General features: G+C 46.6%; 1 protein-coding gene and 1 pseudogene across 1 annotated transcript; both read right to left on the bottom strand.

The window, feature by feature from the left end:
* Window positions 1-29,186: 29,186 nt before the first annotated feature.
* LOC103263091 (adenylate cyclase type 1) lies at window positions 29,187-71,515 on the bottom strand (the record flags this gene model as incomplete). Its single annotated transcript, XM_008060765.1, has 9 exons — window positions 29,187-29,754; window positions 32,104-32,228; window positions 34,474-34,588; window positions 36,901-36,999; window positions 37,622-37,768; window positions 37,870-37,986; window positions 67,359-67,485; window positions 67,819-68,072; window positions 71,426-71,515. Coding segments are annotated over 9 exons (1,374 nt in total), but the record flags the coding sequence as incomplete, so codon positions are not given.
* Window positions 46,412-47,346, bottom strand: LOC103263090 (annotated as a pseudogene).
* Window positions 71,516-72,089: the final 574 nt, after the last annotated feature.

Below are 72,089 nucleotides of genomic sequence, written 5' to 3'. Positions count from 1 at the left end.
CAGCTCTGCAGGACTTTGTGACATCAGCAGGCAGTTGTGGCTCTGAGTCAAAAAGAGGGGGGTATCATTCCCTGAGTCACAGTGTGCCCTTCACACGGGGTGGTATCACCTACATGTAGTGCGCCTCTCATGTGGGGGGCTGAACCTACATACATTGTGCTCATTATGTGGAATGTGGTCACCTACAGTGTGCCCCTCATCTGGGTGCTGTCACCTATGTACTGTGTGCCCATCACATGTGGTGCCATCACAGGTGTCACAGTGCAAGCACCATGTGTTTATGGAGAGTTCAGTATGTCACTATTGGGGGACCTGGACTGTGATTTGTTTCCAACTTTTCTCTAGCACAAATAATGCCATAGTCACTTTAATTTTGTCTTTCTTTGTGATGTTTTCTCATGAAAAAGTTTCAGGCTTGAAAAGACTCAGGTTGAGACATTTTCAGGTGCTAGGTTCACAGGATAAGTTCCTTTCCATATCATGTGCATTGCCAACAGCAATGTATGAGTGTACAAGTTTCCCCCAAACGCTACCAGTAATGTATGTTGACATTTTCATGTTTGCACATTCAGTAGTTGAGGATACTTTGCACGTATTTGATTATTAATGAAGTTTATAGATCCCTTCCGCCCCATGGTGCTTACAATGAGTACCAAACACTAGCCTCTTATTTATATCTTAAGGTCAAAAGCAACCTGGAACATATTGGTTGTATAGAAAACAACGTGTTGATCCTTGCGGTGGAGTTGGAAAAACCAGCTACTCAGTGGAAATGGGGCAGGCAGGAGAAATACTAGTGGAGGATCATAACTGCAACTATGTAAGGAGATGTAGCTTTACAAGGTGCTACCACCTGTTTAGTTTACCACATGCCATGCTCTGTCCTGGGGATTTTCTGCACATTATCACAAGACACTGAGAGGTCATTGTCTGGGGCTATGTGCCCCCAAGGAACTCTGAGCCTCACACCAGCAAGATAACAAGAGCCAGGCTCTGAACCCAGTCCTGCCACTGCTATGAGCACTATTTGTGACCATAATGGGGCTTCCACTTGACTGACTAGTGGGCACACACAAGCTGGCATCTTGGACTTAGATGCCTGAATTCGGAGCCTGTGTGTCCTAGGCAGTAAAGGGTTTGGGATTCTGTGCAGCAGAACTTCTCTGAGATCCAGTGAGGGGAATGTGCCGGGCTTGAGGCTTGGACCCAGGATCTTGGGGGTGCGTGCATGGCTTCGCTCCAGGCTGCTGTCCTGATGGGCAATACCGTGTGCCAGACTGACATCACTCTGCGGACGCACACCTCAATTTCCCAATTACAGTACTCACAAACACAAACAAGAGAGTCTTGTGCTGTGCCTAAACCAGTCTGCCTAAAGTGCCAGGAGGTCAAGGGGCACAGAGGGTCAGGAGGCCAGGGAACCCTGAGGTTTAGAAGGTCTAGGCAATTCTAGAGGGACCATGAGGTTGGGAAACCCTGAGGTTCAGGATGTCAAGGGACCTGGGGTTCAGGAGGTTTGGGAGACCCTGGGGACCAGAAGCTCAAGGGAATCCTGGAAGTCAGGAAATCAGAGGATGCTGGGGGTCAAGAGGTCAGGGTGACCCTGGGAAACCATGGGGTCAAGGAAACCCTGAGGGTCAGGAAGTCAGGGGGATTCTAAGGGCCGGGAGATCAGAGGGACCCTGGGGACTTGGAGGTCAGGAAGATTCTGAGAATCAGAAGGTCAGAGAACCTAGAGGTGGCTTGATGTATTGAGAAACATTGCATTGGACCTTGGATGTGGGATGGGGTCCAGGCTGGGTCTTTAGCAGCATTGTGACCTTGGGAAAGCTATCTGACTTCTCTCTGCCTGAGTTTTCCCATTGACAAGTGGAACAGGACCTGCCACATTGGATTTTTTTATATCCGTCCTTGTGGTAGAAAATAATTAAACCATGGAAGGTTGGTTCCTCAGCTGGGAAACAGGGATGGTCATAGTAGTTGTTTGTGTTACCATTTTCTTTCCTGGACTTGGCCCTGTGCTCAGGAGAACCCTCGGGGAAAGTCACCGTGTTTTCTTTGTCTCCTAGAAGATTCTGCACGGCCCCACCCTGGTGACTCTCTGACCCTATCTGTCTCTCTCTCCTGTCCTTAGACTCCTCAGCATACTTTCCCAATTGTAAAGCCTGATGCTTAATTCCATCAGCAAAGTATCTATTCTCGTGTGACAGAGATTCACACGTATAGGGGACTAGGCCACTATTCTGTGGGCCACTCTTCTGGGGCCAAGTGGCACTTCTGACGAATACTTGTCATGCGTGACTGTCTCATCTTTGCCTTGGACTGTTAAGGCCTTATAATGGGGACTTAGACTTTGATACTGTCAAAAGTAACTCAAGAGGACTCCCGTCTAAAAATGGATGACTCTGTGTCCTCAGTCATACCCAGGTGGCACAGCGCAGAGCAGAGAGACCAGATCGGTAACTGGGAGACAGGACGGAGAAGCCCCCGCCCGACTCACTCCAGGGCTTTGGACAAGCCCCTCCCTCCTGCTGCCCTTTATTTCTTCATCTGGAATATGAGCGGCGAGGGAGTGCTTAGGGAGTTTTACTTTTAGATATTATTATCCGTGACACGTTCTTTAAGAAAAATGTAAAACGATTAAGTGATGTTAAAATTTACCCATCAGCCGAGCTCAGTGGCTCAGTCTGTAATCCCAGCACTTTGGGATGCTGAGGAAAGTGGATTGCCTGAGCCTGCTGGTTCGAGACCAGTCTGGGCAACTTGGTAAGACCTAGTCTCTACAATAAATAAATAAATAATTACATGGGTGTGGTAGCCCACGCCTGTAGTTCCAGCAACTTGGAAGGCTGAGGCGGAAGGATCGCTGGAGCCCAGCAAGTCGATGCTGGGGTGGCTGTGAGTGTGCTACTGCACTCCAGCCTAGGCAACAGAGTGAGACTCCAACTCAAAAAAAAAAAAAAATTTACTAATCATCCTACCTCCTAGATATCACCAATGATGCCATTTTTGTGTCTCTTTTTGGATATGTGTGCATCTGTGTAATTTTTTAAATTGGATTCCACTATACTGTGTATTCTATAGCCTTTTCTCATTTCACATATTGCAAATATCTTTTCCATAATGTACATATTTACACATGTGTGTATTCATGTCTGTACATATATGTGCATGTATGTGCTCACACGCATATTATCGGTTGCAAATAGTTATTTTCCTTAGATTTATCCTCATTTATTTTATCAGTGTCCTTTTTCTGGTTATACGCACTGCATCTATTTTGGGGCTCTTAAGGGTAACAGAACAGATACCAGTTACAGGAAATAAGTAATGACAGTCTGATGATCGCCTACGTATTCATATAAATGGAACTACTGGTTCAAGGTCATCTATACTTGTAAACATATTGCACATTAATGCAGACTTGCATTCCAAAAAGGCTGAAACCTGAGAACCCCAGCAGCAGGATGGAAGCATTTCCCCTTCCAGCCTCCATCAGCATGTAAACCTAGGGCCAGTTACCCAGTTATGCTGCTCTATGCCAGACAAAACAGGTAGGGATGGGTCCCATGGAGGCCACCTGTTCTCTGACAGTCCCCCTTCAGTGCTCTCTGAAGCCACGGGAAGATTCCAGTTTTCAGGGATCTCCATCTCTTTGCCGCCGATTATGTTCTCAAAGCAAACCGTCGAGAGGGTGCTCAGGTATATCTACCACAGGCTCTGTGAAACACCTGCACCCGCAGGCACCTAAGTGAGAGAAGCGCTTCTCTCACTTAGGTGCCTGCGGGTACAGGTGTTTCACAGCTGGAAAGGCCCTCACACAGCACCTCATTTCACAGAGAAAGGAGAGAGCCAGTGGCAAAATGCATTCACCAAAATCACACAGCAGTGTAGTGGCAAAGTTCAGAAAAATAATGTCACCACGTGAACTCCAGCAATTTGCCCCACCTCCTCGTGCTCAGACTTTCCCTCATTAAAATGGGCATACTGAACCCTTTGCTTTTGGATCATGGGGAAGCTAAGACTGTGTCTAAGAACAAAATGTTACAGACCATTCTGGTCGTTACTAGCTTCTTGGCTGCTCTCTTCTTAGTTCCACCCCCCAAATGCTTAAGATGTGGGTAGGAGATTACTATTAGTATGGGATTAATTCATATTATTAATTAATTCAGATTAGTGTTGATTAAACTACCAGTACTCCGCAGTACTCGCTAATGCTGCAGTTCCAAAGCGGCCCTGTAATAGAGCATCACCTGGGAGCCATTAGAAATGTCAATTATGCAGGGCAGGGCTCAAACCCGGCAAAGCGGGGACCAAAGGGAGGCCCAAACTTTACCTGTGCGATGTCCACTTGTATACCTAGCCCTGAAACGTACCCCACATCTTTGAAATAAAATATAAAATAAATAAGTAAAAAGAAGTGTTAACTATGGGCCCACAACCAGACCTGCTCAATCAGGGACAGGGCTCTGGACTCTAACAAGACCTTCAGGGCGTTCTGAGCAGCTTCAGCTTGAGAATCACTGAAGGAAGGCCAGGGAAGGAGTCTTCAGCAGGGAACAAACTTTGGAGTTCAACAGTTCTGGGTCCTCTCAGTTGTCCTGGACCAGGAAACGTGTTTGGTCTCAGTTGCAGACGGCAGACTGAGTGGAGTGGCATTCTCCGTTCCTTTAGGTTGCTGTGATGATCCACAAATGGTATCTGGGGCATAGCGAGCACATCACACGTGACTTGTGGCTGGGGAGCCCACAAGTGCCCCCGTCAGCCTTGACTGCCTGAAGGCTCAGGTGCACACAAGAGAACCCAGCCAGGTGGAGACTTGAAGCGCACGTGGAACCCGCTTTGCACCTGCACAGCTGGGTGGTCATCAGGCGAACTCCAGCACAGGTGGGTTCCTGCCCACCTGCCCGGGCCTAGGTGAGGGCACCGAAGGTATTTCTTGGTGCTGAGGCTCCAGGGAGGGCGCTGCAATTGTCCACTAGGAGGTCGGTGACAGGGGAAAAGCAGGATGGAGACAGGGACGCAGGTAGGTGGGGAGAGATGCAGCCGCGGAGTATAATCTAGACGGATAGAGGGAACCAAGTACCGCGCGGTGGGGGGAGGGACGCTCTAGGGGGTTCAAGGGGAGATGGGGAGATGTTGGCATTAGACTTGGCCCCTTCCTGAGTTGGCACACAGCTGCAACCCGGCCTTGCCTGAGCTGTGGGTTGGGCAGGCCCAGAGCTAACACCCTGGGGGCCTCAAGGACCTCACGGGGAGCTCCCATTCGATGTCCCCGTCCTTGGCTGCAAGAGCCTCCCTGAGTTCCCTCTCCCGGCTCCTGGCCACGCGTGAGACCCCGCATCTCCCCAGCCTGGACCCAGAGGTCCCAGGTGCGTCCCAGGCCCTCCAAAACCCTCCAGAGCCCATGTGCCATCTCGGCATCAGGCGGGATCCCGTGTCCTGTCCTGAGACTCTGGGCATTAGTCCTCCTCCTCCCCCAACCCCCCGAAATCTCCATGATAAGAGCCTCTTTCCCCACCAGCTTTCGGGAAAGCCAGGCGGCCCTAGGCAACCCGCAGCCCAGGTTACAAGACTGAGGCGGCCTCTTGCTGTAGATGCCAAACGAAACGTCTTGCAGGATTACGTCACAATCCCACGTGACGTACAGCCCGTTCTTAGGACCCTGGGTAGCTCTGGAGCATCTACTGGGTCCCGATCCTTGACTACCCCCACCCAGGCGGCCCTGGGCACCCCTCTGAGTCTCCACGGGCCTGAGCTTCTTCATCGGAGAAGTAGGGGTTCTTTTTTCTTTTGACCTCTTTGTAAATAGGTAGTACATTCCAGTGACCACTTCCGTCCTCCACCTAGCCCTTTCCCTGCCGTAAGTTATTTTTAGCTTCTTCTAGAACTTGTTTCGATTCTTATTTGTCCTTAGTTTGTACAAATCACTCTAACAGAACAGAGAAATCTTTGTCAATGTATGAAGAAACATTTGTATTATTCTTACAGATGCATCACATTCCATTAAATGTGTCATAATCTGTTTGACTGGTTCGCAGTGGTAAAGATTGGGGTTGTTGTCAGTCTGCTGCTACAAAGTGATGCCACAAACAAGCTTGTACACTCAGTTTACGCGTGTATCCTTCTGTGGAATCACTCTCCAGAAGGGCAGTTGCTGGTGGGATGGAATATGCACGTAGACGTTTGAGTGCCACCCAACTGCCTTCCATAGAGGCCAATTGCCAGTTTCCTCACTGCCTTGTCTAAAGTTTTCACACTTCTGAATTTGTGTCAGTCCGATGGTACTTTGGTTTCCTTTTCATCTGCATTTTTATTACTGAGTAAGGTTGAGCTGTATGTATGCTGAAGGGCCAGTTTCTGTGAACTGTTATGGAACTTTGTGGATTGATCCGTTAGGTTGTTAGGGTTTTTTGTCCTAAATAAGGAAGATTAGCCCTTGTTTATCTTTTATATAAAGTCTAGTTTGTCTTTTATCTTTTCATTACTGTTTCTTCTTTTTTCTTTACAGACGTTTTTAAATTTATATTGTCTAATTCTTTTCCTTGGTGGCTTCTATGTTGTGAGTCAAGCAAAAGTCTTATGACACATTAGAAGAATAACCCACCTATATTATGTTCCAATACTGATATGATTTTTTTTTTTTTTACATTTACATCTTTATTTCACATGGAATTTATCTTGGTGAACAATGTGCTAAAAGGAACTAACTTTGTTTCAGATTTTTAAAGTTTTTTCTGGGGTTTTTTTCCTGGTAATTTGAGAATATTTAAAGAGTATAATCTTAGATCCCTTTTAATTTATTTTGTGCAAGTCATGAGGCATAGAGACTTGGTTTTACTATTATAGTTTTGTTTTGTTTTTTCCAACCAGCTAAAAGAACAACATGTGATAAATGATGAAACAGGAAGACTCCTCTCTCTCTCCTAATCATTTAATCTTTTGCCACTTGATATGCATATGTGTGTGTGTGTATTTATGTATTTCTGGATCGTGTGTGCTGGGCATATATTTGAAAACAATACTGAATTGTTTTATCTGTAAGCTTTCAATATATTACAGTATATTCTATTAGAAAACATAAAATTATCGACCTGTAATTCCTGATTACTAGTTCACTTTTATATATAGATTACTTAAAAGTAGTTTCTCTTAATAAAAATATACTTCTATTACCTTGCAGTATTTGATATAAGTCCCAGTCTTTCTCTTTACCCCCATTTCTTGATCTTGACTTTACTCTGAGATCTTGATCTATGAAGTAGAAGAATTTAAAGTCCCCTCTACAAGTGCAGACTATCTTCCAAGTAATAATATAATCTTCAGCACCATGTGGATCATTTTTTTTCTTTGATCTAGCATGGGCTAAAAAAAAAAGGTGACTTGGCCTCCATTACTACTTTCTGTTTTTCTCTGTTTTTTCCTAGTATTTGCTCTTTGCATGTTGATGCTATATTATCTGATACAAAGGTAAACATAGCAGCTATGCATTTTGGTTTTCACTTTCATTACACTGTGCTTTTTGTTTGGGTCTCATCTAATGTATTTTACCATGGATTCAATCTATTCCAATATAAATATTGAAATCTGCATTTTTTTACATTTGAATTTTCCTGGTAAAGGCCTGTAATCCCAGCACATTTGAAGGCCTAGGCAGGAGAATTGCTTGAGGCCAAAAGTTTGAGACCAGCCTGGGTAACATAGCGAGACCTTGTCTCTACAAAAAAATTAAAAAGTGAAAAATTAACATAGCATGGTGGCAGCTGTAGTCCCAGCAACTCAGGAGGCAGAGGCAGAAGAACTGATGAGCCCAGGAGGTTGAGGTTGCAGTGGGCCAAGACCAGGCTAGGCAACAGAGTAAGACTTTGACTCAAAAAAAGAAGAAGACCTTGGTATTATCTTTGCCCATAATTCTACTTTAAAACTTTTTAAAGCACTTTGTCTTAGATATATCTTATTATATGCAATGTGTAGCTGCTTTGCTTTCTAATCCAAGCTGAGCTTTTTAATAGGTGAGTTTATTCTGTTTGCCTTTATTGACTTGATAGATGTGTTTGGCTTTTAGTTCTTCTAGTTTACCAAAGAAGTCATATGGATGGTTAATAAGTACATGAGAAGATGTTCAGCTTCATTACTTATTATAGAAATGCAAATTAAAACCACTAGCAAATGAGATACTACTCATGCAAATGAAATACCACTACTCACCTGTTAAAAATAAGCTTTCAAAACAATGACAGTGCTGCTGAGAGCATGGAGCAGCTAGAACTCACATCTATTGCTGCTGGGATTGAAGAATGGTACAGGTGTGTTGGAAAACAGTTTGGCAGTTCATAAGACTGAGTCATGCTCCTGGCTAAATCCGATTCTTCAGATTATTTGAAGTTGACGTAAATCCAATTTTAAGGGTTTTGCTAAAGGAAACAATGAACAAGGGAAAAAAAATTCCCCAAGAGCTACACAGTGGAAGCTCTGTATATAGTCAAGATCAATTCATCATCCCGGAAAGTAAGGAGGAAGTGCTCCCTCCTTACTTTCTGGCCAAGTATGAGGAATTTGGCATGTGAAGTCAGATCTTCACAAACAGCTGGCCCTGTGAGGAGAGCATAAGCCTTGATCTCGCCAACTCCAGTTTACATCTCAATGCTTCTGCTTCCCTGTTTCAGCCTCAGTGACTTGACAACAATCATTCTTACCTCAGAACAAAGCTATAAGAAATCAACAAGAAAAGATTTCAAATGTTCTGACACACTCCGCTGAACAAATAGTTCCGGGAAAAACCCTCCATCATCCAGTTTTCAAAGCTCTTCTGCCCTTGTCCTCATTCTAATGTCTTGGTGGGAAATTAATACAAGAACAAAGTTCTATGCTCACCTCATTATACCACATTCAAATACTGTACATATTTTGTTCATAAAGATTCAGTGACACAAAAAAAAAAATCATCCATGATGTGGAAAACGATGAAACAGTATAACTCATGATTCCACTTAGGAAAATGCAAGCCTAAGTTTTTTTTCTTTCTATGTGGGTTATAGATGCCATATTTGTGTATATGAAAAAAGGGTTGGAAGGATAGGTAACAGATTGCTAAAGGATGTTACCTACAGGGAGGAGGACTGGAAAAGCGTTGGAACTGGATTTTTTAGTATAGTTTACATCTATGCTGTATATTGTTTGACTTTAACAAGAATTCAGTTAGAAAATGAGCCAGGATAGAAGAGGTTCAAAAATATGGTTGAGGGTTTCTCCTGACTTAGAAAAATACGGGACTTATCTCCTGGAACAATGGGAAACTCTTTCCATTCTATGTCCTGTCATCTGTGCTCTCAAGATATGAGGGGAGTCGTAGGGGCCTCATGTGCAAAGGGGGACAGTCGCAGGGCAGGGACTCTGACTTCTTAAGTGCAACTGTTGTTATCCTTTCTATGATAGCCAGTCCCCAAGATGGCCCTTGATTCAATGCTTTCTGGGGTTTCCCTCCAAAGTTAAAGAAGGCTTACTGGTGCAACCAATAGTTTTTGCAGAAATAGAAGGGTTTGGCATCTGAAGCCAGGTCATACAAAGACATGGCAGCCTCCTGCTCTGCTCTCTCAGACACTCTCTCATGAGAAAGCCAGTTTCATGCCAGGAGGACACTCAGTCAGCCCACGGAGTGGCCAGGAGGGAAGGAACTAAGGCCTCCCACCAATAGCCAGCACCAAATAGCTGTGTGAGGAGCGAGTCACCTTGGGTGCAGATCCTTCATCCCCAGTCAAGCCTTCAAATGATTGAAACCAACCCCTCCACGGCAGCTTCATGGGAGAGCCCAAACAGCCCAGCGAAGCTGCCCCCCAAATTCTTGACCCATAAAAACCGAGATTACAACTGTTTGTTTTAAGCCACTAAGTTCTGATGTAATTTGTTACACAGCAAATGATAACCAATATACTTTCCCACTACTTTGAATTAATAGTCCTAATAAGCTTCAGGTTTAGAGCAATATACTCATCAATTTCTCTGTTCTAAGAGTAATATTGCTCTATTACTAGCTGTGCTTCCTCAAAAATCCTCTCTGCACAAACATGAACAAGAACTCTGTGAAGTGGTAGTATCCTTGCACTTCCTGATGACAATTATCACCCTAACCAAGAGTCAGTCCTGAGCGGATGGACTCCTGACTACAGTCCTCAGACTTTAACCTTTGACTGAAGAGGACCTGTTTTCAAGGATGCAGATGTGTTTTTCTGAATTTCACCTGCGTAAGTTCCGGAATCTTATTGATTGCTGGCTCTGCACAGGCAATGGACAGGGCAATTGCTCATCATACAGTATTGGCAGGCAATAGGGAATGTCAAAATCATTCCATTTCTAACACTGTATTCTCTTCCTTTACAAAAATTCCAGTTCCTCTATATATTGAGTTGACAACGTCTTTCTTAACAGTTTTGGGATGCCATTGTCTACAGTAGACATTGTAACTGGAAACCGTTACTCCCACCACCAAAAAACAAACAACAGCAACAGCAACAAAAATGCAGGAAATTGTTCCATTAGGGCGGGATTAAACATAAAATGAAAAATCTGGTATTACTTTGAAAGCTACCTCCATTGGTAGCAAATCAGCTAGATGTACTGCAATGCCAGCAGCATGAACATGGGTGTCTGAGACACTGAGAGATCACTATAAAACCCAACTGGATGGCTCAGCTGCTGTTAGGATGGTTAGACATAGACAGGCTTGCAGGGGCACTGCAGAGACACATACCTTATGGTAAACACAAACATGTTTTCCAAGTTCAGTTCATCAGTATCTAAAAAAAGAGTGTGAGTATAGGAGTGTGATTGGCTTAATCAAGCCTTTTTCTTGAAGGAAAAAAATTGGTCTTGATGGAATTGCCGCAATCCATCACGGAGCTCGGGATTGGAATAATAACTCATTTTCCAAATAGAGAACGGACCACCTACTGCAATCTGCCTGCCCGAGATGCTTCACCTGTTCGTCAAAATCTACAGGTGTCAATAGTTTTGCCTTTTTATGTTGTGAGTTTACACATTAAGATAATTTCATTGACACTATCTTGTAGTTTTTTCTTGGGAGATAGACAAGTTTACCTGTAAGTCACCTGTGCTTCAGTGCTGCCCTTGAAAAACATGTCTCTGACGGATGCTTACTGCTTTGACAATAATGGTGACCCATGAAAAGGCACGCACAGGAGGGTGTGGGCTAGTTCTGCACCAGGGTTCCCTCTCACCTCCCCTCTCTGGGATGACAACCTGGGTCTGCCTCACGGGTGGTCATGATGAAGTGAAAATGTGCCAGAGGTGGGGGACTTAGTGCCCATCTTGAGACTCACTGCCACCTTCTGGGACCTGAACCTCTGTGTTTTTACTTTCCAGGTTCCAGAGTTGAGCTCCTCTGATGATGATAGCCCCTCTCTAGTGACCAAGAACCTCCACTTGAGAAAGCCCCTAAAACACAGCACCCCTGAAGAGGCAGCCCTTGACTGGAGCCCGAAGCCACCAGGAAGTGCCTCCTCTCTTAGTGGGTCCCCAATGCCTACACACTTCTCTCAGGACGTTACGTCCCACCTGGCAGAAGTCAGCCCTCCGGCCACCTTCAGAAAGAGGAGACTTTCTACTATCTGGGCCTCTGAGGGGTCCAGCGGGCAGGAGGGACCCAACTTGGACCTCTCAGGTCCTGAGGAAGAACCACCAGTGTCGACCTCATTTTCCCGGCAGCAGCAGCGGGAGAGGGGAGCCTTTCTCCGAATGAAGAGCTGGACACGAAACTCCAGATTGCCTGGGATTCCAGACACAATCAGGAGGAAGAGACGAGACCCAAAGAAGTGGGCAGCTGCGGTAGGCATTGTCCCCATCCTGGTCCCTGTCCCTTGGAAGCTCTGGGTCCCTGCTGGCAATTAGGACAGCGGGCACTACTGAGGCAGTGGCATGCTTTGCACTCGCCCTTCCCACTCACACCCCTACTCTGCATGTGAGGTCACACAGAACTGACGGAGGTCATCCGGCCTTTCTGACACCCGCTGCTGCCCTGTCCCAAGACAGCTCTCAGCTCTGAGGGGTCCCCATGACTGACATTGCCTGTGGAGGAGAAGAGCATCCTGCCCAGAGTGTGCCCTCCTGAATTCCTGACCGCAGCGTGGTCTGACTGCTGCTTGTCATTGCTGTTTAGTGCACAGGAGTCCAGGTGGTGACTCTCTTCAGCTTTGAGGGTTTAGCAGAGATGCTGGGGTGGCAGGAACAGTCCAGTTTGTCATCCTGTTACAGAAATAGTAGGAAATGCCCTCTTTTCAAGGAAATTTGCCCCCATCCGCTGAGTCTCTTGATGCTTCCTGCACACTGAGCTGCTCCTAGACACCACAGGGAGGAGATCTGTTCCTTCCTATAGCAGTCCTGGGCTTCTGTGGGCCTGGCCCCTTTCCAGCTTGAGTCTTTGGGATGAGGTGGTTTCACCTTCACCATAGCCAGGTTTCTAGGCCCTCATGGCCAGAGAACCAGTAGCATATGCACTGAGGCCCACTTCTGTGTCTCTGAGTCTGTTCTCTTCCTCTGCTAATTGGAGATGCTGCTTTCTTTGCAAAGCCAAAATGATCAAATGAGAACTGGATTGTGAAGTGTTTTGTTTTCCAGTGTAGTGGGCAGTAGGGACATCCCCTTCCCTTTCCTGGTGGAGCCTCTGCAATCTCACTCCACTTTTTGCTGGTTCATCCTCTCACTCTGTTCTAGTAGCTTCCTGAGAAGGAGCACTCTTCTGGAGCTTTAAGTCTCTCCAGGCCCCTTGTGTGGTTCTTGGAGGTGCTGAGTTTTGCAGTGATAACATTTGGGGTGGGTAGTTTCATTCATATGCTGGACACTCCATGGGCCCATTCACCTCCAGGAACCCTTCTTATACTTTTTCCCTTGTAATCTCAGACTCTGTGTTTGTTCTCTCTCTCTCTCATCAGCAGCAGCTGGTTGTTGGATGCCCCAGATTGATCCTCTAATGATTCCTTTTCCATTTTCTGTCTAGCCTTTTTATTCTACTTGTTTTCAGTTCTGTCTTCCAAGGTTATTACACGATGACTTTACTTTCCAGGACATCTCCCTTGCCTCCCCTGTCCCCCTTGCCCTTTCCCCATAGCCATTTACTCTAGCTTGTTTGCTTGTCTTTGCTCAACTTTCTGAAGGTGTTAATCATAGAATGGACTTTTCCAGCACTGTCTTCCATGCGCTCCTGTGCTGTGTGGTTTTGCTGACTGCCCTCTTCCAGGTAGGAGGGAGGCATTGCAGATGAGTGGAAGCAGATAGAAAGTTCCAAGTCCTGGATCAGACCCATGCACTGAGGACTGCACTGAGTGCTAGCAGTTTCTTCACTACATGACACTGGCTGCCTCTTGCCAGTCGTGTCCCCATGGGTTAATGTTTCCACTTGATGCCAGGAGAGTCAGAACTGGCTGGAATATTCTGGGAGCTGAAGATGAGAAGAGTCCTGCAGATTTCACCAGGGGTAAAGGCTGTCACAAAATCTCTGGATTAAGCATCTCACTGACCCCTAGCTGAGCCTAGATCCCCATGTGACCCCTCCATGGATCAGAGATGGCAGCATCTTCCTTCATCATTGTAACAAACTGTGAATCCCTGAGAGTCATAACAGGGAGCGCCTCCCCTAACACAGTTTTCTGAGGGCCTCTACTCTGAGCCTGGATACCAGACACCAAGAGGGCGGCTGCCATCTTGGGCAAGGAGGGACACAGGGAACTTGCTGCTTCTCTTATGGAGCCTGGCCACGGGATCCTGTAGACCCCAGCCCAGCCCCCTCTGACAGCCAGCAGCAGTACCTAGAGCTCACAGTCACTCTGGCTTTTCTGTAAGAGGAGTCACTGTGCCTCGTGGTGGCTCATGCCCACCAGGGACCCACCATCCAATGCAGAGGTTTTCTTTCCAGGGCTCAGCTCACTTGTGCTCCCAGCTGGCTCTGTTGTGCCTTCACTCATTCCTCATTCTTGGTCCTGTGGGTTTGCTTGTCTTTAGACCTTTGGGGTGTTGAGAGGATGCTTACCCATGGTGGATCTACCGTTGTTGGCCCGTGGACCCAGCCACATCCCACATGGCCTGGCCAAGCCATCCAGAATGCCCCAGTCTTTACTGAGCCTCCATCCTGGAATCATGTTTAACAAGAGGGGCTAACTCGGTCCTTTCTTCCCCTTTGTCTTGGGTGGGGGCCTCATTCATTCCCTGCTGCAGCTGCTCAGATCAGCCTCCTGGAAGAGGGTGCTTTTTAGAGAACACAGTTGCAAAATCCCATCTGGACTGACCTAGGCAGATGCTTATCCAAGGTGCCTGCCCCAAGTGGGCTTTGGCCTTCCAGACTCACAGCCTGTCTGGCCCCTCCCTGAAACTCCTCGTCCCTGTCTCCTCCTCTGTCAGACACAAACCTCTTCTGGGCCTTACCCTATTCACCTATACACTCCCCACAGAGCCTGGGCCTCTGGTGGCTACTGGCCCCTATTCAGGAGTCAGCATGAGGTGTGTTTGAAACACGAGGAGGCAGAATTGTGTGGGGCTGGCTGGGCCGTGCGGCAGACCCGGAGCAAGGGTCTGCAGGACTGGGTGGACACTTTTTTCCTAAGCGCGTTTTGCAGTGGGGGAGATGTTCCTATAGGGTAACCCTTTCCTTTAAACAGATGGAGCGAGTGAGGCAGTGGGAGATCCGCCTACTTCAGAACATCGAGGAAGCCACCCAGCACGAGCTCACCATTCAAGCCGAGTGAGTGCTTAGTGCCAGGATGGGAAAGCGAGGGACTCAGGAGCGTCTTGCCTTGGCCTGACTTAGTCATCTACCCTGCACCCTCCTCAGGCTGGCCCCAGATCCCGCAGCCCCTCTCAAGTGGGATGGGAACAACGAATGAGAGAAGATCTCCTTTCTTAGACTGGAAATGTGGTTCTCAGAGGAACCAACTGAGATGAGGGAGGGGCAGAATTGGCCATTTAAAAAGGACAAAGTTTAACAATGTTGTACAACTTGAGGAAAAGATCGCGGGGCCTGATTTGAGCCCCATGTCCCCTACCACCCAGCTCTGACCTTGGGAGCAACTCTCTGCTTGTCTGAGCCCTGGCTTCTTTATCTGCCACATGAAGCACACGCATCCCAGGGATATGTAAAGAGTGATCTGATGCCTAAGTGGGAGTGGCTGCAGCCACTCAGGCCTCTCAGGAAAGGCAGGGGGGGCTGATGCCCTGGGAGCAACTTTGGGGACAGCAGATTAGAGCCTGAAGCAGAGACTGGAAAGAAAACCTCTGCAATGGATGGTGGGTCCCCAAACACGTGGTCATGGTGGTCTGATCTGAGCACCAATGGTAAGGGCTGTGTTTTCCTTTCCCGTATGTGAAGGGGAGAACAGGCTCTAGCAGGTGAGGGAACTGCGCAAAGGCCCACCCCTGGAGAGCAACCACTTCCTTCCCCAATAGACTGTAGGAGAAAACAGACTATGGGATCCCATGAAATTCACAGGTAAAGACAAAGATGCTCAAGAGAGCTCAGAGGCCAGCTCTCCTGTGCTGCACAGCTGGCTAGGACTGAGGTTATAGGATCACCACACAGGAGTGGGAGCCTAGTCATAGTAGGCCTGGACGGCCACTCCAGGAAAGCCCCAAAACCATGGTTCTCACCTAGAGGATGGTCTGGAAATCTGGGGGGGGGGGGGTTTTGAATGTGTTTGTTTAGCGGATGGGGTTAGAGGAATATAGTCCCCTGTGATGCTCGGGGCTGTCCACTACCTCACCCCTCTCCAGTGCTGTGCTCCCTGCCAAACATAAGGATCCCACTTAAGTGATCAGGGAAAGGAAGCAGAAATGGGTGCCCTGGGAGTCTCCGTTTAACACAAAACCAACATCAAATCTCCCAAGTACAGAAATCTCAGGGACACCTTTGTGGTTACTAAATACAGAGCTAGATTTTATTCTTGTAAATGTTTCCATCCCCACTTTATCTTTAAAAGTTTGCTTTTTTTCTTTCTAAGAACAAAGGAATGCTTACATTTCCAGTCAGGTCCTGTACGGCCTCCCACCCCTCCCCTCAGTGTGTGGGCAGGTGGGCTGGCTCTTCTCAGGGGTGCAGATAAAAGATTTATTGCTAGAGTAGCAACCCCTAGATGAAATCCAAGATCAGATCACAAATGAGAAGACAATAGATTCTGAGGGCCCGTGAGGTCTAGGATGTTCTGTTTCAAGAGACAGGTGACAAGTTTCACTGCTGCTCTGCAAGGTGGGTGGAAAGTATTCCAGATCAAGAATCAGGTTCTCCCTGGAAGCGCCCACATTTTTTCAAAGGTTTCCAAGAGAGAGGGAATGATGCGATTCCTCACAGGAGGGATTAGATGCAGGATGGTGGCTGCAGTTGGGATCGTAACTTCAGATTTCATCAGATGTTCTTTACAAGGGATAAGATTCATGTAGTATGTACTGTGTTTAAACATGTGTAAATTTTATGAGCTATTTTGTCCTGTGCAGCCTCTTTAATTTGTTCACTTTTTTCTTTTATACAATTATATCAGTTTATAAAAATTATCAGATTTATAAGATTTATTAATTTTTCAAATAAATATATAAAGCAGAAAACTGCCTATAACTACAAAATAAAGAGATAAATCCTTTAGAGTAATTCCTTTCAGTCTTTATAATTGAAAACAAACTGGCTTCATGAGAAATATTCACAAAGTCTGTTTCTGATGCCTAGTGACTCAGGCATGTGAATTCTCTTGTCTCTCAAAGAGTGAAATTCAGAAAGAGTCCAGAAGGAGAAAAAAAATAATGTGGGGACTTTGGGGAAGTGTGTTCTTGAAGGACTGGGAATTACCAGCACACTGAAGAAAGTTTTGATGTGTAAGATGATTTCCTAGACATTTATGCTGCATCTTCTGTATGTCAACAAAATGTGATCATTATGCCTTTACACAGTTGGAGTATATGGAGTTATCCATCGGCATGCTAGTTAAAGTGCTTAAAATGCAATTCTCTTGACTATTTCACAAATAAGACCGTGCAGGTCCTGAGTGTGTTCTGTCCATGGGAAATGCTACAGGAAGCAGGCCAAAGACACACAAGTTCTGTCACCCCAGTGCCTGGACACACCTGTGGAATGGAGTCTCCGTTTGGCCTATCTGATGCTTTCCGATTCCTCCAGAGGGAAGGAGGTCGTGAGAAACTGGGAACAGGAGATGAGGTGTTCTCAGACTGAGGCTCACAATGTGGCTGGCTCAGGTTAGAGAGCAAGATTTCGAAATATATGATCTTTGGGAAGAATACTAAACAGATAAACAAGAGCCCTGGGGGATGACACCAGTGATAACTTGTACCATTATTTGGAATGAAAGGGATTTCCTTAATGCTTGCTATGTGAGCAAACTCATATATTTTGCAGAAGTGCAGTTTTAAAACCTATGAAGAAAGGAGATACATTATTTTTTTGGTGCAATTTCTATTCAATTTTAAATGCCCATAAATTCTGAGAAGTGAATTCCTCTTTATTGAAATTATGCCCCCCTCCCCCAATGGATATATGTCTACACACAAAGCCTGAGCCCCTCTGCTGTCTTCTCACAAAGTGTGATTCAAAGACCGGTCGCCTTCATCGTGTGATGTGTTATGTCATGAACTAGTTTTATATTGTGTTTTATCTATTATTATTTATATTGTGTTTTATCTATTATTATTATTATCATTATTGTTATTATTTTGGGTTGGAGTCTCACTTCTTCACCCAGGCTGGAGTGCAGTGGCATGCATGCTCACGGCCACCCCAGTATCAACCTTCTGGGCTCCAGCGATCCTTCCGCCCCAGCCTTCTGAGTAGCCCAGAACTACAGACGCATGCTACCAGGCTATTTTTTATTTTATTGTAGAGACGAGGTCTCACCAAGTGGTCCAGGCTGGTCTCAAACTGGCAGGCTCAGGGAATTCACTTGCCTCATTCAGCCTCCCAAAGTGCTAGGATTATAGGCTGAGCCACTGAGCCCGGCCTTATATTGTGTTTTAGTTCTGTGAATTTAGTGTGTTGGTTTCTATTGCATTTTGTTTTCTATGGCTGCATAACAAATGGCCACAAGTGTGACTTGGCATTCACAACAATATCCATTTATTATCTCAGTTCTCATTATTTCAGCCGGTCTCTGCCTGGGATCTTGCAAAGTGAGAAGATGCCTTCTTCCTTGAGGCATCTGGGCAGGAATTGTCCTCCAGGCTCCATCAGGTTGGCAGAATTTTATACCCACCCTCAGGTTGACAGGATCTGTCCCAAGATGGAATGCTGACACTCCACAAATTTTGTCTCTGAACCACACTTGGTAGCGCAGGGATAGAGAAACTTGGGCATTGTGTAAATATAATACTCATGTTGGGGGTTGGGGGGGAAGGTATGATTTCAATAAAGATGAGAATTAACGTCTCAACTCAGTTCAAGGACATGAAGGACTGAGGCTCTGTTCCCTTGCTGGCTGTCAACTGGCTTTTGGAACCTAAAGTCCTCTGTGCCCTTCATCACATGGCCTCCTCAGTCTCCAAGCTTTCACTGGCAGGACAGAACTTTTTCAGGCTTCAAATCCCTCCCACTGACTTCTGCTACCAGCTGGCAGAAGTTCTTGGCTTTAAGGGCTCCTGTGAAGTCCAGCTCGCACAACCCATCACATAGTCAGGAGTGGTGTCTCCTCCCATTCAAGGTTTAAAGACTGAGGACATCTCTAGGATTCTGTCTATCACAAGTTTGTTCTCAAATTTTCATCATTATGCATAATACAATAATAATAGCCCTTGCATAAAAACTTCGTACTTGAGGTCTACCGATTTTGTTAGATAGAATCCTAGAGGTCATTTTACTGTGTTAAAGAATGTTAACGTTTTAGGGTACTTGTTACGTTTCCCCTAGTGAGGTATGAATTCCTGTGAGTGGTGTCCAAGCCTGATCTCACTGTAGCTTTGCTAGCATCCAAATGCTATCATTTCAAAAAACATTTGTAAGGTGACTGCTGTATATACATCAGCGGTCCCCAACCTTTTTGGCATCAGGGACCGTTTCATGGAAGACATTTTTCCATGGATGGGAAGGTGGATGGGAGGGTTGACAGGTCATCAGACATTAGTTTCGCATAAAGAGGGAGCAACTTAGATCCCTTGTATGTGAAGTTTGCAATCAGGTTCGTGCCCCTATGAGAAGCTGATGCTGCTGCTGATCTGACAAGAGACAGAGCTTCACTCACCTGCCGCTCACCTCCTGCTGTCTGGTCCCGTTCCTAACAGGCCATGGACCAGTACCAGTCCGCGCCCTAGGGGTTGGGGGCCATCGCTGTTTTTAACTGGCATTTATTTTATTAACAGTTCTGTTGGACATATATATGCCCATATGTTTTTCTGGTTAGTTGTATTTCTTCCTATGGTATGCTTTCTGATTGTTTCCATTGAGATGTTCTTTTCATAATAATTCCCTTTACTAACAGTTGATTTTATTTGCAACTAAAGAGACAGTGAAAAATTGTATACCACATATGTGATGGTTAATGTGATGTGTGCTTGGCTAGGCCACGGGTCCCAGTGTTTGGTCAGACACCAGCATACATGTTGTGAAGGCATCTTTTAGATGTTACTGACATTTGTAATTAGTTGACTTTGGGTAAAGCAGATGACCCTTCACGGTGTGGGCGGGCCTCATCCAATCATTTGAAGGCCTTCAAAACAGGACTGAGTTCCTCAAGAAAAAAGGAATTCTGTTTCCAGATGACCTTCAGACATGAACTACAACATTAACGCCTCCCTGGGTCTCCAGCCTGCCACCCTCCCCCCGCCCCACAGTTTTCAAACTTGCCAGCCCCACAATCACGTGAACCAATTCCTTAAAATAAATTCTCCTTGTCTCTCTCTCTTGCTCTCTCTCTCTCTCTCTCTCTCTCAGAGCACACACCCACCCCTGTTGGTTCTGTTTCTGAGGAGAACCCCAAGACAGCGTGTGAAGAAAAAGCAAATTGACTGGCGGAAGATTCCTCAGTGGCAACAGTGGAAGCCACTCTTCACCGCTCGGCCAAACTTGACAGATGATGCAATATTGTCAAGCTTTTGAAAGACAATAACTTGTCAACTGATAACTATGTGCTCGGATAGTTTTATTGTTTAAGACAGGAGATGAAATAACGACTTTACAGAACTTAAAATGAATTTATCCCTGAGTCCTGAGCTAAAGAAACTTCTAAAAGATAGAAGAAGCAATGCAATCTCAGAAGGATACCCTGAGATGCAAGAAGGGCTAATAAAATGGAAAGTCAATTTTAAATGTTATCTTTTTAAAAAAAGTGTCTTCACTGTGAGGTTCAGAAAGGTATGAGAAAAGCATGTAATGGTGCGGGGGTGGGGTGATAATAGTCCAGGTGTGGTCTAATCTAAGTTGGGGATCATGTAGTACTTAATACTTCAAATAAAACTTCCCTTCTGAAGGTACAGGAAACAGGCAGAGGAGTGTCTTTAAAACATCCACAGAACTGCTTATTTCTCAACTGAAATGGCCACAGAGTTAGTCAAGCAATTTTTTTCCTTTATTTTTGTTAAATAAGATTCCAGAAAGTATAGTGCAAACACTCAGTAGAAAAGTTGCGATTAAGAAATGTACATTCACATTTAACATTTCAGTCCATTCACTTTTTTTTTAAATAAAAATAGGACAAATTATTCAATTACTTGTCTCAATTTAACAATCTTGAAAAAGACTGGAAGGTGCTCTACAGTGTTCAGTTGACATAAAAATAGACCCGTATTGATCATACAAATCTATCATGAGAAGTTACCCAGTGAGAGTGAGTTATTGTAATTCTGAAAATCATCATCGTGTTTCTCACTTCTACAGAAGCATCCTCGGTGAATTTTATTGTGTAAGAAAATGACACCCTTGCCCACGACACTCTCCATCCCACGGGGGGTGGGGGGTGACACAACCCTAGCTAGCCAAACCCAGAAGGACACAGGCGCGTACACTTTTCTCAGCGAGTCAAGAAGATCCAGAAGTGGGCTTTGGGCTTACCTTAAATCAGAATGGACCCTACCGTGAAGACATGATCATAATAATGACATTTTCATTTGTGCAGGGGGTGTGCAATCAGTATAAACGAGGATAGTGGAGGAAGGAATTTGGGTTGAAGGGAGATGGTGCATAATTAGTGCACAAGCTACACAAAGCCCAGGCTCCACGGGACTCACCAGCGGGCAGATGACCCGAGGGCAGGCCTGGGCCTGTCGCCTGGTGCAAGCGGTGTGATTTCAAATTCAAAGGGAAGTTCTACACAATTAGGAAATTCACGGCATGCAATTTCGGAACGCAAATGGCTTGCATATGTGCAGTTTCAACAGGGATGAAGGCAAAACCCTACGCCTCTCCCACACGGTGTGTGTGCTCCTGGTGGGCAACTGGATCAACACTCCCGGCGTAGGCAAGAGACGGTTATGGGCTTCCTCGAGATCCCCACAATGTGGGAATGGTCCCCTGAGACTTGTGCTTCGTGTGTCTGGGGCCTGGAGTTGAGTAGGGGTTGCTGGTGGGAGGCGAGAAGTTCTGGCTGCTGTCGGGCCAGCTCCCCGCTGCACATGTCAGGGAAGCAGATGCCCACGGAGAGGCTGCTCTGAATGACTGTTCTTGCACGGTCCCACACAAGTTTATTAAGCCCACTAGATTTGATAGCTCTCTTGGGAGTTAGTCTAGGATATCATTCCCATTTAGATATTAATTCTAAAAGGTGGCTGAAAGCTCTTTGGAAACCAACCTCTCTGAAAGTGTAAGCTATCAGGTACCAGCAGGACCCAGCACCCAGGGGACAGTCAGGGAATGTGTAGTCTGGTGGTTGTCAAATTTCTCACCATCCATCATAATCCCTTTCTTCTGAATATCTGTGGCAAAATCGTCTCTTTGAACATCCTCTTAATCCCTGGGAAGACACCCTGACCCACCTACACCCCACCAGTAGCATATGGCAATAACACTGAATGGCCCTACAGCAGAGAAAGATGAGAGTCGAAACAGCAAACTCAACTAATGGCCTTCCCACAGCTCACAGAACTCCTGACTGGGAAGCTTGGAACCTGGGTAGGCTCAGTGTTAAGTGGAGAAATGATGTGTAGTTTGTGGGTGTCTGGGGGTGCCACATTCTTCCTATTTGATGTCAGAGAGGCCTTACAGAAAAAGACAATAACTGCTCTCCTTAAGAAGATTGTAGACAAAATGATAGGTTGTGCTTAATATATAGAATATAAAGTCTGATAGACAAAGTAGGGATTCTAAGAGCCTAACATTCTATTTCCTTGTGGCTCAGTTGTTAAAGGAGAAGGAATATGACTTAGCCAAGATGAACTGTATTGCTCCAATTCGGCAACATGAGGCCAAGGTCGCCAGCGACAATAAGGACTTAGGTATATGCTCCAAGGACAGGTAGTTGGAGCAAGCCTTGCCTGCTGGAAGACCAGCCTTGGCTGTGCTCAGAACCCACCTTCTGAGGTGTTCCCTCTGCCATGGCAGGCACTTGTGTGTGGATGAGCTGGAGTTCTCCATCACAACCAACACAACTTTCGCAAATTTTGTTAGCAAAGAGGTCTTAAATGTAGTGGAAAACACAAGTGCCTGGGACTAGACCGAGCAGGAGGTGAATCCTGGCCCTGCTCGGGTGACTTAAGTCCCTAACCTCTGTGGGCCTCTTGAGGATTAACAAGAAAACCTCCTCCCATGGGTTGCTGGAAGGAGAGAGTGAGGTGAAGCACACAGAAGGTTCCCATGACTGTACAGCCAAATTTAAGTACTAGTAAAGAGGGTTTCCTTAATTTGTGACCACACCAAAAGGCCCATGGGAGACTATTTTAACTAGAAAGAGCGATGATTACCCTTCCCCTGTAGTTAATAGCACAGAACACATTGAATTGAGTGATGTATGGAAGGAAACTAATTTCACAAAGAATGAAGGATGAAGGACTTGTACCTACGATGACTGACACCTGTCAGGTATGAAGGACACAGCATCAGGCCAGATGGCTGCCACTGTGGTTGCTGTCTCATTTCCAAGATTTTTTTTCCTGCCAATTGCGAAGCACAATCCAAGAAGGCCACTTGTCTACTGTACTCCTCCCACCTCCCAGCTGAGGAGGTCGAAGCTGGCAAATAATCAGCTGGGAAGGCCTGGTCTCCAACTCAGTTCCCAGTAACTTACTGGAGGAAAGATGGGAGCTTGTGGTGGCTGAGGCACATTTTCCCCTTAGCTGCTTCTTCCCCATTCCTGCGGCCAACACCACTCTGAGGCTGTCTCCACAGGCCTTCGCGTAAACCGAAAACCCCAAAAGTAAAAATAAACAACCAGCCAAGGAAAATGAGACCTATTTAGTGCCTCAGTGTCCATGGACATTAAAAAAACAAAAAAACAAAAACAGAAAGCTAGCAGTGGTTTGTAGACAGAACTCAGAAGTCACGTGTATACCTCATGGGATTCATGTTCTGCCTCAGAGTCTGGGAGGCTGCCCACCCCAGATCACTGATAATGTGATTTTCTGAGGGAAATCAAATCAGAGCAGTGGGGGACAATTTCCTCAAATGCTCTGTGTGGCAGTCATCTGGCTATACTTGTATTTGATTTTGTTCCTTCTATGACTCTATCTTAGTCCCAGGGACAAATTATTAAATGTCATTTGGCTTATGCTACACAACACACACATGTACACAGCACACATGACAAGCACACAAACACACATGTTCACACATAGGCACACAGACATATTTGAATTAAGCATGACCTCTAGTGGAGTAACCGTTTCTTTAAAGACAGTGAACAGATTTGATGTGGAACAGAATGGATTAAATATTCAGGGAAACTGAAAAATACAAATGTACAGTCATTACATGATGGTGTGCCATTTAGAGAAGTCTAGCCCCCAAAACGCGGCACCTGAAGTTGCATCCGTAGTGTTTGTGGAACGGACCACGGAGGTGACACATTTTCTCACATTCTATTACAGGACCTCTCTCCATTAAGTGTGTGAACAAACAGAAGGACAAAATAGGAAATCGCCAGAAAACTACCTAAGTGTCCCTGAGGGCTCCCCAAGGTGAAGCAGCACCAGGGGAGCTCTGAGCTCTTCACTGTGTCTGGGTTGTGCTCTCTGCACACCTGACCTTTTGAAGGAGGACTGTCTACACGGAGAGCAGTTGCCCTGGCTGGGACCCTGCCCCATGTTTCTGGTCACCCCAGTCCTGTCCTGTCTGCCTCCAAGGGCCCTCTGTCTTCACGGCCCTGGGAGCCCTGCATCCGGCTGCTCCGTGCCCCAGCTCTCTCCTGGGTGCAGAGCCCGCCTTTCAGCTCCTTGCTGTCGGTTCACACAGAATCACAGAGCCTGCAGCTTCCAGATGAACCCCCGCGCAACATCCATGCCCCAGCGGCAGGGTCTGGCCACCCCGAGAGCACCTGAACCTGTGTGTGAAAAAAATCAAAAGTGGAAGAAGACCCTTCCTTCTACCGAGCCCAACTGAGCCTTCTTGAATACCTACCCTGGGCTCTATCCTTGCTGTGCCCCTCTATAAGAGGAAGTAGGTCCTCAGGCCCTGCCCCCCGATGCTGCCACCTAGGGTGGTTCCTTGGCTGGCAGCCCCTCAGTGTTGGGCTTGATCCAGCTGGGATACTGGTCTCAGCCCACCTGGCTCTGGCTGACTTAGGGGGGACAGAGAGAGCCGGGACCACACAAGGTCAAAGTGACTCAATTGCCCCCACTGCCCACTTTGCCAGCTATGGACACTGGCCTGCGACATCTCCTCTCTGGTGCCAAAGAGCAGGGAATGATCCAAGCGCTGATGGTTATTTAGGGTATCTGAGTTCATCAAGCAAGACCTCTGTCTTGGTCATCTCCCAAGCTTAATTTAAAGACCTGAGATACCAGGATCAGGGATCCCATGCCAGGTTGCCTTGGGTGTGAGGAGGTTGACCTTGGTAGCTCAGACCTTCAAGATATACCAAGACCAACCTCCACATACACAGGCTGGCCTGGTGCAGGTTCCCCAATCCTGGACGTGTCCTGTCCAGAGGGCTCTTATCCTGCCACAATGGCACCAGCACCACGGAAGGTGAGCAGGGACAACTTTGATCACACCGGCACTTCCATAAAGTGGCGTATCACAGGTAAGTCTTGAAATTTTATCATTTACACTGCTGCAACAAACTGTGCAGTTTACCACCCCCAGGAGGCCAATACTGAGATTCATCAACCCGAACAGAACTTGGATGGGGTGAGCGTCCTTACGTCCCTCCTCCTCACACGAGCAATGATCTGATGAGAGTTGACACCGACTCTGTCTGCTCACCAGGCCAGGTGCTGAGCTCTGACCAACACTGACAGCCTGACTCACAAGAACTGAGCGCCAGAGCCGGGTCCTCAAGAAGGGGTGGGGGCTTTGGGAGTGGCAGCCCCCCGCCCCCAGCTCCAGGGAATTGGGCAAACTCGTGTGCATGGCTTGTCTCTGAATTATCAATCTGCTTTGGACCAGACTTGTCTCTACAGTATAGTTAAGAGTTATTGCTTCTATGACAGGTGTTCCAGAAGCCTTGGTGGCTTTAGAGTCTGAGAAACACGGGCTGGCAACCTGGGTGGCTGGGTCTGTGGTGGATGTCTGCCTGCAGGACACAGACACCTGTGGGAGTGGACCGGCCCAGGGCCGGCGCGGTCCATGGAAGCATCTGGAAGCATTCCGGGGCTGTGTTCTACTCTATGGTGTCAGGCATGAAAGACATGCGAGGTTGCAAAGGGAAACACACGGGGTCGTTTCCAAAGGACCAGAGCATCGCCAAGCAGGGGCTGAAGTGGGTGTGGGACTTTTCTTCATTTTTGGTACGCGTAAACAGGCAGCACCTGTCATAGGTGCACTATGTACAGAGCCTCTTAAATAAATAATTTAGAATCCTACCCAACTGGCTCTAACATTTGTACATGAATATTGTACACGATTAAAAATAAATAAGGCAATATAATACAGTTTTCTCACAAATAAAAAGGAAGTCGTTTTTCACCAAACCCCAAGAAACATTATGGCTAAACACAGTTCCTGAACATTCAGGAAGCAGGTGGGGTTTGGAGCTGCTGATGATGGAGAGGTTTGCCCCCTGACATGGAGAACTTGCTGAGGCTTGCCGTGGGGTCCGTTTCAGAACAGCTGCGTGCCCAGAGAAGGCAGCATGGTCCCAGGGACAGCTTCCTCTTGCTGCTGTAGAAGTGGCCCCACCTTGAGTGGCTTCACAGACACACGTGCCCAACATCCTCGCTCTGTGGACCCCAGGCCAGACAGAGCAAGGTGCAGCTGACTGACTGTCTGCTCAGTCTCACAGGCCGAACTAAGGGGCCAGGCGGAGCTCTGCTCATCCTGGAGGCTTTGGGATGAATCTGCTTCAGGCTCAATCAGGTTGTTGGCGAATTCAGCTCCTTCCAACTGTGCAATGACATCCCCGCTTCCTTGTTGGCTGGGGCTAGGGCTGTGAAGCAGCCTCAGACGTTAACTTGCGGCCCCTTGTCTTTAAACCAGCAATGATGGCACCATTCCTGTCACGCTTTGAATCTGTCCCAGTTCCCCTACCTCTCTTGTCCATTTCAAGGCGCCATGTGGCTGCCCTGAGCCCAACTAGATAATCCAGCATCTTCTGCCACCCTAAGTCCCTAACCTTAATTCCATCTGCAAAGTCCCCTGTGCTGTGTGATAGCGCATAGCCACAGGGCCTCAGACTAGGGGGTGGACGCATTTGGTGCCAGTCCTCTGTCTAGTCCCCACCGCAGTGGCATTGGTAGAAACTGGAATGAGGAGAGCCAGGCTGTGCCAGGGAGACTCTCAGCCCTTCTGAATGACCCAAGGGATTGAGGACAACACTGTGAGGAGGCCAGGGCCGCTCACCGCCCTGCTGTGCACTCACTCGCCCCTTGTGGGTCTTTTCTGAGCTGACTGCTTCAAATCTGGTTGAGATGGATGGAAGGATGGATGAGAAAATCCTAGTGGAAAAGGGGACCATAAGGATGAGCCATTTGTCTGGAACAGAGGAAAGTGTGAGGGCAGAAACAAGGCAGGGCCCCAGTCAGAGCCAGAGTCTCAGCCCCTGGCTGGCTCAGACACTTCGTCCTCACAGTGAGCCTGCCCGTCCTCAGGAGCCCTCGCTGGCAACCTGGAGACTTCACATCAACAGAAGCTCCTGTGGACACCCTGACAGCAGCAAGAGACCCCCACAAGCATCTCCTTCTGCCCTAGGACCTCACAGGAGCCCAGCCCTCACTGGTACACGGTGACGCCAGAACACCAGGCCATGTGAGTAGATGGCAACGTGACGACCATCTGAGGAAAACGAAAGTTACCCGTTCTCTACCCTTAAAGTCTCCAGTCAGGCCATGGGGCCAGACAGGCCACAGCATAGCCTGGCCTGCCCATGAGCCCCAACATAGCCAGGGCAAGGCGACAGAAAGGCATGGGTCAAAATCATTCTATAGGAAGGCGCCAGGAGACTGTCCTACCCCCTTGCGTCACCATGGAAGCCATAGCCCTGTCAGGAGAGAAAGGAGAGTGGACAATACTCCCTTCAGTCCCATCTGGCCACCTGTGGTCTGCAGTCTCAGGATAGGCAGACAGGGGACCCTACCCCAAACTGTTCACTCTGCCACTTCTCTCCTGAGTCCTGCCTCAGCTGGAGTCACCACCACCAATCCCAAGTCCCCAAGCATCACTGTGCTGGCTGCCCTGCACAGCCTCTAGGGCCTGACCTCCCTCATCTATGGCCAAGGCCCCAGCTGCCCCCACACAGCCACGTGGCTAAGCTGGGGTCAAGCCCTCCCCACACAGGAAGTCACATTTGACATGCCATGATGGGAGCAGCAGGGGACATCACCAAGTCACCCTGACCGAACTCAGTCCAGAACAGACCCCACACACAGGTCTACACACCAGGAGGAAAAGCCTGGGCTTTTCATTGCTACCATTCTGAAAAACTGGGACCCCCAGGAAGGAGGTAGAGCCCTTGGGGAGCAGTGAGGAGCGGGACTGCCAAGCCTGCTGGCTTTTATCAGAAGCAGGGCTCAGTCCTCACCAGCAGTCCAAAGAAACTTCTCTGGCCACGTTTCAGAGTAGTGGGTCTCTGGATGCTCCCCTACTGCCGTGCCTGCCCAGAACCTTCCCACCCATTTCAAGCTGCCTTCCGTTCTATGACTGAGATCCAGAGTCTCCGTGTGCTGGGCCTCAGCTGCCATTTCTGGGTGGCCCTTTCCCACTGACCCTTCTGGCCCCCTGCCACCTACAACTTTGCCTTCATCTTCATTGTGGTCCTCTAGGTGCACAGGTGGGAGGTTCCCAGATGTCAACACAATCACCTGCAGTCACTTTCCCTGCAAACAGAGCAGGGACACATGGACTCACAACCATCAGCCAACTCGGAAACACTCCGTCCAGGAGAACTGATTCTGCCGGAGAAACGGTATCTTCCATCAAGGAAACTTGCTCGTGGGTGTAAGGGTTACCAACAAAAACAGAGGCTTGCACTGTAGTGAAATGTACAGGACCCAAGACGCCACAGGAAAAGGGAAGAAATGACATCCATTCCTCTTCTCCTCTGAACGCAAACAGTGACAGTGCAGGACGGGAAATGTCCAGGTTTAGAGGAGCCAGAACCCATCAAGTAGAGCAGGTGGAGAATGCACAGGCAGAACAAGAAGTAGATGCTGGCCATGATGACGGAGATGGGGCTGCAGGGCCCCCTGAGAATTCCAGAAGACCTGCCTCTGGCTCTTAGCAAAAAGTCACTCTTGAGGGAAGCCAGCAGCCACCACTATCATGCACTGAGAGGCGGCTTCTCAATTCTTCCCAAACTGCCCAGTCCAAGAGTGGATGGCTCCGTGCCATGCCTATGATGTGAAAACCTCCAGCTCTGGTGACCCTCCTGGTGAAGCCTGACTTCCCACTTTGGCTCTTGAGGCCACTGCCCAGGGCTGGAGCCGCATGCATGCCAGGTCCTGCGTCAGCTGGGTGGATACAGAGCTGTCTCGAGACATACTCGCAGTGGACTCCTTGGTTGCTCTGCCAACCAGATCTCCATGGCTCTTGCTGTACCCCTGGAGGGAGCTCTGAAAGTCCTGATGTGGATGCCAACCTGGCTAAACCTAAACAGGCCTGCTGGAAAAGGACAGTGTTTCCTATGCCCCTGAAGGAAAGATGGAGTGGACACATCTCTCCCACGGCCTAGAAGTGTGTGCAGGCCTCACCAAATCACTGCCGTGCTGCTTCTCCTGGGTGGCTGGCCCTCAGGCCACAGGCCACACCTGGACAATGCTCCTTCTGCAGCCCACCGCTGGCTCCCTGCTCAGATGGTCTGGCTAGTCCTGGCTGGAGCCACTGTGGCCTGTGTAGCCTCCAGAGCATTCTTGCTCTGTGTGCACCCCCAGAGGCCAGCATAAGCTCCACTAGGCCTCCTTCCCAGCTGTTGTGGAGGGCAAGTACTGGCCCGCAGAGTGAGAGGGGAGCCCAGCTCTGCCCGGGAGGCCAGTGGGACACACCGGGGGGCGTCTGCCCTGAAGGCCAGCTCTCCCATATGGACCCATTTTCCGCTCCAAGCCTAGGGACCTGAGATGGGAGCCGTTTCCATCAGTCCTGCCTTCTAGAAAGTATGTCAACATCTCGCCTTTGCCCTTGACACTGACTTTGCCTCGGCACACAAAGTGGTAGGAGCACCTTCTCAGCAGCCGGTGGACTTCCTCAGTCACCTGTCAGTGGAGAGAAGAGAGCATTACTCTAGGTCACAGGCAACAAGGTGGGTCCTCTGTGGGTTGGGAGCCACACGGTGTAGCAGAGAAAGACCAGGACGGAACATTCCATCCTGCATCTGTTTCTGTTCACCCTGACTGCCCGACTCTAGAAGCACCTGGATATGGCTTCCCCAGCTCAGCCTGGCAGCTGGGGCCCCCACTCCTGCAACAATCACTCGGGTCACCCCATAAGGACACGATCCTGCAAAGATAGTCCAAGGGACTCAAAAGGGCTTACGGGGCCAGCCTCGGGAGTACTACTGCTTGTTTCCTGGACAATAGGAAGAGGCAACATTCACTGAGCAGGTCCCTTGGTCTGGGAAGGGCAACTTAGGGAGTTTCCAGATGGGCAGGCCAGTAGGGACTCAGCACCCAGGTCTGGGCATAAGCTGCCATGGTGGCTGTGTGCACTCCCTGCCAGAGGCTGTGTGGGATCTAGCTCCAGATGCTGGGAATGGAGAGGGTTCAGGGCTCTGGACACCTCAGCAACCCAGGACGTTTCCAAGTCAGGGCACACACAGTGCAGGATGCAATGTGTGCCACCACAGCTGAAAGAAGACAGCAGAGAGTAAAGCCCAGAGCAAGTTCAGATTTCCAACCCTCCGATGGGCACAGCTGCACTGGGATGGGAGTGTAAACCCGCCCATTCCTGGGTCTTGGCTGCAGCTGCCTCTGGGACCTCGGGATGGGGGTCACCAATATACACAGAGTGGTGGGCAAACCATCCAAAGAAAGCAGGGACGTTACTTGACTCCTCTGTCTCTCAGATTCATAACCAGCACTTCAGCCCAAAGAAATTTCTGATTCACAAAATTAAAAATATATATATAAAGAAGGAGAAAGTACCTCCTATGAGATATAATCAGTTCTGTGAACAGAAGATACATGATTCGTGTCTCTGCTTTATGCTGGAGGAGTCATCTTGGATCCGCCTGTCTCCCTCCCCATCTCCCTGGCTGCTCCTTCCCATCCCACACATGCTTGTCTGAACTCTGGCAGCTTTCATTAAAGCAGCTCAATCCCTGCCAAGCCCAACTTTTCACGGCTCCTGGCAGAGCTGTGGAGAGCGACCCCTGGCAGTGTGGCAGGGGTGCTGGGGAGCTGAGCAGGGGTGGGAGGAAGGACAGAGGCCCTGCATGTGCAAGGGTGATACCTGGGCAGCAGGGGGACACCTGGAGGGGAGCAGGGCCCAGGCAAACTGTGCACGATGTGAGAGGCGAGAGAGGCAAGACAGGGCAGTAGAGTGGCAGGCTCAGATCTGATCTTAGAAAATTAAACAAGCAACACTGGTGCAGGGCAGTGTCCAGGCTGGTGTGGGTGGGATAGGCTCCCACAGAGTACTACCCTGGGGAGTACCCAGTTTTAGAGGAGGCCTGCAGAAGAGTGCGGGCAGATGATCATGTTAAAAAAAAAACATAATGCAAAAGTTCTGGAGATGGATAGTGGTGATGGTTGCACAGCCAGGTGAACATTCTTAATGCCACTCAACTATACACTGAAATATCATAAGAGGAAGCATTTTATGCATGCTTTGCCACAACAAAAGATTTTTTAAGATGTTGAAAGAGCAGGCAGAAGTGCAGAGGTGCTGCCTGGAAGCCCCCATCTATGTTTCATGAAGTTTTCCACCTGTCCCTTAAACTGTCCTCAGAGACTAGCCACCATCATGCACCGGGGACCAGGTCCTTCGTGGTCCATGGAGGTCTGCAGTTCCCAGGCCGGGCAGCCATGGGGCTGAGTGGGCCCTCACAAGCTCCATCTGACCCATGGGGGCTTCATCCAGGGGTCATCAGAACTGGGGAAAGCATCAAGGTTGTTGTAAGTGAAGTCTCAGAAACTAGACCACACAACCTCTCCATGGCTCTCAAGGGCACTGTGGCCACCATCTCTCATCCCATCTGAGCTGTCCACAGGTTCCTGGGATGGAGTGGGCACCCATAACACTCTCCCTTAAAATACAAGAGAAAAAGTCCTTCCCTCCTATGGGAGAGGGCTCGGGGCCGGATACCTGGAAAGTGTGAGGGGAACAGGAACAGCCGGGCCACCGGGCTCAGCAGAACCCTGTGTCACAGCGTTTCCGGCTCTGCAACTGGTCATTTAGGGACCAGCTTTCATGACCTCATGCCAAACCAAACATCAAAATCAAACTGCCAGGGCCGGGACATGCCCTCAAGAGCTGACAGACTTGGGAGATGCAGCTCGCTCCACCCTGCTACCTACTGGCTGTTCAACCCCTGCCCCTTGTGCCTCTGTCTCCTCACCTGCAGAATGGGCACCTGGGGCTTGGGGATTTCTAGGTGAACTGACCTGGATTCTGCCCTGGACCCCAGTACTGTCCATCCGACTGGCCACATTGACTGTGTTTCCCCAGATGTCATACTGGGGCCTGCGAGCGCCAATCACTCCGGCCACCACGGGGCCAACGTTGATGCCTAGAAAACAGCCAGCATGTGACATGTGGTTAGCTTGGAAAAGTGTCACTCGTCCTGCCAGGGTCACCCAGTGGTGAAGAAGAGGCTGCTCCTTTCAGGGTCTTTTTTACTGAGGTCACATGGCTCCAAGCTCCTTCCTGGGCAGCCAGGAACCATGTAAGTTGCCAAAAATGATTCCTAATCCCAAGGGAAAATTCCACTTCCTGGAACATCGGTCCCTGTGCCAAGTCTTGCTGCTGGTGTCACCAAGAAGTCTGACCTTTCGGTCTCTATGATCATGGTGTACATCCCCAGTGGCATCCTCTTTCCAGAAAAATGGTAGCCTTCTAACCTTTTTTTCAGGATACGACACTGTGGCTACTTTAGGGTGAGAATCCCAGAACTGAACACGATGGTTCAGGATTCTCTGAAGGAAGGGGCTGGAAGACCCTTCTCTTTTTGTAGCTCAGGATCCAACTGGACACTGGGCAGCTGCAGACCCGCTGCACAGCCTCATAACAACCCAGGTACACCCCAGTTTGAATCATCCCTTGTGCGACTTTCAGCAATGTGCTCACCCTCTCTGGGCTTGAGCTCTCTCCTCTGTACATGGAGTACATACTTAGCTGTGACCCACTGGCCTTTTCTTGGCAGGACATTGGGGTGGCAGGAAGGCAAGCACACTGTTGACTCTGCCTGGTGGCTGCCTCCTGAAACTTCAGTGCTCTGACCTGGGCTGAGGTCACATCCTATCTTCCCCTTCTGTGCGGGTGGACTGATTTTTCTGAGCTTGTCCTCATAAATTCCCCTGAAATCCTGGGCCATGGAGGGCTGGTATGGCACAGGAGGAGCGTGAAGGGGGCACAATAGCAGTGTGAGCTGGAGCAGGTGGGCATGGGAAACCCAGAGAGCAACCCCAAAGGGCCACTTCCCTGATGGCTGGTAGGACTTAGGGAGGCCCCTCTGCCAACCCAGACACCTCCACCCACATTCAGGAGAGTTAGCCAGTGCCAGCCCAAGAGACTCTTGTCCAGCACCACTGAATGGCCAGCCAGTGAGGAACAGGGAAAGGCTTGGCAGCTAGTTCTGTTGTGGGAAAGTGAGAAACAGTTTCCCTGACCCACCACCAGATCTCTTTCTGGTCACATCAGCACATCTACTGATAAGATCCTGAGACCCAGCTGGTTTACTCTGCCCTGTCCTCAGGTGGGACATCATGCCTAATACAAAGGTTGCATTTCAGGACATCAAACTCCACCCACTCTAAAGTGGATCACCTTCAACCACCCTCCACAGGCAAATACTGTTCCAAGGTTTGTTTTTAAGGCCAGTAGATGCTTGATTCTAAAAATTCGAGAACCTCTAGTTTAAATTAATCCGGGACTAGTAGAATGTTTTTCTGTCCACATCTCAGAAAAAAAAGTGAATTTAGGATTAAAATATTCCCAACGAACCATATTTTTATAAATGCTAGACAGGAAGTAAGACATCAAATATCTTTCCCTTCTCACTACAGAGGTGAGGGAAGGAGCCCAGAGAAGACATGGCCTGTCTGAGTCTGTGCAGTGGGGCTCCCGCCAAGGTCTCTTTCGAAGTAGCCTACATGGCCTCAACTTCATATTGCCAGGGCAGACTGACCGGCCGGGGAAGGAGCATTTTCCTCCAGCTAAGTATGGCCTTGGAGAAGCACCTGAAAGTCTCCAGGATCCAGATTTCTTTTTTTTTTTTTTTTGAGTTAGAGTCTCACTCCGTCACCCAGGCTAGAGTGCAGTGCCACACTCATGGCCACCCCAGGACTTGCTAGGCTCTGGCGATCCTTCTGCCTCAGGCTTCCAAGTAGCCAGAACTACAGGCACACGCTACCATGCCCAGCTAATTTTTTATTTATTGTAGAGACAAGGTCTTGCCAAGTTGTCTGGGCTGTTCTCGAACCCGCAGGCTCAGGCAATCCACTCGCCTCGACCTCCCAAAGTGCTGGGATTACAGACTGAGCCACTGAGCCCAGCCAGGATCCAGATTTCTAATGTGTTTCATGAGCTGGACAATGAATCTCCAAAGTCCTAGGTCACTTTCCAAAGCATCTCCACTTCCACAAGGGGCTTTCAGGGCAACTGTGCTCCTCCATCCCCAGTCACTCCTGGGCAGCACCACCCTCCTTCCTGCAAGACCAGGGCACCCCATCAGCTGACTGTGTCCCTACAGGTGGGTGTAGGAAGGGTATTCACCCATCGCAACTGACTGATGTGATAGGTTTACAGCCACTTACCGACTCGAAGGACAAAGTCATTGTATGACTGGTAGTTGATTTCATCAAGGACATCAAACATCTCGATGGCAAAGTCCGCCAATGTGCTCAGGTGGGAGGAGATGGACTTCTTAGCCTACGTGTGGACAGGCAGGAATCATTACACCTGTGGTGGGCACCAGGGTGGGAGGGGGCAGGAAACAACCTGCAGTGGTAGTGGGATTGGGGGTTTTGTTCCTATATCAACAACACAGCAGCCCTGTGGCCTGCAGATGCTCTGTGTGCTTGGCTGGGGGCACATTTTTCATTCTATTCTACAGGTAGGAGATTGGGGTAGAGGCAGGGTATTGTCCAAACCCTGGCTCCTGAGGGCCAGAGATGGGACTCAACCAAGGATGTCTGCAGGAGTCAGGTGGGGCAGCCCTTGTGAGTGAAAGACTAGGTGTCCAAACTCCTGCTTGGACAATGTTGTCACCACCCATTGCAAATGAGCAAAACAAGGACAGAGACACATGTCAGGGAGTAGTGCCAACTTTCTTCCTTAAGATCAAGACTATCTTTGGGTATATGTGTGACAAGGTCCTTTCTTTTGCAAAACAGTGACAGTTGCAAGGTTCCTAATATTTGTGTTTTGTTTTTTTCCCCTCAGATCTCCCTTGGAGAAATAATCTAATTTTTATTTTTAAAGGAAATCGTATTAGTTCTCAAAATTAGGGAACTAATGTTTTTCAAAAAAGAACAGACTTTATTTTTTAGGTCAATTTTAGGCTTATAGGTAAACTGAGCAGATAGTACAGAAAGTTTCTATTTGCCCCTCTCCCCCCATATTCAGTTTCCCCCATTGGTAACATCTTGCATTAGTGTAATTTTACACTAATGTAAATTCTGGTGTAAATTCTGGTCTGGTCACATGGCTCTTTGAGCTATGATCACCATGTTTTCCTAGCTTTGGCTCCCTCCTCTATCTTGGGGAGGTGAATCTCTTCTCTCTTTCTCTCTAATTTTTAAATAAACTATATTTTCCAATTTAAAAAAATCTACAGATCAAGTTTAGAAGAGCTGACATCTTAGCAATATTGACTCTGTAGGAACATTAAATCTCCATTTATTTAATTTTTGAATACTTTCATTACATATTGTATATATTTCATCAGACTTATAACTAGTAATTCATTTTTGGAGTACTCATGTAAATAACATTGTGTTTATAGTTTTAAATTCAAATTGTTCACTGTGGGATACACAGGAAAGCAGTTAACTTTTTTTTTTTTTTTTTAGTTGGAGTCTCACTCTGTCGCCCAGACTGGAGTCCAGTGGCTGCTCCCGGCCACCACAGCTCAACCTGCTGGGCTCCAGCGATCCTTCCGCTTCAGGCTTCCAAGTAGCCAAAATTACAGGCATGTGCTACCACACCTGGCTGATTTTTTTATTTATTGTAGAGATGAGGTCTTGCTGCCCAGGTGGGTCTCGAACCTGCGGGCTCAGGCAATCCACTCACCTCAGCCTCCCAAAGGCACGGGATTACAGGCTGAGTCACCAAGCCCGGCTTAGTTAACTTTTATATATTAACTTTGTGCCCTGAAATCTTGCTATCAACACTTACTTGTTCCAGGAGATTTTGTTGTTGTTAAATTTTTCAGAATTTCTACATATACAGTCAAGTTACTGGCAAACAGATTCTTTCCCAATCTGTGTGCCTTTTATTTCCTTTTCGTGTCTTATTGCCTTTGCTAAGACTTCTAGTACAATATTGAATAGAACTGGTGAGAAAGGACATTCTTGCCATGTTCTGATCTTAGGGAGAAAGCAGCTAGTTTTTCACCATTTGGCATAATATTAAGCTGTAGGTTTTCTGCAGATATTCTTTATCAAATGAAGGAAGTTTCCTTCTATTCCTAGCTTATTTATTGAGAGGTAATTTCTTCCTTAAACATTGAATGGAATTCACCAGTGAATGCATCTGGGCCTGGTGCTTTCTGTTTTGGAAGGTTATTAATTATTGATTCAACTTCTTTAATAGACATAGATTGATTCAGAATGCCTATTTTTATTTACTCACAGTTCTTCTTTGGGAAAGGAGAGTGCAGGGCTTGCAAGAGGAGAGGAGAGGGGGCCAGCGGGGAGTGGGGCCAAGAGGTTGAACTGGCTATGAGGAGGGCAGGTGGGAAAGAGGAGGGAGGGAGCAGGAGGAAGAGTCTGGGGGAGGACTCTGGTGGGGGGTAGTCTGGCAGGAAGGAGCTGGGGCTGGAGGAAGCCCCTGTGGCCACCAGCCTTCTGTGCTGACTTTCCTTAGAAGGTTGTGTCTGCAGAATCCCAGCCACTGACAAAACTGCTTTAGAGTCACTCCCCTAACCCAATGCAGAGGAGAAACAGACCCCAGTGGGAACCTACCCTGGGTCCCAGAGTGGTTTGGGCTGGGCTGAGATCCTGTCCCCGAGTGGTACTCACTTTGGCTCCGGAGGCGGGCGCCAGCCCTACTGCAGCCATGTAGGTGCTCCCAATGGTCTTGATCTTCTCCAGGTCCTTGTAAAAGTCTTTTTCCATGAGCTTTGTTTAAAACACAAAACTGTTAAACATGACATAACATTTGAGGAACATCATCACAGCCATCAGCCTCCAGGAGCAACAGCAGAGCCAATGAACACATTCCAGAAAGCAACGTATCTTCTGTGCTTTGGGAACCAGACAAATTCTGGGACTACGTTGAAAAGAAGAGGTGAGGAGGGACAAGACAGAAAGCATCCCTGTCCCCACAGCTGAGCTCATGGTCACTGGGAGAATCGGGTTCTCTGATTCAGCGGGGCTGGCACAGTGCCCAGCTAGCCATGGATGGGGCTGTAGGTATCCACCTGCCTGCCCATCTGTAGATGAGAATGCCCAGCCCTGCCCTCTGCAGAGGTCCAGCCCCAACGTTTACAATGCAGAAGACAGCCACCCAGCCCTACTTAGGGACTCTGGTCCCCCCTCCTGGGGCCAAGACCCTCTTCTTTACTGTCCTGGTCTATCTGGACCCCAAGAGAGACAGGATGCCTGTGCTTCCTGGGATTTGTTTTCTCCCCATTCCATCTCCAGAGGACGTGACTTATTGTTGGACAAGCAGGATTTAATGAGGGATATCCTCGTGCCCTCTGGCCTGCCCAGGGTCAAGATGGTGAAGTGTGGCCCTTACCTCATCAAAGTCGGCAATTATCTCATTAAGGAGCCGCAGACATTCCACCCCCATGTTGTTGCCATCCAGCTCGATGTAGAAGTCATTGAAGTTGGGGATGGAGGCAAACATGACGCCCACCTGGGAGTAGGACTGGTAGTAGAGGTCCTGGAAGTTCAAAGGACGGGTCAGCCCAGCCGGCGCCGAGGGCGCAGCCAGAGAGCAGCGCCCGGCTAGTGCCGGCCAGACATCACGGGCCGGTTGCTCACCATGTTCCGGGGGTTGGACATGAGGAAGTGCTGGGCGACGTGGGCCGGCAGGAGGTTGAAGAGGATCCTCCTGTTGTCCAGCTTCACCCTCTCCATGTCCTCTCGCTCCTCTTCTGCCTGAGGGTTGTGAACCTTGGTGAGTCCTGCCCATCCATGCTGCCTCCACTCACCCCTGTTCCTCACTCCCTTCTAATCTTTCAGCCTGAACTGCACACGCGATGATGGTCTACACCCACACTCCTGTCCCTCCTCCTGACCAGACCCATGTTACCAGGATGCAAAGATCCACAAACACCTGCCTATGTCACCACCCCATCATCTGGAATGTCCAAAGCACAGACAGTGGCTTCACCCCACTTCCAGTGTCTCCTCTGCCCCTGGCCACCTCCTGGGTACCAGAGGCCACAGCCGGTCCCCCAGGCAGACCTGATGTATCCCCCAGGGCACCCATCCTAGAATGCCCAGAGCCAGGAAGGGTAGATGACTTCGTAAGGCTCCTGTTTCCTCTAGTATCTCTCTGGCCTCCACTAGAGCTCACGTCCCTCTGGGCACTGAGACAGATAAAAAGCTGCGAGGGCCCAGGTGAGGACAGATTCAGGCCCAAGGAGCTCAGTGAGTGCTGACTCCCAGTGCCCTGAAGCAGAGGGTGAAGTCCCTGTGGGTCCCATAAGGGGGACACGGAAGAGCAGATGGCAGGAGCAGGGTGAAACCCAGCTCACTTATGGCTCTCTGTAGGACTTTGCAGAGACAGATTAAACTGACAGCAAAGGCCACACTCATGGGTCACTGCAAGGGTTCAAAAAGTGCCACCAGGCAGGGCCCAGTACAGCTCTAAGAAGCAGAAGCCACTGAGATCCCTGTTTGTCCTTCGCACAAAACCCAACTGGTGAAAGAAACACAGCTTGAGGAAATAGTCTAAGTGTGTGTCAGCATTTTAGAGGACACCAAACTCGTGAATGTCATAAAAAGTAAACCATGATGCCCTTGTTGATAGTCCTGTAGCCTGGCCACCTTCATGTTCCCTTATGTGGCAGGTGACATGGCAGCAGATGCAGCTTCACTATGCTACAGTTTCCTGGCTGTAAATGGGTATAATGTACCCCTTTTTAGAGGCACCATTCCTAAGGTTGCCTTAACAAGGGTCAAGGAAACAGCAAACTGCCCAGTAAGCCTAAAGAGTAGAGTTGACTTTTGGTAGTACTGTCAACAGAGTGAAGTTGTCCAATTGCATGCCACTAGATTTCATGCAGTGATTCTACCAGCTAAAATCAAGAAGCAGAGATTTTCAAGGACATGCGAGGGGGCCCAGAGCCACAAGGGCCAGGCATAAGAACCCTTGACCACAATGGTGTGAGTGAGGACAGGATGGGCAGATCTGGAGCTGCCTGGGTCTCTTCCAGTGAGTACATTCTGGGAAAACAATGCCAATGAGTCCATGTAACCCACAGAGACAAACAACGTGATGTGTTTTCTTTCCTGCTTGTTAAACAGGGCAGATCAGCAGCAGACAAGGACAAAAGAAAGAAATTCAGGGGCCATAACTTCCCTGGTCAGACCACAGCCAAGGTCTAGATGCCCATACAGATCAGAGCCAATTCTGCAAACAGCAGGCCATGGACTCGGGAAATTCTGAGATGGTCGGTGTTGGGGGCAGAAGTAGCACACGGGAAAGGGAGCACTGGCCCCATGCAGTGGCTACCTGGGTGCGGGGGCTGGCAGCATGAAATCAACAGCTCACTCAGGGTCACGGTCAAACACCTCTGGTTTCCAGCCTCTGAGGGTCCCTGAAGCTCCTTTCAACTCGTATTCCCATCAGTAACAACATGCTGGACACACACCTCTCTATGGGACATGCATTAATAACTATAAGTCAACATGCTTGCTCTCACATACACAAAATAAGCATGCGTAAAGGGTGAGATAAAGAGGAAGTAAATCATGTTCTTAAAGTAATAGTTTTGATAGTAGACCCAAAGCTTTGGGATGTGGCACTGCTCTCAATGAATCTTCCACAGACGGAGGTTACCATAGGCATTTAGAGACATAATTTTCAGCATACTCCCTTGGCCCAGGTATGGGTTTAAAACTTAGAAAACTCAGAGCTTCCAGGCAAGATGGCGATGGAACAGTTTGAACTGTGAGAGTCTCTGCAAAAACTAGTGTCCATAAAGACTCTCTGTATGAGTGGGTGAGTGCTGGTGGATGAGTGAAAGTCTGTCTGAGGGGAGACTTGGGTTCATACACCCAGGGCTCTCCTCCGGAGGTGACCATAACCAACCACCACCCTGAGATTGGAGACCTGGGTGCACAGGATTGTCTGCCATTCTCAGGGCTCTCTTGAGAGGAGGCAGCAGAAAACAGTTGCCCCTCACCACCTGGCACCCTGCACACATTATCACCTGCAGTAGACCACGTACAAGCAGAAGGAACTGTGGAGAAGGCAAGTCATGGAAATCTGGAATAAAGCTCCAATGCCAGTGATGAGACACTGGTGGGCACCATCTTCTCAGTCCTGGGACTAGGCAGAGACCTGTATTGCCCTGCCCAGCTCCATCCAGCCTCCATCTGGGGAACCAGAGGGTTATCCTCTCAGTGGACTTGGAGAGACAGACACCTCTCCTCCATGCTGGAACAGACACAGACATGTCAGATCTGAGTGGGAGACTTGACAGCAACAGCAGCGGGTAGAGTGAGTCCAGATCTGATTCATCCTCCTCCCAGAGTAGTCCATGGGACATCTGGCCCACACTGAAAGCAACCCTATCAGCATGCAATGAGAGCAGAGGTGAGGGACTGGAGACCAGAGTTGCTCCCAAAAAGGGAGGGGCAGCCAAAAGAAATCTGGAGTTACAGAAATGGCCACAATGCAAGTTTTTTTTTTTCTTTTTCTTTTTGTTTTAGTCTTTTGCTTTTTCCCCCCTTTCTGTTTTTGTTTACATTTTTGTACTTGTTTGTTTCTGTTATTTTAAATTTTTTTTAGATTTTCTGTTTGTGCATGGGTATTTTTGAGGGAGAGCACACCAGCAGAGGGGTTTCTGTTTGTTGGCATGATTGTCTGCATGCATATGTCTTTTTTATTTTTCTCTCTGTTTCTCTGTTTATTCATTAGTTGGTATGCCTGTCTCTTTTCCCTCTTCTTCTTCTTCTTCTCTCTCCACCTTTCTCTCATCTTCTTCCTTCCTTTTTCCATTTTTTTCCTTTTTATTACCTCATTTTGTTTTCGAGGTGCAAACATATGCCCCCCCCCCCGCATGGACAGATTGTAAGGCAGTGGGAAGTGGATTCCAGGGGGCCACACACCTGTCAGCAGACACTGGGATCTGCAGATAGCTTCTGAATCACAGCTACCCCCTTAATTAAATCTCAAAACTATAAAAAGCACAGGCCCCCTCCCCTAGTCCAGCTTAAGAATTGAAGAAAACCAGAGGATATACATAAGGAAGAAAAGGAGACTGAGCAAACAGATATAAAAGCTATCCCCCCATCCCTGAACAACAGAATTAAAGAAAATGTAAAAAAAAAGGGGGGGGGAACCTACACAAATGAAGAAAAACCAAAGGAAGAATATGAGTCTCACACAAACCCCTGGGAGGTCAGCTAATGAGAATATAGACTCTGGAACTCAAGCAATGAAGAGCCCCCAGAATGACTGGTCTCAAACCACAAGCCCAGGTATCAAGACATTAATAGAGAGAATAAATAGAAATGAGGAGAGACAAGAGGAGAGAATGAAGGAGTTGATAACTGAGATAACAGCAATAAAAAAATACAGTGTTTTGATGATTGTAGCTTTATAGTAAAGTTTGAAATCTGGTATTGTGATACCACCTGCTTTGATTCTACACTGTTGGTGGGAGTGTAAACTAGTGCAACCTCTGTGGAAAGCAGTGTGGCGATTCCTAAAAGCTCTAAAAATTGACCTTCCATGTGACCCTGCAATCCCCCTACTGGGAATATACCCTGAAGAACACAAATCACTCTATAAAAAAGATACCTGCACACGTATGTTTATCGCAGCATTGTTCACAATAGCAAGAACCTGGAAACAACCATGCTGCCCATCAAAAGAGGACTGGATTAAAAAAATGTGGTACATATACACGATGGAATACTACGCAGCCATAAAAAAGAACAAAATCATGAATTTCGCTGCAACCTGGATGGAACTAGAGTCTATAATACTGAGTGACCTCTCACAAAAACAAAAATCCGAATATCACATGTTCTCACTCATATAATGGACCTTGAACATCCAATGCAATACTATGAGAAAATGACGGATGGTACTGGGAAACTATGGGGGGGAGGGGGATGGGATTAACAGTAGCAAATATCTGTCGGGGGATGGGAAAACACTTCTTATCTACAGGGTGCCTGAATGAAACGTCATTGTACACCTACCCTTAACTGTACCCCACAAAACCATAATAAAAACTACTGATTAATGAAAAAAAAAAAATACAGTGAGTGAAATAAATGACAAACTGATAAGCATGGAAAACAGAAGTAACCAAGCAGAAAAAAGAATCTCAGAGCTTGAGGAAATTTGGAAACCAAAATATGGAACTAACCCAAACTGTTAAAAACATAGAAAAGAAGCTTAAAAACACAGAATAAAACCTCCAAGAGATGAGTGATTATTTCAAGAGGCCAAACATAAGATTAATTGGAATCTCTGAGGCAAATAGAGAGACAGAGACAACCCTGGAACAAAATTATCCAAAATTATCCAAGAAAACTTCCCTCACTTCAACAGTGATGTGACCATTCAAACATAAGAGATTCGGAGAACCCCTGAAAGACAACAAATGAGAAGACTGACTCCTAGACACATAGCAATTTGCCTACACAAAGTAAGTATAAAAGAAAAAACCTAAAGGCAGCAGGTGAGAAAGGTCAGACTACCTACCAGGGAAGACCAGTTAGAATAGTAGCAGACTGATCTACAGAAACACTTCAGGCTAGGAGAGCTTGGAACCCAATCTTCAAAGTTCTCAAAGATAAACAATTTCAACCAAGAATTACCTACCCAACTAAGCTAAGTTTCAACAGTGATGGAGAATGAAAATCCTTCCCAGACATTCAGTCCCTAAGAGTTTCTACTGCTTCCAGACCAGCTCTACTTAAGAAAGTATTAAACACAGAAGGAAGGAAAAAAAGAATGACAATGCCCTTCACAAGAATGCAAGAAAAAGATTAAAAACACACATGAACCAACCCAAAGATCAAAAGAAAGAAAAACAAACAGTAGCAACAACAGATTCTATAAGAACCTCATGGCAAACTCTCACATCACAATAATTAGTCTGAATGTGAATGGACTAAATGCACCACTGAAAAGACACAGAAGGAAAAATTGGACAAAAGACACTCACAGACTCAAAGTAAGAGGATGGGAAACAAAATTACAGGCAAATGGAACACAAAAAGAAACAGGAGCTGTGATATTAATATCAGACAAAAAACCCTTTAAGCTATCAGAAATTTAAAAAGATATGGAAGGTCACTATATAATGATAAAAGGTTCAATCCATCAAAAAAACATCCATCCTAAACATATATGCACCCAACAGAGGAGCACCAACTTACATAAAGCAATTTCTAGGTAAACTAAAAAAAGATATTGACTCTGACACTATCATTGCTGGGGACTTAAATACCCCACTAACAACCCTAGACAGATCATCAAGACAAAAAGTCAACAAGGAAATCTGGAACCTCAACATGATGCTTGACCAAATGGACTTAACTGATACCTACCGAACACTCCACCCAACAACCATGGAGTATGCATTCTATCCTACACCACATGGAACTTACCCTAAGATCGACCACATCCTCAGCTGTAAGTCAAGCATAAACAAATTCTATAAGATTGAAATTCTGCCATGTACCTTCTCAGACCACAATGAATAAAAATAAATATCAACACCAACAACGTTCCCCAAAAATGCACAAAGACATGGACACTAAACACCATGATGCAAAACACCTACTGGGTCAACATGGAAATCAAAACAGATTAAAAGATACCTGAAACAAATGAAAATGAAGAAACATCTCATCAAAATCTATTGGATGCAATGATAGAAGTACTAAGAGGGGAATTCATATCTCTACAAACATACATTAAAAAAATGGAAAGATCACAAGTTAAGTGCCTAAGAAATCACCTAAGGAAGCTAGAAGGGTAAGATCACCGAAATCCTAACTTCAGCAGAAGTTCACCAAAATAAAAGTCCAAATTTGGGACATAGAAGAAAAAATATAATACCAAAAAAAAAAAAAATCAATGAAACCAAAAGCTGATTTTTTGAAAGGATAAACAAGATTGATGGACCCCTAACTAGGCTAACCAAGAAAAAGTCCAAATAAACACAATCAGAAATGCAAAAGATAAAGTTACAACTGACCCTGAAGAAATATAAAATATTGTCAGAGATTACTATGTACACCTGTATGGAAACAAACTCAAAACTCTAAATTAAATGGAGGACTTTCTTACATCACACAACCTCCTTCCCTTCTTGAAACAAGAAGACATCGAGACCCTAAATAGACCAATAAGAACTCAGGAAATTGATTATGTCATAAGAAAACTACCTACAAAAAAAAAAGCCCTGGACAAGATGGCTTTCCAGCAGAATTCTACAAAACATACAAGGAGGAGCTGATATCAATCCTATTGAATGTATTCCAGGCAATCGAGAAAGATGGAACTCTCCCCAAATCATTTTATGAAGCTAACATCACATTGATGCTACCCAAACTGAGTAAAGATCTAACAAAGAAAGAGAACAACAGGCCAATATCCTTGATGAACATAGATGCCAAAATTCTCAACAAGATTCTGGCAAACTGAATCCAACAACATGTCTCAAAAACCATCCACCATGACAAAGTAGGCTTCATTCCCAGGATGCAGGGCTGGTTCAACATCTGCAAGACCATAAACATAATTAAATATGTCAGCAGATGTAAAGACAAAAACATATGATTGTATCATCAGACGCTGAAAAAGCTTTTGATAAAAATCCAGCACCCATTCTTGATAAAAACCCTCGAGCATCTAGGCAATAGATGGAACATACCTCAAAATAGTAAGAGCCATCTACGAGAAACCAACAGCCAACATACTGCTAAACAGACAGAGATTGGAACCATTTCCCCTGAAAACCAGATCAAGACAAGGATGCCTACTCTCATACCTCCTGTACAACATAGTACAGGAAGTCCTAGCTAGAGCAATCAGACAAGAAAAGGAAATCAGGGATATCTAAATAGAAAAAGTGGAAGTTAAGTTATCCCTATTTGCAGATGACATGATTCTATACTATGAAAACCCAAGGGAATCAGTCAAAAACCTCCTTGCACTGATAAAGGACTTTGGCAAAGTCTCATGATATAAAATATATGTGCAAAAGTCAGTCACATTTCTATACACCAACAATAAACAAACAGAAACCCAAATAAAAAGCACAATCCTATTCACAATAGCCACACAGACAAATGAAAATCTTGGCATCTTCCTAACCAGAGAAGTCAAAGACCTTTACAAGGAAAACTACAAAGCACTGCTCAAAGAAGCCAAAGATGATACAAAAAAATGGAAAAATATTCCATGCTCATGGATTGGAAGAATCAACGTTGTAAAGGTGTCCATCCTACCCAAGACAATCTACAGATTTAATACAATACCCATTAAATTACTAGCAGCATTCTTCTCAGACATGGAAACAACAATACAGAAATTTATATGGAAGCATAAACAACCATGAATAGCCAAAACAATCCTCACCAAAAAAAAAAAAGCAGGAGACATTACACTCCCAGACTTTAAGCTTTACTATAAAGCTACAATAGACCAGGCAAGGTGGCTCACACCTATAATCCAAGCACTTTAGGAGGCCAAAGTGAAAGGATTGCCTGAGCCCACTGGTTCGAGACTAGCCTGGGCAACACTGTGAAACTTCATCTCCATAATAAATCAAAAAATTAGCCGGATGTGGTGGCATATGCCTGTGGTTCCAGCTACTTGGAAGGCTAAGGTGGAAGGACCACCTAAGCCCAGGAAGTTGAGGCTGCAGTGGCCATGTGCATGCCACTGCACTCCAGCCTGAATGACAGAGTGAGACTCCAACTTAAAAATAAAATAAAACAAAATAAAATAATAAAGCTACAATAACCAAAACAGCCTGGTATCGGTACAAGAACAGGCATACAGACCAATGGAACAGGACAGAGATTCCAGAAGCAAAATCTCAATTTCTTTTTTTTTTTTTTGAAGGTGAAAGGAAGCCTTTATTGGTCCCGAGAGCATTTTTCAATACTGAGGCAAAAGGTAAACCATACAGATAAGGGAGACAAAGGCACAAAGTAGGGCCTAGGAGGACCCTCAGAACTCACCATGGACACAGTAAAGGTCTTAACTTCATATCAAGGGTATAGGTGGGTGAGAAGTGCAGCTTTGTACCACTATATAGGCCCAACCACCCCAGTGCAATGAGAAGAGAAGCAGAGTTGTGACGTCAGGCCAGGAGGGTCAGAACTTGCTGGTATAGAGGGAAATTATCCACTTGGGCATGCGGAGGAAGCTGGGCAAGTTGGAGGCCAATCAGCTCATGCTGGGGACATGCAAGACAGTGGAGCTCACAAATAGTCTCGAACTGGACGGCCATCCACATCCCAAAGGCCATAGCATCGAACAAGGTCACAGGATGGCAGCACCTTACCACTCAGGCTCAGGATATTGGGGTCTGTTGCCAAAGCCACCACACATTTGCCACTCATTTCTGTGGTTTCCGCAGATGAGAAAAGTGGTTTTAACTGCTTAAACAGGGGATCTTTTTCGGCCTCCTCCTTGGCCATATGTTCCTTCAGCAGTTCTGTCTGCACCATACCGGGCCACAAAGACATGTAGCTGACCCTGTGGCGCCGTAGGTCATGGGCACAGTCAGCAGCCAGCTTGTCGCACGCAGCTTTGCCCACACCATAGGCGATGCTCATTGCATACTGCAGACCCCCAGTGGAGGAGATGACCATGATGAGCCCATGGCCAGCTGGTACCATCAGCCGTGCCCCATATACCGAGCACAAGTAGTGGCCTCTGAGTCCAACATTGTTGATATCATCCCATATGGAGGCAGGGGCTTCCCAGAATGCCTATCCCCTGTTGTTCAGGATCTCCTGGACCCCAGCATAAGCATTGTTGACCAACACATCCAGGCACCCATGCTGTTCCCGATCCACTTGCTCAGCCTTTGTACTTGACTCTCCTGGCTTGAGTCGCACACCACAGGCACACATCGGCCCCCCAAGAGATTGTGCCTCCTGAGCAGTGGCCTGAAGGGTGCCCAGATGGCGGCCAGTGAAGTAGACTGTGGCACCTACTCAGCAGAGCTGCAAGGCGATGCCACGGCCAATACCCCTGGAGGCACCAGTCACTACACACACTTGGCCCTTCATGGGAGCTGCCATGACTCACAGGTAAAAGGGGAAAGTCTGCCACCTGTGCTGCCTCTGGAATCCTCGTGCAGTCTAGCTCGTCAACTTTATTGCCACAGGGGCAGGACAAAATGACTACATGGGGGGCAGGTAGCAGGGCTGGGGTGGAAGTTCGCATTCTGGCCTGCGTTGAGCTGGCCACATGCAAGGCAGGGAGGGCTCAAGGCTCACATCGTAGGAGCGTAGGCAATTCTGGGGACAATCTCAATTTCTTAACCAACTCATCTTCAACAAAGCCTCCACCATCAACCACTGGGGAGAAGAGAACCTATTCAGTAGATGGTGCTGGGAAAACCGGCTCATCACATGCAGAAGATTAAAACAAGATCCCTACTTATCACCATACACAAAAACCAACTCTAAATGGATCAAAGACCTAAACATACAACCTCAAGCTATAAGAACCTTAGAAAATGCAGGAGGTACCCTTATGGAAACTGGAACTGGCTACCTATTCCTGGTCAAAATTCTAAGTGCCCATACCAAAAAAGATAAAATAGATAGACAAGTGGGACCTCACCAAGCTGACAGGCTTCTGCCAAGCCAAAGAAACCATTGAGAGAACATAGAGACAGCCCACATACTGGGAAAAAATATTTGTCAACTGTATATGTGACAAAGGCCTAACATCTAGGATCTACAAGGAATTCAAACGTGCTGAAAAGAAAAAAAACAAACAGCCCCATTACAAAGTGGACACAAGATATGAGTAGACACTTCTCAAAAGAAGACATACAAGCAGCCAACAGATACATGAAAAAATGCTCAGCCTCACTAATCATCAAAGAAACGCAAATTAAAACTATTACTTAGATACCACCTAACTCCAGTCAGGACGGCCATCATCAATAACTCAAAAAACAACAGATGCCAGAGAGAATGCAGGGAAAAGGGAACACGTCTACACTGTTGGTGGGAGTGCAAACTAGTACAACCTTTGTGGAAAACAGTTTGGTGATTCCTAAAAGATCTAAAAATCGACCTCCTATACGACCCCACAATCACCCTACTGGAAATATACCTGGAGGAACTCAAATCACTTTATGAAAAAGATACCTGCACATGCATATTTACTGCAGCACATGGAGCCAACCGTGCTGCCCATTGAAAGAGAACTGGATTTTTTAAAATGTGATACATATACACGACGGAATATTATGCAGCCATAAAGAAGGACAAAATTATGAACTTTGCAGCAACTTGGATGGACTTAGAGGCTATAATACTGAGCGAGCTATCACAGAAACAAAGAACCGAGTATCACACGTTCTCATTCATTAGCGGACCTTGAACAACTATTGTAATACTATAAGAAAAGGATGACAGTAATTGGAAACTGCCAGGGGAGAGGGAAGGTGAGATTGGCAATTGAGGAAAACTGCCAGGGGAGGGAGGGGCGCACATCATCAACAAGGGTATCTGCATAGTGAACATTTGTATACCTAACCCTGAAATGTACCCCTCATATTTAAAATAAAAAATTAAAAACAAACAAAATAAAGTAATCGTTTTGTTTCATTTATTAGTGGCACAACAAATTTTGCTCTCTCCACGACACTATTGTGAATGCTAATAGTATGCTAGTGAAAACAATGTCATTAAATATACTTTGATTAAAAAACAAATTCTAGACTTATCACATTGTGATTACAAGATTTGGTTCTGCGTTCTGTTTGTTTCCACATTTGGATTAATAGGCTATCAGAGTAGCTGTCCTTCCTAAATCATCACCTATCTCTTAATCCATCCACAGATACAAAGGCTTTTGTTGGAATTTTACTGATAAATGCCCGTGTTCCCTGTGCCAGTAATTTTTATGAACTAAGCAGGAGAAGTTGTATTGTTATGCTTTTAACAAACAAGATGAAAATCTACTACCATTCTCAGCTTATGAGATTTTTCCAACCAGGAAACGCTAAGTATTTTTAAGAGTTGTACCCACAAAGTCATGTGATAGAGACACAACCAACTTCTACGTTCAAAATGTTCTCTTTACAGCACAGTTTCTTTCAAAAGGTATTTCCCTGCTCACTTGAACTTATGTTTTAGGAATCATTGACCAGGGTGCATCTACTGATAGTTACGTGGCACCTCAGAGGAGGTCACAACTTGGGACACACTTGCTGTTTTGGAAAGAGAACAAAACAACAAATAGCATGACTTGACAATGTCCTGATATGCTGTCACATTCTGCAAGTGACCCTCACAGTCACCCATGACTGTGAGGGTCTTCAGTCAAATAAGACCAGCAGCCCCCAACCCAGCACCTGGAATCAACAACACGTTCACCCCAAGGAAACAACCCTGTGAGGGTGGCCCTGTTCTTGATCTGCCTCAGAAGTGACTCTCCACCTACCTCCTGCAAGTGACACAAGGCACTAGCCAGTGCCAGGCTGTCGCTGCCAGTTCATTCTCCAATATCAGGAAAGTGCTTATTTTCAGACACAATGACTTCAAATAGACTTTCTGAGGTCCTCTTCCCAAACCATCTGGTGTGCTTCAGGCATGCACGCATCCCTCTTTGGGGGAAGCCCTGGCTCTGTGAACACCTCCTTTTGGGGAAGCACAGAAAGGGAAAGGAACTTCCCCAAGCACACAAGGCAGCTAACACAAAGGTCTTCCTCCCCCGGGGCCAAACTTTAGTTTCTAACGTTGAGACTAAATAGCTTCACATGAGCCTCCTCTGATAACTGGTTTTCCCTTGTGCAGGAGGCACTTGGTGACACATGCTGCCCAGACATGGAAAGAACAGAATACGTGGGTCAAAGTGGTGTGTGTCTCAGCATGTGACCCAAGGACAGATGCATCCTGAGACTAGGGGCTTCCTGGCCAGGCAGACCAGCAGGAGTGTGCGTGTGTGTCCAGGGCAGCCTCCACCCCTGCTGTCAAGAGGGCTGAAACACCAAGGGGCAAGGCCACAGTGGGAGATCCTGTCCTGCCATCAGGAGTCTTTCTGCCCCATCCCCCAAGCCAGGATCCCCCAACCCAGTCAGTCCCCCAGAACAAACACTGGCAGATTTTTCTCTTTCCTGAAGGGCTCTGGTAGACTTCCCTAAGGCTCATCACCAAATTTCAGATACGAAGAGGATTGGACAGATCACCCCTTGAAGACCAGGGAGACCGGCGGGGTGGGGGTGGTGTTCTGATCAGAAGCCCTCAGTGACCTATCTTCAACTCTCCAGCCCCGCTTCCTTGACTAGGGACTGTGGAAGCTCTAGCATTCACCAGCCTGGCTCCCGGAGAACTAAGATGATGTGGTCCTTTTCCTAAATTGCACCAGATGCATAGTGAGAAGAGGAATAAACCTTTGCTGGTGAATTGGACTGATACCCTGTGGATGTTTGTGACTGCAACACAACCTAGTCTGACTCTCAGAATGCCAGGGTTAGGAAGCGACTCGACAGGGCCAAACTCGGGGAATATGTCCCACTTTTCCCCTTGCCTTCCCTCCCATGCAGCTAGGTCTCCAATGTGCTCCACCCACAACCAGCCTCCCACCCCTCTCATGTCCCCACAGAGGTGCACGAACATCGCATGTTCTCCATCTTTGTCCATGGCTCTCCCCCGGCTGCTCTGAAGGATTTTCCCTCAAATAGCAGCATTTCAGGAAGCAATTTCAGAGGTCATCTTACCTCCAAAATAATTAAGGAATCTAGTCTGCATCACCTCCTCAAGCAGTTATCCGCTTTTCCTTGAACACCTTAGAGAGATGGGGAACTCCCTACTGAACAAGCCTCAAGTTGCTGGAAAACTCCTCCCTGGATATTTTGTCCAGAGTCCCTGATTCTCTGTCTTCAGTCTTCTCCAGAGACCATCCGTGCCAGGATGGGAAGGCTGGAATCCCCCTACCCTATGTCCCTACCTTAAAGTCCCTGGGTGGTCCCTCTTCCTCTTGATTGGTTTAAAGGTCCCTCTCGTCTGAATGTATAGACTGAATCTACCAGGCTGGTTGGTGGCCAAGGCCTTTGTCGGGCAGGACACTGGCCTGAGTAAGGGCTTTTAGCCAAATGCAGGGCCCCCTAAGCCTCTCTCCGTGAGCTGGTGCTAAGCTGGCTGTCCCTGTCCTGTCCCTTTCCTCTGTCCAGTTTGTTCCATTAATCCTGTTGCTGCAGTGAGCTCACTCCTGAGCCTGGCAGGAATCACTCTGGTGCCAGATCCCAGCTCTGTGTCCATCTCAGACCATAGGACCATGGCCACAGGAGGAAATGACCAACTAGAGAGGAAGGCAAGGCAGGAGAGAATCTCAGCTCACCCTTGGATACTCTAGCTTTGCACAGCCACTTTGGGGACTTTGTATCATGAACATATGCCTATTTCACTAACCACTTCTCCAGTGGATGCATAAGACTTGACCAGCATTGTTTACAGCATGGGGGAAGGCTGGATGTGGGGCAGATGCCCCTAATCTGGGTATCTGGCCTCCCACCCAACCACTCAGTGTCCTTGCTCCCCTGGCACCCCCTCAGCACTCCTGACCCATGAAACCTGCCAGTGGCTGTCCTCTGGCCCTGCCTCTCCCACCCATGCTCCCGCTGCTCAAATCAGCTATGTGACTCTCTTGGTATCTTGGTACAGAGTGAATGAAAAGCCCCTATACTTTTTTTAGATCAAAAGTGTCTTTCAGTTAAGGCCTGATTCTGAGAAATGTGTTTCACATTAGTATGCTGCAATTAAGTAAAATCTTAAATTTGAAAAATTCAACAAATTGAAAATGTTGTCCCTGACCTTTGTTACAAAATGAGAAAGTTAACCTTCAAAGACTGCAATTAGGATGTGTGTGTGCAGTATGCACATGTGTGTGTTCTCTACTGCCCTGGGAAGTCCCTGAGTGTGTGTGTGTGTGTGTGTGTGTGTGTGTGTGTGTGTGTGTGAAAGAGAGAGATTTTCTATAAAATACTCAGCATCTTGTTGCATTCCTCTCTCCAAAAAAAAAATTAAAAAGGCAGAACACAGCCCTCGTGGTATGTGGTTGCCCCCTCCATGGCCCCACAGTGAAATGAGGCTACAGTGATGTCACAGCTGGAGGCACCAGGGTCATGAGCTGGCTGACAAATCAGCTCAAACACACCAAGACTGTTCAACATGCGCTCCTCAGACAGAAATGCCGGGACCAGCTGTGGTGAACGCAGAGGCCAGCTCTGCCCCTTACAACAGAGACTTCACTCCTACGGAGTTTCTGAGCAGAATGTCTTACTCTGCCAAACTGCTTGACTATGCTTCGTTTCTTAGGAGGAGTGGATGCAGGAAGCTGAAGGCAGGGCTATGCCCAGTGCCGCAGACAAAAAGCAAGATAAGTATGCAACTTTAAAAGGTAAAAAGAGCTTGTGACAAAGGTGAAGCTATGAGCTGCAGTGGGCACGGCCGATCCTGTCCCCAGGAGATCTGCTCTCAATGACCCACTGAGGCCCACCTTCCCCATACATGGAAGGAAACCACTTTCCCCATACATGTGGGAAAGATAGTGTACAGTATCCGTAACTGGAGGCCACGGTCTCTGCCGAAAGATCCCTCAATGGGGAGTGAAGGCCCTATGAGAGTCCCCTTTGCCAGGTTTGAATTTTTATGTTTTATTTTTTTGAGCTGGAGTCTTACTCTGATGCCCAGACTGGAGTGCTGTGGCACGCTCCTGGCCACTGCAGCCTTGACCTGCTGGGCTATGGCGATCCTTCTGCCTCAGCCTTCCAAGTGGCCAGAACTACAGGCACGCGCTACCATGCCAGGCTAGTTTTTGATTTATTGTAGAGATGAGGTCTCACCAAGTTGTCCGGGCGGTTCTCAAACGCACGGGCTCAGGCAATCCACTCGCCTCGGCCCTCCAAAGTGCTGGGATGACAGGCTGAGCCACCGAGCCCGGCCAAAGCCAGCATTTCTTGCCAGAGTAAAAGGTTTGGTCCAATGCCACCTTTTCTAGGAAGTCCTCCTCGGTTCCTCAGTCAGAACAAATCACAACTTTCTGAGACACACAGCACCTGGCCAGGGCCCTCAAGGCATTCTGTCTCCTGTTATCTTTATTCCTTCTAGAGTCTTCTCTCTTCTCCCTTGAGCAGCCGCAGCCCATGGACATGTCTTTGCTGACCTACCCCCGAGAGGCAGCAGAACCTAGGGAGAAGCACAGGCCTCAGAGCTGTGGAGTAGGCCACCATGAGCTCATTCACTCAGAATGTGAGGACGACATCCTACATCCTACCCAGGGGTGCTTCCGAGGCTGAAAGGACTCCAGAGAAGCCGAGGGTCCTTTCTGGTCCCAAGCAGGTATGACAAACATGAGCTCCCATCTCTTCATGGCCACTGGCCAGGAAGAGTGGTCATGGTTGTTCCACATGGCCACTAACGATGCTAAACACATGTGTCTTTGTGATTAGAAATGCAACCAAAGCTGTTGTAGAAAACCTAGATTTCTTACTGCACATGCACACAGGAAAAATGAAAAACAGCCATGCCCCGTGATGGAGAAATGTTCAAGGGGATGTCTGAAGGATCTGCTGTTTCAGAAGGTCTCCAGTGCCTCAAAGCAGAAGGTTCCATTTTCACATCGCAAAACCTGGGGCTACCAATGTTTTGCTGTTTTTGAATTGAGAAGAACCGAGGTGATATTTTCCATTCTTGAGAGGAAAATACAGAAGAGCCTTCACTAGCAGGACTGAATTCTGTAGGCTTGTCATAGATGAGCAAAACCATGCTGCATGTGAGTCAGGCCCTGCAGGTGAATTTCTTGTGCTCAGACACAGCAAGGCATTGAGAGACTCAGGGACATCTTCCTTCTCATTGCATGGCAACTGTCAGACTGCTATCAAGCTGCTTCCCACAAATCATCCATATTGTGTGCAGAAAGCAACTTCTGGAGCCTTAGGAACTCTCATTCTACATGAAAGTTATGCCAGATCCTTCTAACCTGGATCTAATTCTTCAGTGAAGCCCTCCACCCATGCATTCATGTGAAATCTTGACTAAGGTGGAGCAAGGTAGATTCCTGGCTGTATTTACAACACCCTGCCTAGTGATAGCTCTCACAGGAATGCCATTCCACTCTGGACTGTCCTTCATTTGGCAGGATCAGGTTCCTGAAGGGTGGTCTGTGTGGTGTCAGCGAGAATGTGTCCATCTAGGACTTGGCAGATTTCAGTTCTGACTTTTGGCTATTTACTTGGGCCCTCATCTCTTACATGGGGATACAATCACTTATTGAGGTCAAAGACATTTAAATAGCCATGTGAAGTGTTACTTCTGAAAAATATGAGCCAGGCATGGTGGCTCACATCTGTAATTCCAGCACTTGGGAGGATTAGGTGAGAGGATTGCCTGAGTCCAGGGCTTTGAGACCAGCCTGGGCAATTTGGCGAGACCTCATCTCTACAATGAGTCAAAAAATTAGCCAGGTGTGGTGGCACATGCCTGTGTTCCAGCTACTTGGAAGGCTGTGGTGGAAGGATCACCTGAGCCTAGCAGGTTGAGGCTGTGGTGACCATGAATGTGCCACTGCACTCCAGCCTGGGTGGCAAAATGAGACTCCGACACACACATACACACACACACAACTGAGTAATAGGGATTAAATCTGCCTTCCTAGAAACAATACAAAATTCATACAAAACAACAACTTTCTGAATACTGGACATGAGGCAATGAAACATAATGATATCTGAGAGATGGGAATAAGTGATGAGGCCTTTAATGGCCTGATATACTGCTTGGAGAGGGGTTCCAAGCTACACATGGAGAGAGTGCATATGAAGCCTGGGAGTTTCCCAGAGTTGACAAGGCTGGGAGACGAAGGAGCCCAAGACAGCTTGAGTTCATAGTGACACCAGAGAGGAGGGAACGTTCTGGAGACCTGCAGAGGGGCCTTGTCAAGTCTTGTGTTAAGGATTAATTAGCATAAGCCATCATCCAAAAGAATTATAAGGAACAGCGCCCAAAGCTCACACAATACTGCCAATAGTTTTTGCCTTTCTTAGCAAGAATGAAAACTCTTATAATTTACCAAGCATAAGGGAGAGTACTGAAAAGAGTTTTGTGGGCAAAATTTGTTCTAGAATAAATGTTCCTCTGGTTCCTCCTAACAAATATTAAAAGAAAGACCCCTAAAGATCAAAGTGTTGCCAAGTAACTTACCTAATTTTAGAATTACAAGAATATCCACCATATAGAAAGTAAAATTCAAAATGTCTAATATTCCATTAAAATTAATATATGCAAAGAAGCAGAAAAGTACAAGTCTTGATGAGAAGAGAAATAAATCAATCAATATTGACTTGGGTACAATTGATGGTATGATAGTTTGCTAAGGATATTAAAATAGTCATTATAAATGTATTCCGTATGTTCAAGAAGCTAAAGGAAACATGTTAAGTAGAGACAAAGAAGATATAAAAAAGACTCAAATCTAACTTCCATGATATCTGAGATAAAAAATACACTGGATGGAATGAACAATAGATTAGACACTTCCGTAGAAAACATCAGTAAACTTGAAAAAAATAGTAGTAAAAACCATCAAAAAAGAAACAGAGAAAAGCAAAAGCATTAGTAAGGTGCAAGATAACTTCAAGAGGCCTAATACATATATAACTGGTGTTCCTGAAGGAGAGAGAAAAAAATGAATGAGATGAATTAAAAAATTGGAAGAAATAAAGGCTAATATTTTTCCAAATTTATGGAATCTCTAAACCTACCTATCTGAGAATCTCAACAAACCCAAAGCACATAAAGCATTAATAAAAAAAAAAAAAAAAAAACCTCCATCAAGGCACATTATAATCACAGTACTTAAAACCAGTGATTCAAAAAAAGTCTTAAAAACCTAAATAGCCTGAGCCCGCAGGTTCAAGACCAGCCTGGGCAACTTGGCGAGACATCAACTCTAAAATAAATTTAAAAATTAGCTGGGCATGTAGCATGAGCCTATAGTTCTGGCTACTTGGAAGGCTCAGGCAGAAGGATCGCCAGAGCCCAACAGGTCAACGCTGGGGTGGCCATGAGCATGCCACTGCACTCCAACTTGAGCGATGGAGTAAGACTCCAACTCAAAATCACAAGAATCTAGATAAAAAATATATTTTATACAGAGAAACAGAGATAAAGATGACAGCAGACTTCTCACTGGAAACAATGCTAGACAGAAGATAGTAGAACAACATCATTAGATTACAGTCAGTCCTCTTTATCTGTGGGTTCCATGTCTGTGGATTCAACCTACCACACATCAAAAATATTCATAAAACAATGAATAGTTGTATGGGGCACTGTCCAGAAACGGATTGTTCCTATACCTGACCTCTTCCTATCCTCTCACTCAAGGGGCAGCCTTTGACCAGGGCTGATCTCTGAAGGGTATGCCTGTTCCCAGTGGTGAGTCATGGGAAGCAGAAGACAAAGCAAAGCTGAAAACAATTTAATTGTCATGCTTAATCAAAGTAATGTAAACACTACATAGGAATGTGAGTGATTAACTTGATTGCTTTCACTGTAAAACTGCTTACTATACTCCCCTAAGGTGCAGATTCTTAACTGACAGCCATCCATGCCTCCTGTAAGTTTGAATAAACCAATGTATTTCCCTGCTGGACCTCCAGGTGACTTCTTTGGAATAGGTAAACATTACGTGCACACCCTCTCAGATTTGGAGTTACAAGCCGCATCTGTACTGAGCATGTGCAGACTTTTTTCTTGTAATTATTCCCTAAACAATACAGCATATAACTGCTACTTACACAGCATTTGCTTTGTGCTAGGGAGTATAAGTAATGTAGAGGTGATTTAAAGTATATGGAAGGGACCTAACCCCAGTCAGAATGGCAATCATCAACAACTCAAAAAATAACAGCTGCTGGAGAGGGTGTGGCAAAAAGGGAACACTTCTACACTGTTGGTGGGAGTGTAAACTAGTGCAACCTCTGTGGAAAGCAGTGTGGCAATTCCTAAAAGCCCTAAACATCAACCTCCCATATGACCCTGCAATCCCCCTACTGGGAATATACCCTGAAGAAATCAAATCACTCTATAAAAAAGATACCTGCACATGTATGTTTATCGCAGCATTGTTCACAATAGCAAGAACCTGGAAGCAACCATGCTGCCCATCAAAGGAGGACTGGATTTTAAAAATGTGGTACATATACACGATGGAATACTATGCAGCCATAAAAAAGAACAAAATCATGAGTTTCGCAGCAACCTGGATGGAACTAGAGTCTATAATACTGAGTGACCTCTCACAGAAACAAAGATCCGAGTATCACATGTTCTCACTCATATAATGGACCTTGAACATCCAATGTAATACTATAAGAAAATGACTGACGGTACTGAGAAACTATGGGGGGGGGGAGATGGGATTAACAGTAGCAAATATCTGTCTGGGGACGGGCAAACACCTCTTATCAACAGGGTGCCTGAATGGAACGTAATTGTATACCTAACCCTTAACTGTACCCCACAACATCATAATAAAAAATATTTTTAAAAAATAAATAAAGTATATGGAAGGGTATGCTCAGATTATATGCAAATAATATACCATATTATACCAGGGACTTGAGCATCTTAAGATTTTAGTATCCCACAGATACTGAGAGAAAAACCATACTAAAAATGAGAAAAAGATCATCAACCTAGAATCCATACCCAGTTAAAAATATCTTTCAATCAAGACAAAATAAAGATTTTTAGACATACAAAATCTGAAAGAATTAATCACCAACAGACCTGCAAGATGTGTTAAAGCAAGTCATTCAAGCAGAAGGAAGATGGTACCAGATGGAAGCCTAGATCTACACAGAAGAATGAAAACTACCCAAAATCACAGTATGTGAGTATACTGAAAAATTCTTATTAAATATTTTTAATATATAACTAAATGTTCATGATAGAAATAATAACAATATATTGAGGGGTTTATTACACGTGTTCAAATAAAATCTATGACATTTGCAAAAACCTGGGATCGAAGAATGGACATTGCCTTAGTCCATTCAGGACTGCTAAAATGAGTTGCCACAGACTGGGTGGCCTAAGCAGCAAACACTTATTTCTCACAGTTCAGGAAGCCAGGAAGTCTGAGATCAGGGTGCCAGCATGGCTGAGGTCTGATGAGGACCCACTTCCTGGCTGCAGATGGCCAACTTCTCACTATGTCCTCATAAGGCAGAAAGGGTAAGAGAGTGCTCTGGGGCCTCCTTCATAAGGGGCACTAATCCCGCTCATGAGGACTCCCAACTTCATGCCCTAGTTTCCTCCAAAAGCTTTATCTCCTAAAGCCATCACATTGGGGAGCTAGGATTTCAACATGTGAATTTAGGAAGGACACAAGCATATAGTCAATTACAGACATGTCTTGTTGTTTTTATACTATGTGTGAAGTGGCATCATATTACTTGAAGATAAACTATGATAAATATTTGTTAAAATAATACAACACTGAGGGAGGAGGGGGATGGGATTAACAGTAGCAAATATCTGTCTGGGAACGGGGAAACACCTCATATCAGCAGGGTACCTGAATGAAACGTAATTGTATACCTAACCCTTAACTGTACCCCACAACATCATAATTAAAAATAATAATAATAATAATAATAATACACTTATAGCTAATAAGCAAAAATAATTAAGGAGAATAAGAAAAATAATTAATCCAAAAATAGATCGGAAAAAGATAAAATGAAAAAAAAATAGATGGGACAAATAGAATACAGCACTATAGTAGATTAAAGTCCAGTCACATCAATAATTACATTGTAAATGGCCTGAATAGTTTAATTAGAAGGCAGAGATTTATAAATTGAACCAAAAAGCAAGACCCAACTGTATGTTGCTTATAAGAAATCCACTTTGAATAAAAAGATACAAATAGGCTAAAAGTAAAATGTTAAAAAAAATATAAAATAAGAAAGCTGGATTATTAATATAAATATCAGACAAAGTATATTTCAGAACCAAATATATTACATGGGAGAAAAAGGGTCTTTCTATATTGCTACAGGGTGATAAAGGGGCTAATTTGTCAAGAGGACATAATCCTAAATATTTGTGTACCTAATAACATAATCAAAATACATGAAGCAAAAATTAATAGAACTGTAAAAACTTCTACTATAATTATACTTGGATAGTCCAACACCTCTTTCAAAAATTAATATAATAACTAGACAGAAAATCAGTCAAGAATTTCAGTACTTGAGAACACTGTCAACCAACTTGATTTAACTGACATTTTAAATATACCACCCAACAGCAACAGAATACACATTCTATTTAAGGACATATGGAATACACACAATATAGCAAGACTCAAGAAATTTTAAAAATCTCAAACCATATAGAGTGTGTTATTTAATCATAATACAATTACATTAGAAGTCAGTAACAAAGATTTCCAAAAAATCTTCAACTAAAAAATATATTTCTTAATAGCTTTGGGTTCAAAGAAGAAATCAAAAGGAAAATTAGAAATTTCATTTGGTACAAACCAAAGGAAAATGAAGCTACTTACAATATCAACATTTGTGGGGTTCAGCTAAACAGTTCTTAGGGGAAAATTTGTTAACACAAAGAAGAAAGAAGTCTTTCAAATCACCTTAAGAAACCAGAATAATAAGAGAAAATTAGCCCTGGTAGGAGGATCACTTGAGGCCAAGAGTTGAAGACCAGCCTGGGCAACATAACATGACCTCGTCTCTACAAAAAATTAAAATATTAGCCAGGCATAGTGGCACACGCCTGTAGTCCCAGTTATTCCACAGGTGGAGGGATTGCTTGAGCACAGGAGTTCAAGGCTGTAGAGAGTTATGATCACACCATAAAACTCCAGCCTGGGAGACAAAGTGAGACCCTATCTCTAAAAAAAATAAAATAAAAAAGTAAATATTTTACAAAATAATAAATTAAGCTCAAAGTAATCAGAGGAAATTAAATAACATAGATCAGGTTCTATAAATATTAAAAATAATAAGAGAATATAATAACCAATTTATGTCAATAAACTTGACAACTTTTAGGAAAGAACACAAACTTCCAAAGCTACCTCATAAAGAAATAGAAAGCTTGAATAACCTTATACCTTTAGATAAATTTAATTTTTAGTGAAAAATTTTCTTACTCACCCTCTTGCAAAATAAAATCCCGGTCCAGGGGGCTTCATTTCACCAAACATTTAAGGAAGAAGTAATACCAATTCTATACAAACTCTTCCAGAAAATTTAAAAAGGATAGAAAAATGTTCCTCTCATTCTAAGAGGACAGCATAGTCTTGATACCAAAACCAGACAAAGACATTATATGAAAACTACAAAATAATATTCTTCATAAACAAAGATGCAAATACCTTAACAAATTTTTTTGCAAGTAACCTCATCAATATATACAGTTGATAATATGTTGTGAGGTTTATCACAGGAAGGAAGAAGTACTGATTTTATTTTCAAATGTTAAGCCAGTGTCATTCACCATATCAGCAGATATTTTTTTCCACTGACCAATATTAAATTTTTTGCTCTCAAGATCCAGATTTGATCAGTCTTTGTGGATATTTTTATTTTAAAATATTTAATTGACAAATAAAAACAACTGTATATATCCAAAGTGTACAGTGTGATGGTTTGACATACCTATATATCAGGTGATGATTATCCCAATCAATTTACCTAACACACTCATCACCATCCAAAGTTGTCACAGGGCAGCGGGGGAGGGCGAGAACACTTAAAATCTGCTATCTTTTCCAGTTTCAAGCAAACAGTTCAATTTTATAAACAAATTTTTAACAAAACAACCATCTTAGCAAAAACACACACTTGCCCTATCTAGCACTCCACCACCTTCCCTTGGCCAATTCCTATTTATTCTTCAAGACTCAACTATCATTAAATGATATTTCCTATCCTCTAGCCTGGGTCAGGGTGCAGCTAAATTTTACACAGTACTTTCTTCACTGTACTGAAATTATCTGTGACTGACATGTTTGATTCCTTTAACAGCCAATGAGCATGTGAGAACAGGCGTTACACCTGGTCGTGTGAGCATCCCTCGCACAGGGCTGGTTATACTTCAGGTGCTCATTAAGTGCCTGTTGGGTAGAGGCAGGTGGTCACTCTATGAGGGGAGAGTCCCCAAAGCCCCAGTCTATTTATAAAAAATTATGCTTATTCTTCCATGTTTAAACTTCAATCACCTTAAAAGTACTCTCCATTTGATGCAATACACCTATCAAGGCACTTTTTCTACTGCTCAAAACAGTTTTTGAACTCATCAATTTTGATGCCTTTTAGTGCTTCTGCCATTTTTTGTTACACCTCTTCCACACTGGCAAAACGTATCCCTTTGTGGACTTCTTTCATCCAAGGAAACAACAAAAAGAAGTTGCTTGGGGTGAGATAGAATGAATAGGGAGGGTAGGGCATGGGAGTCATGCTGTTTTTGGTCAAAAACTGCCAAACACTTGGCACCGTGTGGGCAGGTATGCTCATAAATCATCTATCATGAATTGGGCAAACGCACTGAAAGAATCTTCCCCCCCAAAATTCACTGAAGCCAAATACAGCCTCTCACAATGCTAGTTGGTACACTGATGCGGATGGGTTCCTTGGACAGAGATCCCCGTGGCAGGGGCAAATACTGCATTTAATAACATTTAACAAAACACCAAAGTCAAGGAAAGGCCGGGCCAATCCAGATTGGAGAAAAAATGACTCTCCCAGGGAGTGTCCCTCAGCTGGAAGAATCACAGCCAAGGCCTAACATTGCTCTGTAAGAGTGAAGCGACAGTTAGGCACTTAACTTAGCGGGGGAAGCCTGCACTACAAGGGACCCACCCTCCAAAAAAAAAAATTCCCTTTTTTGGGAGGTCGCCCTCCAATATGTGTAGTTACAAAGTGGTGGCCCACCAGAGTTTGCAGGTGTACTTCCCAGATGGGCAAAGGGTGTGTTTCTAGTAGATGTGGTGCATTACTGGAGGTGGGGGCCTGAGGTTCCACATCAAGGTTTGGCTCCTGGGGGGTGTCCAGGGTAGTGTTCTACAAGACACAGCTGGGATACTTCTGGAATCATTCATTCTTCAATAAAAGCTATATATGAGGAGGTCCTCATCCAAAGTCCCGACATGAAATCTACAGTCAGTAACAGAGAACAAAGATGACTAATATGCTTATAGTATTTCAGAGTTCAAGAAGTGTGACCGTGGTTTGTATGATGCAAACTTCCCAACAACCCTGTAAGACAAGTGTTACTGTCACACATGTGGAAAGAAACACACTTGAGAAATGACTAGAGTAACAGGTGAAACTAGATGCCTAACTTGTCTCCTATGACAAGGAATTCCAAGTCTGGGTCATGACCAAATCTTAGGAACCCTCCTTCTAAATGTTACTAATAGCAAATGCAAAATGAAAACTGCCCTAAATTAAGCATTGATTGGTAGAGAAATATGGCATTTTAGCTACATCTGTACTAAGTAGCATAAACACTGAAATTATACTCACCATGGTGACTACCTACTGAATTCAAAGAAAAAAAAAAAGCACAATTGGAGCACCTCAATAGTTAAAGATGAAGAGACTGGGACGTCATCACAAGGAAGAAACCCGTGTGTTTTTGTAGGTTTTTATGACTAACCCAGTCTTTGTAAATAATTAACCTACCTAATCTTTGGCCTGGCAATTTTGCAATAGCTTGAGGTACTCTGATGTCCATACAACATGCCTAAATATCCAAAGGGCAAACAGAAAAAGTCTAGAAAGTTTTGTGTTTTGCTGGGGTTACGGGAAAGCGGGTGGTGTTTTTTGTTGCGTATCCATGGGCAAATAGGTCAGTGTGTTCCATTTAGGCAACCCTTCCTTTGTGACACACAAGCCCAAGAGCCTACAGACCTGCCTGCACTGCTCAGAGGCCCGGGGTAAAACATTCTAGTCCTGAAACTGCTGGGGGCTCATTACATGGTGGACACTGCCAGGTAGCATCCTTGGATGGAGATTCCCGTGGCAGGGGCAAATATCACATTTAATAACATTTGACGAAACACCAGAGCCAAGGGAAAGCCAGGCCTACCCAGATGAGAGAAAATGATGCTCCCAAGGAGTGTCCGTCACCTAGAAGAGTCACAGCCAAGGCCCAACAATGCTCTCTGAGAGCGAAGAGCCAATTAGGTACCTTAGTAAATAACCTAGAAACCCTGATCTTGTCAGCCCAGGCTGTTCTAGTCTTCCTGGCTCTTCCTAAGGCCATTCACCTCAATTCTGAGTAGGTAGTAACAACTAAAAGATCTTATTAACCCAGAGGGGCCAGCTGATGGCTGGGTCAACAGATCTCCCCAGACCAGTCAGCTGGATCACCCTGGACAGGCAGCTGGAGCCAGGCAAAGACCAAGTTGGGTGGCACAGCCCGTCATGAAGAGGCTTTTCTCCCGTTACCTGGCATGGCTCTGGCAAACTGCAGCTGGCCAGATCTCCCCTCTAGGAACAGGTGTGTGCTGCATCCATGGCCCATTCCCCACCCGCTCTGTCTCAGGGAGGCCAATCCAAGGACTCCACCAACAGACTCTCTGGTATCCTGCTTCTGGCCTAGTTTGGCCAATGGGGGGCACCAGCAGGGGCCAGGAGTGAGGGAGCATACACAGTCCCTCACGGCATTGTCGCTGTGGGCTGGCTGCCTCCCTTGGCTGAAAGCTTCGAATTCTGTGGGGTGGCCCTCCCTGATCCCTGGAACCAGAGTCCCGTCTCACTGTGGTTGCCCTGGGTTCCACCCTAGCACAGAGCTGCCCTGGACCCACTCCCATCTGGCAAGTAGTCCAAGCATCATTAAGGGCTCTTGGCCTCACCCGCATGGAGTGTGCACTCCACTCTCAGCCCAGACTGAATGATACACACACGATGTCCCCTGGGAAATCCACCACTGCCCCCTTGCTTTATAGCCAACTATGGCGGGACCCTACAGGACCACTTTCCAGATACTCTGTTGGTGGCCCCATAACCACACAAGATGTCCTCCCTACAGAGCTCCCCCGGCACCTTCAGCTCCTTTCACACTTGACTGTGAGGGTGCTTTCAGAGACAGTGATCAGGTCCTGTCACCCTGGCTTTGGGGCCCCACTGCCCACAGGGGAGGGAGCCTAGAAGGGGCACCAGCCCCTGCAGTTGGGCTCTGATCCCTGGTAGCATGGAGTTTGCTGAAGGCTCCCTCTTTCTGCCACGTTCCTGTCTCTTTTCCCCTCAACCCCACCCCTCATCCTTCCATCCATCCTTCCTACAAGGCCCAGGAACACAGTGGCTTTTCCCTGGTGTGCTTGACTTTGCTTCTCAAAACCCGTGGCCACAGTCAGACTTTCTCATGTGACGCTTCACGTCCCTGCTGCAGCACACATCCCTCTAGGGGGATAAGTTAGATTCAGGTGTATTTCCCTCAAACATGCCCCTACCAGAGGCTCCTCCATGTCTGCAGTAGAAACCCAGGGCCTGCTCTTTCTAGGCAGCCCTGCAGCCTATCAGTTCACCACGCAGTGTCGCTGCCCCAGGAGGATTGGCGAAGGGGCTTGGGATCTCAGTGATCCCTGCCCACCCTGGAACAGAAATCCAGGTGTGGAATTAAGACAACTCTGGATCGCGTGTCTCTTGGGAATGAGGAGATCTCCCCAACTTGCAAGGTTAACTCCAGGCTCTGGCTAGCAGGTCAGAGTGACTTCTGCCCAGAATAGGCACTCACTTAATGTACAGATTGAAGAATAAACCAAATGGGAAAATCCACAGAGACAGAAAGTAGATTGACAGTTGCCTACGGAAGGGGCATTAGGGAGAGATGGGGAGTGTTAGCTAATGGGGACAGGTTTCTTGGGGAGGAGATAAAAATGTTCTAAAATTGATTACAGTGACAGAACTCTGAATATACTGAAAATCATTGAATTGTGCACTGAATAAACTGTGTTATGTGAAGCATATCTCAATAAAGATGTTATAGATAAAAGAATAACCACCTAGCATTTATGAGCATATGTATATACATATATACATAGTATGCGTGTATGTATGTGTATATATATGTATGAATATGAATATGCTCTTTCTTTTGTTTAACCAAATCAACAAATAATTCTCTATCATCTTAAATATGCAGCCTGCCCTGTTGTGCTGCCATAAACCTACTTGGTTGTTTTGGTTTTTTCCAGATTAATAAAACTAAAGGAAACAGCTGTTTTCAATTTTTTCATTTGAGTGATAATCTGCCTCCAAATGCTTCTCACACCTGCCCTTCACCCCTCCCTGTCTCTCCTTCCCGGAAAGAGCTCCCCGCAAAAGTGGCTCTCCCTGAAGCAGACTCAGGGGCCATCAGGGGTGGCAGGCTGGGAGATGAAGGGCTACTCATCTCACCAAGCCCCTACTGTACACAAGGTCTGTGGCCAAGCACATCAGAAAGATAATTTCAATTATTTCTGGCGCATGCTTGCATTAGGGTTCTCACCTCCATTTTACTGCTGGAGCAGAAGGAGTTTGTTCTGTCACTGGATAAAGTCACACAAACTCTACACTGAGCTGCTGAAATTTGGGACAAGACCTACCTGATGCAAGGCCAACCCTGGTCACCACTGCTACTGCTGACCAGGGTCTAGGTTACTTGACCACATGGCCTGCTGTCCATTCGACCTCAGGAACAAGGATGACAAATCAATAGGCTCCCCAACTCCAGCAGGCATGATGGCGCCTGGGCCTGCCTCCCTCAAATAGTTCTGGCTGCCGCTTCCTCCCAGCCACCCCCTGGGCCATGCCTGCCTGATGTCTGGGCCCCATGCTTCCTTCCTGGATGCAGAGTCGAGGCTCTGGGGTGAGAATGCTCCTGCCTGGCCTCAGACAGTGCTCTCTCCAGGTGTTCAAAGTCCACCAGGGGTCACGCAGATGGCAGCTGAATCCCAGCTCAGCTGTTTTCTGGCTGCGCAACCGTGGCATGGCACTTTTGCAGCCTCTGTTTCCTCGTCTGTAATTCCACTTCCTGGGCAGTGCTGCTGTGAGGACTGAATAAGATTAAATAGCTCCAACAACAAAGAGCTCTTCTTAGTGTGTCAAAATAATAAGACTACCTAAAGCTAATATTCATCAGTCTCCATTGCTTGTTCTCAGGTGAGAAAACCTAAGTGGAGCAATTTTCCCAAGCTGAAACAATCCGCAAATTCTTGTACATGAGTTTTGAACCTGCATAGCCTGGTCCCAAATGATGGACTGCCACAGCTCACAGAGGCCTGGGGAGCACAGAGCAGAGGAATGAGGAGAGAAGGGGGGCACATACAGACACACTCACACCAGCACCCACGTGCTGTCTTGCCCCCCACTGCGGGGTGGATACAGGTAAGTTCCTGCCATCTCTGCATCTGGCTCCACAGCAAGGGCTCAGGGTACATATCTGACAGTCGTCGCCTGACTCACTCCCACCTACCCCAACTTGATACCCACATGGTCAGGGGCTGGGGTCAGTTCACATGCCCTCTACACCTTGGAGTCTCCCAAAGAGGGGTGCTCATGCTTCTTGCATCAAAATTTCCCAGGGTACCGAAATATAGATTCCTGGCCCTCACCTGCAGACCTGCTAAATCTGGAGTGGGTGGTGTGAGTTTTGGTTTTTTCGTGTGTTTCCCAATGACTCTGATGAGACCTGCTGCCACTCTCCAGGCTACAGAGGCCAAGCCCCTCTGTACCCTCAACTGTACACACTGCTTGGAGACAGGGAACTCGCTGCTTCACAAAACAATCACTCTCTGACCCCATCAGACAGGCTCCTACCGTATGCACACGACAACCTTCCCTGCTATCTTTCACATGGACGCTGCTTCCACTCCTTGCAACCCCAGCATAAGTCTCCTCCACCCCTGGAAGGCATTCAGCCCTTGCACACAGCTGAGCAGGGGCCTCCAAAGGCCACATGGCCAGGGGGTGTCTCAGCCAGCAGCCATCACCAGACACTTGCTGAAGGCTCTGTTCAGCCCCACCCCAGAAAGCAGAAAGAGCTCATCTTGCCTGCGCAGCCCAGAGGTAGTCCAGCCGCAGCCTGATGTCCACCTGCCTGGCGTGCAGGGCCAGCGCACAGGAGAATAACAGGATGGCCACGATCGGCTCATAGCTGCGCCCAGAGACAGCGCCGCTCCTGGGGGAAGAGGAGGAGGAAAACCGAAGTCAGTCCCAAACTTCCAAGGCAAGACCCTATCGTCAAACCTGAGAACCATTCAGAGTGTCCCTCAGGGAGTGACACCCACAGACAGCTTGCTGGAATGGACCCGAGCCAAGAGCCACCTCTCGCTGGGAAATCTGAGGCCTGAGAATTTGGGTTGAAGAGAAGAAATGGAGAAGCCACTGCACTACCATTTTGTATACAATTGGTTACTGGTTTTCTAACCAGCAGACTAATACATAGCTGTACACCCAGAATTTAGCAACACCTCCACTTGGGTCTTTTTCCTCGAGGGATCCACACACTTACCCAGCTCTGGTGTATCCGCTGAGCTCAAGAACGAGGATGTAGGACGTGGTGAGCCCAGACAGCAGGATCATTTTTGGCAAGGAGGACACCCGCAGGAATATGGCTAGCGGGAGGGTGCCCACCAGGCAGCAGATCAGGGCATGGTGTACAGACTCGCAGGGCAGTGCAGGCAGGGCTGTGCGCTGACCCCTGGACGAGAGGATCACCAGGGAACTATTGGGCTTGGAGGTCCAGGCCCAGGGCAGGCAGCCCACCTGGGAAGTGAGGAAGACACAGGCGCTTAGGGAAGGCGAGATAGAAACCTATAGCCCCTCGGGATGCCCAGGGGCTCCTCCTCAAAAGTGTCCCTTATCCTGGCCTCCTGTTCTCAGCCCTTCAGTGCCTTCATGCCAGGCCTCAAGGCTCCTGGCCACTCCTGGCCCTCCAAGGCTCCTCGGCTGCCAGATCAGGAGAGGGACCTGGGGAGAAGCAGGTGGCACCAGTCCTGCCTGTCTCCAGCCCAGCAGCTCCATCCCGTTATTTCCACCACTACTCTCTCCTGTTACTCCGGCCTGACTCCATCCTGTTTCTCCTATCCCAGATCCAACCTGTTTCTACTGCCTGACTCCATCCTGTTACTCAAACTCACCACTCTATCCTGTTACCTATGCCTGACTCCACCCTGTTCCTCCTGTCTCAGCTCCAACTTGTTACTGCTGCCTGAATCCACCCTATTACTTCTGCCCCATATCCATCCTGTTACTCCTACCTGACTCCATCTTGTTACTCCCACTCACAACTCTATCCTGTTCCTCCTGCCTAAATCCATCCTGTTACTCTTGCCCCAGCTCCATCCTAGCCCTCCTGCCTGACGGCATCCTGTTACTCCTGCCTAATACCATCCTGTTACACCTGGCTGACTCTACCCTGCTACTCCTCCCTAGCCCCATCCTGTTACTCCTGCCTGACTGCACCCTTTTACTCCTGCCTGACTCCATCCTGTTACTCCTGCCTGGCTCCATCCTATTACTTCTGCTGACTGCATCCTGCTACTCCTGCCTGACACCATCCTGTTACCCTGCCTAACTGCATCCTTTTACTTCTGCCTGACACCATCCTGTTACTCCTGCCTGACTCTACCCTGTTACTCCTGCCTAACCCCATCCTGTTACTCCTGTCTGACTCTATCTTGTTACTTCTGCCTGACTCCATCCTGTTACTCCTGCCTGACTCCATCCTGTTACTCCTGCCTGACTCCATCTTGTTACTCCCACTCACAACTCTATCCTGTTCCTCCTGCCTATATGCATCTTGTTACTCTTGCCCCAGCTCCAACCTAGCCCTCCTGCCTGACTGCATCCCGCTACTTCTACCTGACACCATCCTGTTACTGCTGCCTGACTGCATCCTGTTACTCCTGCCTAACACCATCCTGTTACTCCTGCCTGACTCTATCTTGTTACTCCTGACTGACTCTATCTTGTTACTCCTGCCGGACTATACCCTGTTACTCCTGCCTGACACCATCCTGCTACTCCTGCCTGACTGCTCCTGTTACTCTCTACCTGACTGCGTCCTGCTACTCCTGCCTGACACTATCCTTTTACTCCTACCTGACTCCATCCTGTTACTCCTGCCTGACTGCATCCTGTTATTCCTGCCTGACTCCTTCTTGTTACTCCTATCTGAATCCATCCTGATACTCTTGCTCCAGATCCATCCTATCACTCCTGCCTGACTCCATCCTGTTACTCCTGACTGACTGCTCCTGTTACTCCTACCTGACTCCATTCCATTACTCCTGCCTGACTGCACCCTGTTACTCCTGCCTGACTCCATCCTGTTACTCCTGCCCGACACCATCCTGTTACTCCTACCTGACTCCATCCTGTTACTCCTGCCTGACTCCATCCTGTTACTCCTACCTGACTCCATCCTGTTACTCCTGCCTGACTCCATCTTGTTCCTCCTGCCACAGCTGCGTCCTACTACTGCTACTGAATCCAACCTGCTACTCCTGCCTGACTCCTTCTTGTTACTCCTATCTGAATCCATCCTGATACTCTTGCTCCAGATCCATCCTATCACTCCTGCCTGTTTTGATCCTGTTACTCCTGTCTGACTGCATCCTTCTACTCCTGCCTGACTGCATCCTGTTACTCCTACCTAACTCCATCCTGTTACTCCTGCCTGACTCCATCCTGTTACTCCTGCCTGACTCCATCTTGTTCCTCCTGCCACAGCTGCGTCCTACTACTGCTACTGAATCCAACCTGCTACTCCTGCCTGACTCCTTCTTGTTACTCCTATCTGAATCCATCCTGATACTCTTGCTCCAGATCCATCCTATCACTCCTGCCCGTCTTGATCCTGCTACTCCTACCTGGCTGCATCCTGTTACTACTGCCTGATTTCATCTTGTTACTCCTGCCTGACTCCATCCTGTTACTCCTCCCTGACTCTAATCTGTTCATCTTGCCCCAACTCCATTCTGTCACGACTTTCCCAGCTGTATCTGGTTACTCCTGCCTGACTCCATCCTGTTCCTCCTGCCTGACTCCATCCTGTTCCTCCTGTCTGACTCCATCCTATTATTCCTGCCTGGCTCCATCCTTTCCTTCTGCCTCTGATTCCTGCCTGACTCCATCCTGTTCCTCCTGCCTGACTCCATCCTGTTACTCCTGCCTGACTCCATCCTGTTACTCCTGCCTGACTCCATCTTGCTCCTCCTGCCACAGCTGCGTCCTACTACTGCTACTGAATCCAACCTGCTACTCCTGCCTGACTCCTTCTTGTTACTCCTATCTGAATCCATCCTGATACTCTTGCTCCAGATCCATCCTATCACTCCTGCCCGTCTTGATCCTGCTACTCCTACCTGGCTGCATCCTGTTACTACTGCCTGATTTCATCTTGTTACTCCTGCCTGACTCCATCCTGTTACTCCTCCCTGACTCTAATCTGTTCATCTTGCCCCAACTCCATTCTGTCACGACTTTCCCAGCTGTATCTGGTTACTCCTGCCTGACTCCATCCTGTTACTCCTCCCTGTCTCCACCCTGTTCCTCCTGTCTGACTCCATCCTATTATCCTCCCTGTCTCCATCCTTTCCTTCTGCCTCTGATTCCTGCCTGACTCCATCCTTTCCTTCCATCCTGTTACTCCACCTTGACACCATCCTGTGACTCCTGTCTGACTCTATTCTGTTACTTCTGCCGGACTGCATCCTGTCACCCCTGCCCCAGCTCTGTCTGGTCACTCTGCCTGACTCCATCCTGTTACTCCTGCCTGAATCCAATCTGAGGTTACTCCTGCCTGACTCCAGCCTGTTACTCCTGCCTGACTCCCTCCTGTCGCTCATGATCCAGCTCCAACCTGTTATTCTGCCCTTGCTTCTATCCTCTGCTTACTCTAAAGAAGCAGGGTTTCCCTCTACCAGGAAAACTCTGCCCCGTCCTCTGCTAGGTGACCCTTTTGTTCACTTGCTTCTCTGGCACTCCTGGCCTGTTCCTGACATCTCTGCTGACACCCTCTTGTCTCCGCAGTTCTGGGCCCTGATCTCCCAGGTAGCCCTCCATGGCATGCCCTCCCCTACCCCTAGTGCACTTCATGAGGTAGAGATGCTCACCACACATCCTTGGGCCACTGAATAGATTAAGACCACTATGAAAATACACAAGACAGTGCGAATCTGAATCGTCAGGCACCCTGGAAAACACTGAACAGGAAATATCAACGTAAAAGAAAAGCCTGGGATTACAACACTGATTCACATGCACAGTAAATAATTCACACAATGGAACACGAAGAGCAATGTGCATGCTGCTAGATCCACACCCATTATTCATCCTCCACACACATTTCTTGGCTGTTTTCATATATGTATTCTCCTAGGTGAAAAACTTGCTAAAGTTTTACAAAGCAACCAGAGGTCTTTAGATTAAAAAGAACACCTCTCCTCCATTGACCCTGCATTGTGACTTTGACCGGCACTACAGTTAATGGAACAGATCAACTCGACATTCTCATTGTATTACATTCTTCCATCTCAGAAAGGATGCACATTTCTATTCATGTGTGTCTTCTTTTATATGCTTTAAATAAGTTTTTATATGCTTTAAATAAGTTAAGCTTTAAATAAGTTTTATTATTTTATTTACACAGGTTTTTACATAATCCTTAAATCGTTAGAAATTTTATCTAAATCTATTTAATATAAATATATTTTAAAATAGCCAATAAACAATTTCATGGATGAAAGCAAAAAGTCCTTTCACACTCATACTCCTAAA

This window comes from Carlito syrichta, unplaced genomic scaffold (genome assembly GCF_000164805.1).
Source record: "Carlito syrichta isolate Samal-C Ts95f unplaced genomic scaffold, Tarsius_syrichta-2.0.1 Scaffold304717, whole genome shotgun sequence".
NCBI classification, from domain to species: domain Eukaryota; kingdom Metazoa; phylum Chordata; class Mammalia; order Primates; family Tarsiidae; genus Carlito; species Carlito syrichta.
The sequence above is the reverse complement of the archived record's forward strand: the minus strand, read 5'-3'. Positions and strand labels throughout refer to the sequence as shown.